The sequence below is a fragment of the Stenella coeruleoalba genome, assembly GCF_951394435.1.
Source record: "Stenella coeruleoalba genome assembly, chromosome: X".
Classification (NCBI taxonomy): Eukaryota; Metazoa; Chordata; class Mammalia; order Artiodactyla; family Delphinidae; genus Stenella; species Stenella coeruleoalba.
In genome coordinates this window covers 19,588,277-19,660,365 of record NC_137152.1, presented here as the reverse complement: position 1 = coordinate 19,660,365, position 72,089 = coordinate 19,588,277, and positions in this window count along the sequence as shown.

The following is a 72,089-nucleotide window of genomic DNA, read 5'->3' as shown; positions in this document are numbered from 1 at the left end:
TTTTGTTACATGAACTCTGTTGCTGGAGGCAAAAAGAGACTAAAATTGTTAAACAGCCTCTACTAGCAGAATTTTTTAATGTGAGGTTTAGTAAATGACAGGAGAGCTTAGTTATCTGTTTGTTCCCTCTGGACACTAGGAATTAGAATTCTCAGTAACTTTTCTCGTTTGATTTGGGCTATTCATTAAAGTACTAGTTCATTTTGGAAGACAATTTTAAGCACCTGGAATGGTCAAATTAGGAAAACCTCATTCTTTTGAGTTGCTGCATTTTTTCTTAATTGTGGTGTTTATTTTACATCTAGAGAGACATTGCTAGGGGGAGGTTTTTAGTCCCTCCCCTGCCAATAATTAGATGATTGTAAACAAGATAATTAGTATTTGCTTTCTTTTCTACAGCATTGTAGAAAAGAACAAAATGAACATTAAAAATAGATTTTTCTACTTTTGTGTCCTTCACATGTTGTTACATTTGTGGGAACTTGGAGCAATTAATAGTGAATTCAAAAACCAATTCCAACAAAAGCATAATGGTGTGGTTTGATACAAAATGTAAGTCCACGTCTCTGGATAATTTAAATTTTGAATCCATCATACGATAAAGATATATTAACTCAATTCTAATCCTCTAAACCAACCTCTACCAACCTCTGCTTGGCAACCTCACTCGTTTATGATTATGTCACTTAAGCAGAAAAGTCATGAAAGGGTTCTTTTCAGATAAGATAATAGTGAGCAGTGTGATACATCTGAAAAAGGACACGTGGGAGTGAGTAGGGCTAGCGGGGTGGGGTGGGGTGAAATAACCATTTTGCAGTCTGTTTTGTTACATGACAAATGTATTTCCAACATTGATTTATCCTCTGGTTTCCTTTTACAGCGAGGAAATAACAAATTGTTGCATTTCTTGTCCTAAACGTGTACCTGAAATGTAATTACTATGTATTTTATTCATTCTGCTCACTTTATCCACTCAAAATCTAAGTCAATATAAAAAAATGTATATTGAGGACTTACCATGTCACAGAAATAGGTACCTGGTATCAAAATGCAAAGGAAGAAGTCCTCATCTATCCAAGAGTCAGGTAGTCAGCATTCCACAGCCAGGACAGAGGAAAAGGAAGCTGAAATGGTAACTCAGAAAAAAGCCTCAGTTCCTTCGTTCAGGTGGGAGAAGGGGCTAGAGAGAGGAAAATAATCCAGGTAAAACAAATTACACATGATGATTCAAAAATATGTACACAAAAATAGCTGGATAAATGTTGATTGAAAGCTAGATTGCTACAGAATTATAAGGCCAAGATAAGGAGTTTGGGCTTCAGTCCAATTCCTCCATAATTAATAGTATCATTAATTTTATTTCAACATATATTTAATTAATGACCATTATATATGAGGCACGGGGTCAAGTACTGGGGATATTTGCAAAATGGGATAGATATGGCTCCAACCTCCACAAAGTTTATATTATTATTTATAAAAAATGTTCAAGTTATAATAGCTACCATTTACTGAGTAACTACTACGTTTCTGTGTAGCACAGTGTTAATTTAATCATAACAACAAATTGGAGGTTGCTTTTAGTTTTACTGTATGTGAGCAGAAAGTGCAGGACAGAGAAGGTTGATGCCATCTCTGAGACCACACTGCTAAGAATAAGTAACTCCAAGTGCCCTGCTACTCCCATTACACTACATTATCTGCAGCAGAATCACAATTTATAAGTTAGGATTTTGAGGCGTTTATCAGTTTAAGGTTACAGATGTTAGAGCTGAAGAAAACTTTAAAAAATATTTAATCTCTCATTTTCTTCTCGTGTCTGAAGTCCAGTGATGTTAGGGCACCATTTAAGGTTTGGGCAATGGAGTATCTTGACTTTCCAGTAAGGGTCCTTTTTACCACACTTTACAATTCATACAAATCCAGTTATTGCAGCCCCCAGCTCTGGAAATCCACTAGCAAGCAAAGCAGACACACTTTGTTCTCACTAAAGCTTAGAGTCTAGTTGAAGAGATTGAGATAGTTCTTGGGGTAAAAAGTGCTATGTTTTCCTATGAAACTCACCGACTGTCATCTTACACTCTAATTATAGAGAGTAAGGCAACCCTGGAAGTAAAATATTGCTATAAATATTGTCCCCTGCAACCTACTAATTGCCTGTAATTCTGAGTAAGAATCCATATGAAATGACCGATTTTTTTGTTCTAGTCCTACCTCTTCTCCTTGCTATCATCAAAAAACTAGATGGATGTTAACGAGACTTCCTGTGGTGATCATTTCACAGTACAGACGCATATTGAATCATTGTGTTGTACACCTGAAACTAATGTACTATATCAATTACATTTCAATTTAAAAAACGAGTTTTAATTTCAAATGCCATAAAAAGGACTTGGTTTTAATCACTTTAATAGCGTTAATGGATGGACCTAGAGATTATCATACTAAGTGAACTAAGCCAGACAAAGACAAATATCATATGATATTGCTTATATGTGGAATCTAAAAAAATGATACAATGAACTTATTTACAAAACAGAAAGAGACTCACAGACATAGAAAACAAACTTATGGTTACCAAAGGAGAAAAGGGGTGGGGGGAGGGATAAATTAGGTTGAGATTAACATATACACACTACTATATATAAAACAGATAACCAGGGCTTCCCTGGTGGTGCAGTGGTTGAGAGTCCGCCTGCCGATGCAGGGGACACGGGTTTGTGCCCCGGTCCGGGAGGATCCCACATGCCGCGGAGCGCCTGGGCCCGTGAGCCACGGCCGCTGAGCCAGCGCGTCCGGAGCCTGTGCTCTGCGATGGGAGAGGCCACAACAGTGAGAGGCCTGTGTACCGCAAAAAAAAAAAAAAAAAAAAAAAAAAAAGAGAACCAACAAGGACCTACTGTATAGCACAGAGAACTATAATCAATATTTTGTAATAAACTATAAGGGAAAAGAATCTGAAAAGGAATACACACACACACACACACACACACACACACACATATATATATATACACATATATAACTGAATCACTGTGCTCTACACTGAAACTAACACAATATTTTAAATCAACTATACTTCAATAAAAAATAAATAAATTTTTAAAAATAAGAAATTTTTAAAAGATAACATATTTACTATCTGGCTCTTTAAAGACAAAAACAAATAGTGTTAAAGTGCTCCTTGGGAAAATCTGGTTCTTAGAGCTCTAAATATGAAATTGACAATATATATTCATTTTAAATTGTTCTCAGTCCTAATGCATGTGCTCTTTGTCAGGGTTGAACTTTGGATTTGAATACATTGGTGGAAAGATTAAGCCTTTTCAGCATCACTATATTTTTACTAAAAATGAATACAAGCCTGCTAAGTGATTTAAGTATTAAACTCACCAGAAATAATTTTTTCAGTTTAAATTATTTAAGCATCTATCAGAAGATGGGCATTCGACACAGGAAAAAGATAGAGCTAATTGGTGTTTTACTCTCTATTTTCATTTACAAGTATTCCTGAGAAAGTGATTTTAGGCCTGTAGAGAAATAGAGAATGAAAATATCTCACAGATTTTCTCTAGTCATTGCTGTACCCAGGGGTCTAAGAGGCTCAAGATTAGAAAGATTTACTATTGACATACTGAATGGTCTGTAGATAACACATGTGGAGAGTATTTGTACCTTAACAAGAATGTACATGTACATGGACCAACAGACTTCTGAAACATCAGTCTTATGAGAAAACTTCACTGTCAAGGTAATGTCAAGTAGCATATTACCCTTTGCTATGGTCAACTTACCACAATGTTAAAGCTATAGCACTTAGCACAGTGAATATAAAAAGATGACACAGTAAGTATTTGTTAGATGAATAGATGCACTGCCAATTTGTTTAATCAATATAATTTAACCAAAAAAGGGTGAAACTATAATGCTGGAAAAATATATGAAACAACCATTTTGAGACACTGGCGACAGAAAACACAGTATACATTTTTGTAGAACACCATTAGTAGTTTTTACCAATCCACACATTCATAAGATCTATCTGATAAAAATCACCATAGATTAACATTCTCAACTTTGGCTTCAAAGCAAATATTAACAGGAGAGTTTTAAAAGTCCGAAGCCCAGGCCACACCCCAGACCAACTAAATCAAGAAATCTGGGGTAGGACCCAGGCATCAGTATTTTTTAGAGCTTCCCAGGGCTTCCAATGTTCCAGCCATGGTTGAGATCCATGATTTTAGAGAGCACCATAAAACTTGAACTTGGTCTGGATGAAGTGTATAATAAATACTTGTGCTTTTATCTAATAGCACTTTTAAATCTTCCCTTTTTATGCTGATCACATTGCATTGAAATTATTTTATCAGTCTCTACTCCAATAAACTGAGAGCTCCTTCAAGGCAGGGACAGTGTCTTATCAACCAGTGTGTACTACTGTCAGCATCTGCTGTTTATAAATATCTGTTCAGGGAGATAATGAATTAATGAATTGATTTAAAAACTGAATGAAAAATAACAGATTTCTGCATCCAGTCATTGGTGGAATAACTGGTACTGGAATAGCCCTTCTAATGTAAAAAACTATAAAACTAGACAAAGCGTATGAAACAACTATTTACAGACCTTGGATAACAAGCAGGGCAGGACTGATATACCTGAGAGAAGGCAAACAAAGCGATTGGATTTATGTCTGGAAACACTTTCTAGATCGTGGCACAGGGTTGGATCCCAAAAGGAGCATAAAGATCTCTTGCTGAGTTGGGGAGACCAAGATTGTCCAGAGCTTCCGAAGTAGCTGGAACTTGTGGGGCAGTGTATCAAAAAAGAAGACTTTACAAAGAGAATGAGCTCCAAACATCTGCATTAGGGATCTGCTTGAATCTTTGACTGAATACCAAGCTGTACATGTATAACTTAGAATATTCTAGGTCAGGAAAAGAAGAAGAAATTTGTGACCTATATCTAGGCAAGAATTAGGCAATAGAAACATGCAGAAATGGGATTAGCAGTAAATGACATTTAAAAATCTGTTATAAATACATTTATTAATTTAAAGAAAAATATAAACATAATGAGAATCTTATAGAAAATGGAAATTATGAAAGGGAACAATTGAGGAATTCTATAACTGAAAGATATAATATCTGAAATGAATAATTAATGGTAAAGACTCAACAGCAGATTAGGAAAGAGCAGTATGGAAGAAAATATCTGTGAACTGAAGACAGGGCAGTGGAAACTATCCAAATTAGAGCACAGAGAGAAAAAAGATCTGACAGATGATAGTAGACAGATAGATATCAAGTATATATGTTTTTGTGTATACACACATACCATAAATAAATAAAGTGTATATCAACAATAGCATAAAGGGCTGGAGAGAGGCAAGTAGAAGTATACTGGTGTCATGTCCTTATATACAAAGTTATATAACATTGATATGTTGTATACTATAATTTAAAGATGCACATTATAAACTATAGTGGAATAGTTTTAAAAAGAAAAAAGTTATTTAAATAATAAGTGATATTAGAAATAAAATGAAACATAAGAAAATATGCAATACAAAAATAGTTAGGAAAGGAGCAAAAGTAACACAGAACGTATAGGTCAAATAGAAAATAAATTGCAAGATGATAGACTGAAACCCAAGCTTATCAACTATGAAGTTAAATGTACTTGGGCTAAAAATTCCAGTTAAAAGGCAGAAATTTTAAACAATAAGACAACTCTATGCTATTTACAAAACATGCAGGTGAACCTTTAATGTAAAGATATGGATAGGATAAAAATAAAATGATGACAAAGACAAAACATACAAATCATAAAAATAAGAATGTTGGAAAATCTATATTAATATCAAAGTAGGCTTCAGGATAAGGAATATTACTAGAGTTAACGACAGTTATAAAATGGTGAATTCATTTAAAATACATAGCAATCCTAAATGTACATAGCCTATTGATAAATCTAGGCATACGTGAAGTAAACACTAACAGAACTAAAAGGATAAATAGACAAATCAACAGTTAAAGTTGTAGTTTTCAACATTTTTTCTCAGTAATTTACAGAACAAGGAGACAGAAAAGTAGTACATATAAAATATTTGAACTATACTAATATTCAACTTTATCCAATTAACATTTTTTATAACCATAACACAAAACATCCACAGAATGCATATTCTTTTCAGGTACCCATGGCATGTTCACCAATAGAGACTATATTCTGGGTCATAAGAAGCCTCAATACATTTTGAAAAGGATTAAAAGAGTACAGGGTCTGTTGTCTGACTACATGAATTAAATTGGAAATCAATAGCAAAAGATACCAGGAAAATTACCAGGTATTTAGAAATATTTAGGAATTACACACTTCTGTATAATGCATGGGTAAAACAGGAAATCACAAGTGAAATTAGAAAATATTTTGAACTAAATAAAAATAAACTGAACATATTAAAATTTGTAGAATGCCATAAAGCAATGATTAAAATAAAATGTGAAGCTTTACATGCTTATATTAGAACAAATTTGCAAAATAAATTGTCTACCAAGTATTTGAGGAAGAAATACCAATTCTGAACAAATTATTCCAGAAAATAGAGGAGCAAACATTCCCCAACTCGTTTTATGAAGCCAGCATAACTCTGATCCCAAAACCAGACAAGAAAATCATGAGCAAAGATAATTATAGACAACTAGACCTCATGAACATCCACAAATATCTATAAATATTAGCAGAAATAATTCTGAAATACATAGGTTAATACCAAGTGAAAAAGTAAGCTTTATCCCAGGAAGCAAGGTTTACTTATCATTCCAAAATCAAGCAATGTAATTTACCATATTAATGCTAAAAAGATAACCAAAATATCATATAATTATCTCAATAGTTTCAGTAAAGCATTGGACAAAAATGTAAAAATAATTTATTATAAAAATTCTCAGCAATCTAAGAACAAAGTTGATCCTCCACCCCATAAGGGGCATCTATGAATGACAGACAGCCAGCATACCCAATGCTGAAGGAGGGAAAGCTGTATCCTTAAGATCAGGAATGAAGCAAGGAGACTCCCACTTCTCTCTTCACCTTTACATTGGAGGTCCTAGACAGTTCAACAAATCAAGGTAAAGAAATAAAAATGCATGAGGACTGGAGAAGAAGAAGCAGAAGTGTCTTATTCAACATGATTACATATGCACAAAAACTAAAGCAATCTAAATCTATCATCTACCTACCTATCTATCTACCTACCTACCTACCTATCCATCATCAGTCAATCCATCAGAACAAATAAGTGAATTTAGCAAAGTCACAGAATGTACCAGGTCAATATACAAAAATGCACAATTAAATGAAAGTTAAAATATTACCACTTACAAGTGTGTCAAAAATAAAATATTAAGAGATAAATTTAACAATTTATGCCTAAGGCTTCTACACTAAAATAAACAAAGCACTGATAAGAGAAATTTTGAAAGACCTTTAATAATTGAGAGATAAAACATGTTCATGGAATGGAATACTCAATGTTGTTAAAATGTGAGCTGTTTCTAAATTGCTCTATAATTTCAGTGCAATCCAAATCAAAATCCTAGCAGCCTCTTTAAAATAGGAATTCACAGGTTGATTCTAAAATGTATATGGAAAGTCAAAGGATCTATAATGGTCAAAATATTCTTGAAAAGGAAAACTATAAAACTTAATATAAAGCTATAGTAATCAAGACTATGGTATTGGCAAAAAGATAGATACATAGATCAATGGAATGCAATAGGGGCCAAAGAAATAAAGCCATGTTTAAACAGTAAACTGATTTTTGACAAAGGCACTAAAGCAATGTGATGGAGAAAAAACATTTTTTCAACAAATGATGCTGAAGCAACTATATAAAAGTAGGGATTAAAATGAATATAAACATCTACCAGTCACCACACACATAAATTAGTTCAAGATGGATGATAGATCTACATGTAATATTTTAAAAAGTATAACATTTCTATAAGAAAACAGAGAATATATCCATAAACTTGAGGTCATCAACTTCTTAGGTGGAACCCAGGAAGCACCAAAAATAATAGATAAATACTAAATTCTTAACATTTTAAAATTTCTGTTCATTGAAAGGCATCATTAAGAAAATAGGTAGGCCATTTACATAGTGGGAGGAAATATTCACAATGCATATATGTGACAAAAGATTTGTATGCACAATAAATCCAAAGGATTCCTACAAGTCGAAGATAAAACAGCAAAGGGCCCAACAAAAGTAGGCAATAGACTTGAGCAGGAACTTCACTGAGAAAGGAATATTAAAGGTCAACCATCATTATCAAAAAGTGCTCAGCATCTTTAGGCATCAGGAAAATATTAACACGACGAGACCCACTACACATGCATTACAATAGCTAAAATGAGTAAGATCGACAAAGTCAAGTTTTGTAAATGATGTGGACCAACCAAAACTTGCACACCTTGCTGGGAGGTAAGTAGAATGATAGGTTAAACCTCTGATCAAATGTATTATTTTGCTTGGCCTGCTGTAACAAATACCACAGACTGGGAAGCTTAAACAACAAATTTACTTCCTCACAGTTCTAGATGCTTGAAATCTGAGGTCAAGGTGTCCACTGAGTTGATTTCTTCTGAGGTCTCTCTCCTGGCTTGTACATAGGCATCTTCTTCCTCTTTCTTCACACAATCTTTTGTCTGTGCATTGTCCTAATCTACTATTTTTATAAAGACACCAGTCATATTGGATTAGGGCCCACACATATGACCTCATTTTACCTTAATTACCTCTTTAAAAATCTGTTTCCAGAGGCAGTCACATTCCGTGATAATGGGCTTTAGGACCACAACATATGAATATTGGAGGGACACAGTTCAGCCTGTACACCTCACAAAACCACAGTTCTGGTTAAATCTAACTCTGCCACAATTTTGCATTTATTTTCGAGTAGTTGAATATAATTTAAGAAAAAGACACCACCACAGTGACTGGTCAGGTGTGCCCGTAATATATCCCAGAAATCACACCATTTTCCCCTAGTCCATTTATTCTCACTCTCCTAACAATCATTTCATACCTTCCCTGAATCCAATACCTCGCCCCTCAACTCCATTCCCTCTCTTAGTTCACGGTCGTTTTTTTTACTTCACTGAGAAAATAAAGCCTATCTTGAAGAATATTCACAAGCTAACTCCACAACATCCACTCGCCTACCTATATCTTTGCACCTACCTTCAATCTTCCTTCCTATTATTTTGAATGGCATTTCCATGTTCCCAACACGGGACAACCTGTACACCCAGGGCAAGGTTCCTCATAGATGACTTACTCAAGGCCATTATTCCCGCAATTCTTGTCATTGTCTCCTGCATCATCATTTTCCCCTTTCAGCTGGTTTGTTCTATTGATCCCACAAATATGCTGATATTTATTTCATCTTAAAAAATTGCTTTTGTTCCAGTTTATTCCTCTAGATGCCACTACATTTCTCTCTTTCCCTTTATGTATCACAGTTCTTGAAAGAGTTGTGCATATGCTCATTACCTCCGTTGTTTTTCTTCCTGATGGCTCTTAAACCCAACTCTGAATCAGGTTTTTCAACCACCATGCTTCCAAAACTACTTTCACTGGGTCATTGATGATCTACACATTGCTAAATCTGGCATGCTGATCTTTCTTAATATATCAGCAGTATTTGACAAATGTTCACGCTCTCCTCATTGAAACACTTCCCCCCCCAGCTTTATCGAGATACGATTGACATATAACGCTGCATAAGTTTAAGATGTACAACGTGATGACTTGATCCATGTATATATTGCGAAATTATTATCACAGTAAGTTTATTTAACACATCCATCATCTCACATGACTACTTTGTGTGTGTGTGTGATCAGAACATTTAGACCTACTCTCTTAGCAACTTTCAAGTATACAATACAGTACCATTAACTATGCTGTACTTTAGATCCTCAGAACTTATTCCTCTTGTAACTGAAAACTTGTACCATTTCACCAAACTCTCCCCATTTCCCCCAACCCCCAGCCCCTGGCAACCACCATTCTACTCTCTATTTCTATGAGTTTGGTTTTTAAAAACATGAGTGCAGGAAACCCTACCCACACTCATTGGCTGTGTCATCTCAGTCATTTTTGGTATTTCCTTCTCATGTCCATGACTTCTAATTTAGGGCTATCGTTAGACCTCTTCCCTTTCTAACCGTTCAACTTTGGTGTCAGGAAGCATTAAAGCAATCTCTGAATCAACGATTTCATGATTTATAACGCCAGGTTTGTCCCCTTCTCTGAGTTACTCTCTTATATTCAACTGATTACTCAGCATCTCCACTTGGATGGTTAAGAGACATTTTGTACTTAAAATGAATAGAATTCAGCTCTTCACCTTGCCTCACAAACCTGTTCCTCAGTCTTCCTCAAGCCAATTATTGGCAATTCCATCTTTCTAGTTATTTAGGCTGAAAACCTTGGAGTCAGGTTCGACTCCTCTCTTTTTTCACGTCCTTCATGCAATCTGTTAACAAACTTTAAGGAATATAAGTGCAAAACATATACAGAATCTCATTAATTCTCTTCATTTTCATTGCTAAGGCCAAGGCATCAGCATTTCTGACCTGGACCACTGCAATAGTTTCCTAACTATCCTATGTCTAACTTTTCCTTACTCTAGTCTATTCTCAACACAACATCCAGAATGAACATGAAAAATAGATCAGATCAGATCACTTCTCTGTTCAAAACTCTCCAGCACCCTCTACCAGAGTAGAAACTAAAGCTATATTATAATGGCCAACAAATGTCATGAATTTTTCCCTCTTCAAGTCTCTGACCTCATCTTCTATTATCTCCACTCTGATCACTCTTCTTCAGGCACCTGTTCTCTTCGTGATTCCTTGACTCTAAACACCAGCTCAATTCATGACCTTAGCATCTGCTGTTGCATCTGCCTGTATTGCTTTGTTCTGGATATGCACATGCCTCACTTTCTTCCTCACCTACTTCTCATTTTTATTCAAATATCACTCTTTAAATAAGGCCTTTCTTGGCCCCCCCTTTTAAAAACAGCAAACCCTCCTTAATACTCCTTGTTCCTCTCCCTTGGCTTATGTTTCTCCATAATACTAGCACCATCTAACAACAGATAATGTTTTACTTATTTATTTTCTTTACTGTCTCTTTTCCACAATAGAATTTAAGCTCTATGGAAGTAGGTAATTAATAAGCACTAAAGACTTATTGTGGGCTTCCCTGGTGGCGCAGTGGTTGAGAGTCCGCCTGCCGATGCAGGGGACACGGGTTCGTGCCCCGGTCTGGGAGGATCCCACATGCCGCGGAGCGGTTGGGCCCGTGAGCCATGGCCGCTGGGCCTGCGCGTCCGGAGCCTGTGCTCCGCAACGGGAGAGGCCACAACGGTGAGAGGCCCGTGAACCCCCCGCAAAAAAAAAAAAATAAGACTTATTGTTTCTTTTGATTATTGCTTCTGTTGTAGTATCCATAACAGTGTGTCTGTCACATAGTCCAGTTTTCCTATTTGAAGAAGTTTACTTAGGCTTTCTCTTCTGTAACAATCTCTCTAGATGGATTTAATCTACATTGAATCTTGATACAAAAGCACAATGAAGTGAATTTAACTTATTGTATTATTTTTATACATTAATAGAATAAATTATGTAGTACTCTATAAGTTACTGTAGAAAAAGAGGTTATTGGTTAGCTGAGTAAAAGTAATAACTTTCTCAATATTACGACAGACACGAGTAGCAATTTTACATCTCTTATTTAATCAAATTATTTAAAAATATGTTTGTAAACAGACAGCGTGATTCATCACAGGGCAAATCACTATATCCTATTGTGTAAACCTCAAGCAAACGAAGGTAAAACTATAAAAATTGAAAGTGATCCCGTACCTTAAGCAGCAGATTGAACCACTGTGATAATCACATTCACACTTAACTCAGCAAATAGATGGAGCAAGAATAATAATGGTGCATATTATTCATGACCTTTCAACAGAAGAAATTAAACTATGGCTTAAACTGTAAATAGACATGTAAAACATTATGTCTGCTTTTTCAACCATTAACATTCAGATCTTTGATGAATTCAGGCATAATTACAACTGAATAACCTCTGTCATTCATTTAGTTGAACAATAAATATGATAGGATGATTATACATGTTCATAAATATATGTAAATTTATACTTTTAAAAAATGTTTAGAGTTGTCCAAATAATTTAAGACTATGACAAGAAGTGGAATCAATGACTACATCATATTTTCTAACTCTGCCGCTGTTTGAACTTGACCTATTAGAACTAGAGAACAGGGTAACACATCTTAGGTCCCCAGTCTTTTTATCAGTAAATATTAAAACTGTTGTTCTTTTACAGCTCATCTAACTGTTATATGAGTGTTATTTTTACCATGTTTACAAAGTTTTAATCTCTGAAATCAAATTGCACATTTTCAGGTAATGATTTTATTTTATTTTTTTGCAATCTTAATGACAAATCTAAGAAACTAGAAGTTTCTAATGTTTTGTGAGAAAGAAAATACTTTCCATTTTTTCCAAAATTCCTTTTTACCTAGTTAATTCTTGCTCATCTTTCAGTTCTCAATTCAACTGTTACTTCCTAAAGGAAAGTTTCCCTGATCCTGTTTTATATATTATTCAGCACTGTCCAACAGAACTTTCTGCAATGATAGAAATGGTCTATATTTTGCTGTCCAATATGGTAGTCAATAGCCACTTGTAGCTACTGAGGATTTGGAGTGTGGCTACTGTGATTGAGGAACTGATTTTAAAATTTTATTTATATTTACTAAATTCAAATTTAAATTTAATAAATCGTATATAGCTAGTGGCTACCATATTGGATAGCACAGTTCTAAACCATGACCCTCTCCTTCACTGTATTTGTCATGATTATGATTTGCATTTCTTCGTGAAATTACTTGACTAACATCTCAAGAAAGAAAAGGAATACAAATTGGAAAAGAAGGAGTAAAACTGTCACTGTTCGCAGATGACATGATACTATACATGGACAATCCTAGAGATGCCACCAGAAAACTACTAGAGCTAATCAATGAATTTGGTAAAGTTGCAGGATACAAAATTAATGCACAGAAGTCTCTTGCATTGCTATACACTAATGATGAAAAATCTGAAAGAGAAATTAAGGAAACACTCCCATTTATCACTGCAACAAGAAGAATAAAATAACTAGGAATAAACCTACCGAGGGAGACAAAAACCTGTATGTAGGAAACTATAAGACACTGATGAAACAAATTAAAGATGATACAAACAGATGGAGAGATATAGTATGTTCTTGGATTCGAAGAATCAATATTGTGAAAATGACTATACTACCCAAAGTAATCTACAGATTCAATGCAATCCCTATCAAATTACCAATGGCATTTTTTACAGAACTAGAACAAAAAAATCTTAAAATTTGTATGGAGACACAGAAGACTCCAAATAGCCAAAGCAGTCTTGAGGGAAACAAAATGGAGCTGCAGGAATCAGACTTCCTGACTTCAGAGTATACTACAAAGCTACAGTTAACAAGACAATATGGTACTGGCACAAAAACAGAAATATAGATCAATGGAGCAGGATAGAAAGCCCAGAGATAAACCCACACACCTATGGTCAACTAATCTATGACAAAGGGGGCAAGCATACACAATGGACTCTTCAATAAGTGGTGCTGGGAAAACTGGACAGTGACATGTAAAAGAATGAAATTAGAACACTCCCAAACACCGTACACAAAAATAAACTCAAAATGGAACAGAGACCTAAACATAAGTCTGGACACTATAAAACTCTTAGAGGAAAACATAGGAAGAACATCCTTTGACATAAATCACAGCAAGATCTTTTGTAATCCACCTCCTAGAGTCATGGAAATACAAACAAAAATATACAAATGGGACCTAAGGAAACTTAAAAGCTTTTGCTAAGCACAGGAAACTACGAACAAGACGAAAACACAACCCTCAGAATGGGAAAAATATTTGCATATGAATCAGCATACTCAGGATCAATCTCCAAAATATAGAAACAGCTCATGCTGCTCAGTATTAAAAAAACCAACAACCCAATCTAAAAATGGGCAGAAGACCTAAATAGACAATTCTCCAAAGAAGACATACAGATGGCCAACAAGCACATGAAAAGATGCTCAACATCACTAATTATTAGAGAAAAGCAAATCAAAACTACAATGAGGTATCACCTCACACTGGTTAGAATTAGCATCATCAGAAAAATCTACAAACAATAAGTGCTGGAAAGGGTTGGAGAAAAGGGAACCCTCTTGCACTGTTGGTGGGAATGTAAATTGATACAGCCACGATGGAGAACAGTATGGCGCTTCCTTAAAAAACTAAAAATAGAACTACCATATGACCCAGCAATCCCACTACTGGTCACACACTCAGAGAAAACCATAATTCAAAAGGGCACGTGCACCCCAATGTTCAATGCAGCACTATTTACAGTAGCCATGTCATGGAAACAACCTAAATGCCCATTGACAGATGAATGGATAAAGAAGATGTGGTACATATATATATACAATGGAATATTACTCAGCTATAAAAAGGAACGAAATTGTGTCATTTGTTCAGACGTGGATGGATCTAGAGACTGTCATACAGAGTGAAGTCAGTCAGAAAGAGAAAAACAAATATCATATATTAACACATATATGTGGAACGTTGAAAAATGGTAGAGATGAACCGGTTTGGAGGGCAGAAATTGAGACACAGATGTAGAGAACAAACGTGTGGACACCAAGGAGGGAAAGCCAGAGGGGGGGTGGTGATTGTGTGATGAATTGGGAGATTAGGATTGACATATATACACTAATATGTATAAAATGGATAACTAATAAGAATCTGCTGTATAATAAAATAAATAAAATAAAAATTAAAAAAAAAACTACAAGGGAATTTCCACTTAGTTAAACAAATGCTACTGAAAGGTCAGAACCTATTTTACTCGAGTCTTAAATACATATATGTCCACATATGAAATCCAGCATTTTTTTTTCTGTTCTTAATATAATCCCTTTAATTCAAAAGATACCGCTTTTTCATTTAGAATAAAAATTAAGTCACTGTGTAGAGGCCCTCTTTGGTGACTGTCAATTTTCCAAGAGGTAAGCATCCTTTAAGTTTTTTTCTTTAGGCTACTTGTAGTAAATCTATTGGTTCCAACTTCCTTCTTTTTGACCTTCCTCTCTGACTTGTTGTTCTACCATCACCCACCATATCTGTCAAGGAAAGGAAAGTTAATAACCAGGTTCCAAGCCAGGAATGAGATTAGATTCACACTCAAGCGAGGGAAGGTGAGGTTTGAATTTTGAAAAAAAGCCCTTCAAGGGTCATGTAATTACTAGGGTGTTATCAAAAAACTATCAGTGTTGCATATTCCTCATTTGGGAGGCAGGTGCCACAATGCCTCAGGGCAGTGGAAAGTTATAAATGGTGACATGCAAAATGAGCCAGGCAAGCACATACATTGGTGTTCCACTGCCCCATTTGCTAATGGAAAATGCAACATCAGAAAGCATGCCTTTCACGGAGAATGACATATCTAGGACATTGGCTGGGATTTATAGTCAACCATCTTTTTGCTGCTTCATTGGCTTTTACAATTCATTTCAATTTTCACTTATAGGAAAAAATCATGGTGCATAGATTAGCATATATTCCCCCGTCATGCTTCTTTTGGCTGCTTCTTTTACTTGTGATTAATTTTTTAAATTCAGCTAATTTGTTTATGTGACAGTTCCTGAGAGTCATGACTTGGAAAATAATTTTGCCTCATCAAGACTTGTCTCCATAACAATATTCTTATATTCTTGTACTGAGCAATTGCTCTGCTCTTTAAATTCTACCTTGACATAAATACCCACTCTCTTTTTTTTAAACTAGAGTCCAGTTTCAGATTTTTTGTTGCTTAAAGAAAGGTAAAAAGGATAAATTTAAAAACGACATGCTTCCGGACTAATGTGTAAAAGGTCTGGAGATCACAAATCATTTAGTGCTTCGTGTATTAGAACATTAGTTCTTAGGAAAATGTTTTATTCAAATTTAATCAGGACCTCAGAGATATCATCTGAATCTTTTGAGATTTTTGCAGCCCTTATTTCTGACCCAGTTTTTAAATTGTTCAGGTGTTAACGAACTACTACTTTCTGCATGCAAATAGGAAATCCAAACCATTTGGAATAGGTTATCTCCTGTTATCTACTTGACTGGTAGACTTAAGCATTTTATTTTACTTTTACCTGAAGGAATGATGATACCACAAATTATATACCCTGAGACCAAATAATTAAAATGTGAAGAGATTAATTTCATTTACAGGGGCTTTTTATAAAGCTCTAAGAACATGTACCATGTGAATATAAATTGAATTGTTGTTTGTGTTATTATTACATTATATCTCTGAACATAGTATCACAGTACAGTTTTAATAACTATTTAAATCTTTTTAAATATTTTGCTTCCATGTAAACAAAATGAAACACATGTAAAAAGAATGAAATCATCCTTGTTTGAACCTTTCATCTACAATCATGTACATCAGCTAAGAAAGAATATTAAAATAATAACAGAAATCATAGCTGTAATATATTGCTTCTTGGAAGCCAGTTTCCATGGTAATATTTTTCTGTTAGAGCCCTATGAGTTTGAAATTTCTCCAAGTTATAGATTATAACTATAAACTGACATTTAGTTTAAGTAATACTTTCAAGATCCATGTCTAGTAAGTAGCAGGAGTAGAAGCCATGCTAATATCTTAACCACTCTATTATTTCAAGGTCTCCATTTTTTCATTGGCTCAAGAAGTCAGCCTGATTCAATATTTCCAGAGGCTGACAGTTGTATCATAGCATTTTGTATTACTGAAACCAGATTATCATGGTAGAACTAAAAATAAAATACTAATCAAAGGATTTGCTAGTAGTGATTCCCTTTTATAGATATTAGATGAGTGGTATAACTTTTTTTTTTTTTTTTTTTTTTTTGCGGTACGCGGGCCTCTCACTGTTGTGGCCTCTCCCATCGCGGAGCACAGGCTCCGGACGCACAAGCTCAGCGGCCATGGCTCACGGGCCCAGCCGTTCCGCGGCATATGGGATCTTCCCGGACCGGGGCACAAACCCGTGTCCTCTGCATCGGCAGAGGACTTTTATAAAGACAAATATTTCAAGAAAAACCCAAGCCTTAAGTAATAGAATGGGACTTAAGATCAGTGACTAATGGCAGATAGAAGAGACCATTCCCAGACTTCTAGAAGGAATCTCCTTTCTTAGTGTCAGTTTGGTCCAACAAATACCTGGCCCCCTATTTCTGACAGCTTCTTACAAGACTTGGTTCATCAGTAATCCTTCCTCCTTAGTGCCTTTAATTGTTCTTATGTCACAGACATTTTCCCATAACCACAATATGCTCAAATATCCCTAGAACAGAAATTTATTTTCCAGCCAGTTTTTCCTTTAATCGTTTTTCATTTAATATTAGGTTCTTAAACACAGAAATCTATTCTTGCCATTCATTCCTCAATCTTCCGCAATTATGGGTCAACTCCCAGAACTTTAAATATGCTGTAAAATCTATCCAGATGAAATCTAACTCCCAATCCAAATATATGCTGAAGTTCTACTCTACCATCTCATTTATTAGTTTTGTTCATAAGAAATTTCATATCATCAAGCATTGTTTTATAAAAATTATTTAATGGAAAAAGGAAGCAGAGTGCTGAAAAGAGTTTTAAGAGCATCAAATAAATTTTATTCTCTTCTATAAGGATTTTAAATAACAAATGTTTTGCTTAATATATGTATATAGCTATAAAATCTAAAAATCACTATGGAAATCCAAAATTTTTATAATTTAGAAGTAGCTTATTAAAATAAAAACAAAACAAACAAAAAATCTAAGAAAGGTAAACTATTTTAGCCAACATCACTCAGTGGTGGACCTAAGAATTAAACTAACGGTATAACTCTAGTTTGATCTAGATTTTCAAGATGTCTTTTATTTTCCTAATAACACTATGACATCAATTATTATTTCTTGGACATCTTAATAATGCTGACCACCCACTGTATTTATAAAACACAACATCTCTTAGACAGTGTTTTTGGTTTGTTCATCGACTTACTTCCAAGCCATAATTTAGACCTTGATGTCAACTCACTATGGTCAACTAATTTCAAATTTTATTGTTTCATTAATTGATTATGTTTTTGTCCAGTTCTTGTTGTGAATTTCAACATAAATTCGTATATGATACTTCTGTAATACATTACTATTTATCTTTTTTTCTACATGGATCATTTTCCTCCCTTGCTCTCCTAACATTACTCTTCACTGATGACCCTTCTAAATGTCAGACTCCTCTCGGCCATTGTCCTCTAATGCCTTATTTTCCTATGCTAGTGTTTAAACTCAAAGAGATCTTCAAATATACGCCCTGTGTCCTCTTAGGCAAGCTTGCTGTGGTGAAATGAATGAAATTTGTAGTACAAGTATTTGGAGATGAAATCTATCTGTGCTAATAAATACCTGGGCTTCCTTGAACTAGTAAATTAGACTTCTCAATATCAGTTTCTTAATCAAATAATTTGATTATTAGCTTACCTTATAGGATGGTTGTGAATTGTGACTCTCAAAAGAGATAATGCATATCAGAGTTCTTTGCAAACACTGAACATTTATAAAAGCACTATTATTACTTTGAATCTACAATATCTTTGGATAATCTATGGCTTCACCCGCTTAACTATCTGTATACTATCTATCACCTGAGATACTCATAAGTCATCTCCATCACAGGCACTCTAAATAAGGATAAACAAAACAAAATAAAAAACTAAAGCATGGCCATGATGGATATCATCGTGAAAAGACAGTGTGCAAGTTTGGAAGCTACTGGTGAGAGGAAGTATAATTGGAGCCATTAATTTTTTGAACAGAACTGTTACATGATTAGGAAGATTTCTGCAAAAAGTGTAGAGAAAGAGAATGGAATTTGTCTCCAGCAAGAAAAAAAAAACCAGTGAGACTAAATCTATACCAGTGACAGAACATATAGGAAGGGAATTTGAAGGGAGAAATCTTATACTATACTGACATGATATACCAAAGAAGTATAAGAAGGAGCTAGAAATACTGAATAACTTTTAAGTTCCAGTACCAAGTGACAAGATGCTAGTGATTCTGTTAAGCTGAATTGTGGGTTAATGTTATGAGTTGAATTGTGATCACCAAAAATATGTTGAAATCCTAACCCCTGGTACCTGTGGAAGTGACCTTATTTGGAAATAGTCTTGCAGATATAATCAAATTATGATGAGGTCATTAGGGTGAGCCCTACTCCGATATCACTCATGTCCTTATAAAAAGAGGAAAGCACAATGTAAAGACAGAGATACACAGGGAGAAGACCATGTGATGACAGAGGCAGAGACTGGAATGATGCAGCTGCAAGCTAAGGAGTGCCAAGGTTAACAGCCACCACTAGAAAATAAAAACAGGCAAGAAGGATTCTTTCTTACCAGTAAATTTCCATTGTTTTAAACCACCCAGTTTGTGGTGCTTTATTACAGCTGTCCCAGGAAACTAACAGAGTTGATAATCTTAGTTTCTATTTGGTAAATGCTATGTTTGAGAGGTCTGTGGGACACCCATGGGAAGATGTACAGTAGACAGTAAGAAATACAAATCTAATGCTCAGGGAAAAGGTCAAGGCTAGAAACATGGCTCTGGGAAACTTTGATATAGCAACCATAGCTAAGTCATCCTATAAGGAGGGCGTAACATATTGCATTAATCAAGATCATTAGTGCTAGCTGTTGTTAACAACAATATTCCCAAAATCTATCATAATACAATCAAGTTTTCCTATTCACTTCACAGTTGAAATAGGTTTTCAGCAGGAAGCCTTCCATATGGTGGCCCAGGGATCCCAGTCCTCACATCTTATGGCTCTATTACTTTTAAGGGACTCCTCAGATTCTTCATTGGATTCTGTATTCAGGAGTCCAAAGAGCAAAGAGAGAGGGAGTAGGATCATGTGAGATACTTTATGAACCAAGCCTGTCCACCTTCCTCTAGCTAGAACACAGTCATCTGCCCCAAACCTAACTGCAAAGGAGAATGGGAAATGTAGTCTCCCTGTTTGATCAGATGACCAACCCTGAAGATTCTATCATAGATGGACATAGAAACAGATGTACGCAAGACGGAAAATGACCTTCATGCCTTAGCAAGTGCAGACAAAATTCTATTACGTTCAGAGGCGAAAGAGAGAAAGAATGTTTTTGGCTATGTAAAATTAAAGTACAGCAATATTTGTGTAGAACTTTGAAGAAATAGGATTTGGACAAACAATGACAGAAGGAAAATGCCTTCAGGAAGAAGAGAATTGACTGTGCAGAGCCACAGAGGCAGAGGATCCCAGGATTTCTTCTGAAAATAGCATTTGACCGGTTTGGTAAGGACATGTAAATCAGAATCCAGTTAAAATTGAAACAGGGTATTTATGTATCCCTAGGTCATGCCCAAATCAGTAGTAGACTTACCCTTTCACTTTACCTTTGCCAAGTGCATTTAAAATTCTGCAGACTCTAATTTATTAAAATTTACTGCTGAAGTGAGGATGACGGCTATTTTTTTCCACTTCTTAGTATGGGACCACAGTTTTATTAGAATGCTTGCACTCTGAGCTCAGCAAGGAGCATGTTATAATTAGATGAGTATTACAATAGAGACACTGTTAATGGGATTTTTGAGACGTAGTAAAAAAGAAAGCCTACAAGAGTGTCTCCATTACACTCTATATAAGTAAGGGAAACCTGTCTTAGGAGACCACTAAAGAAATCAGCAGGAGTTAGTTAACTGAAGGTCAAACAATATGACATGATAAGCCTTGGGGGATACTGTTAAAGTAATCATTGCAGATAAGGGACTGGCTGACTGTCCAGGTGCCTATGCATATTTCTAACATGAAAATGAAGATGGGAATTAAAACAGCAGAACTGGCCTCTTTGTTTTTATATAAACTTGAATACCTCCTATCAGTAAACAATATTAAAATATATTTTTTCTATACATGGAAAGTGTGAAATCATGGGGTCTCCTATAATGGAAATGTTCCATATATAGTATCTGAAATGATTCTCCCTTGAGGCTGAGTAGCTCCCTGACTACTTTTTTAAGTGTAAACTTTTTTCTGAATGTGTTAAAACATATGCTCATTGTTAGAAAACAGAGACAACATAAGAAGATAAAGCACTTAAAATGCCACAATTCAGGAAAACTCACTTTTTTATGTTTTTCTATTTACTATTTGTAAATATCATATTAATGTACCCATTATAATAATGTATATCTACTTTTCTATCCAGTACTTTTCATTGAATATTTTGGATTGATTGGTCCTTTTTCTTCCTTTGACTTAATTTTTTTCATCATCTTGGAAAGATCATGTAAAACAGCCTTAAAAATAATTACAGAGACTTTCATCTAATCAGTCTGAAATTCCTCTAAGGGAAGTTAAAAAAAATGAAGTCAATTATTTTTTACTTATTCAGTACAACTCTGTACCGTCCTTGTTCGGGTAAAGAAAATAATATTCCCAAAAAAGAGGAGGCACAAGTAGGACAAGGGGGTGTGTCACATGGGTTGAACCCTTTCTTCTCAGTGGGCCTGCATGTTGGCATTGTGGTTCGCTATGACTGGGGGTTTCTCTAAATACCCTGCAGTCATAAGAGGGCAAGCGAGAAAGAGCAGGGAATAAATAGGGACTTGATCACTTTTTCACTCTGTAGATTTCTGCCTCAGAAACTAGACTAACTGGAATGAGACTCTCTGCTCAGAATTGCTGACCTTTCCAAATATTCAAGTCCTGTCTGCAAGATAAAAAGGGTCCCATATGAGTTTGCTCTTTCCCTAGCATATACCTTTGAGAAACCGCAGGCATTTGGTCCTGGTATTCAAAATGACATGACTTTAGGATTTCATTCTGTACAATGTTTGTTATAATTTAGAGTATCAGGAGAAATTAAATAACAGGATCGCTGCAATTAAATGTTGTCTTTTGACCTGGCAAGAAACTAGCAACTCAACTAGGAGAAAGGACAGCTAGGTGTTATGAAGGTGAAGAAATACTGTTCTAGTGCAGGCGTTCACCCCAATAACAGGATGATTGTAGGCTGTTAGTCACATTAGACTATCGTCTGTGTCCAATAAGATGCCTTCCTCTACCCATTTGAGACAGATGTTATTTGCATAATGTATTTTAATACATTAAAAAGTAACTAGACTAAAAATATATTTTTCTTATGTCTTAATGCCTTTCTAGATATAAAATAAAAGATGTACGAAACACTCAAATATTTCCATATATGCTGTCTTGAACCATAAGCATATATGAAAACTAGAGTCTTACTTTCAATAATCAATTGTTAACATGGACCCAGGAGATTTCACTTCCACTTTTAGAAATGAAGGTTTGAACAATGGATTGAGAAATCTTGCTGACCTACTTTTGAATGGATAAATTCATATGTGCTTATATATTCTGATTGGAAGGTCAAAAAATTACTGTGCTTGCATCAAATCAGGTGAGAAATTTCTTGTTATAAAAAGTGACTGATAATAACACTTGGATATGAACAGAATTAATAATTGAAAATTATATAGGTATGTGATATCCATCTATGATTCTTGGCACATAATTATGCCAAAGAATTGCATTAGAGTTGATCAGGGTTTAAAATATGATTCCTGTCAGACTGTAAATTGTCTTTGATACCAAATTACTTCAGTTGGCGAGTGTTAGAATCTATTTTTCTTTTCTGCTTTACTTACATTTTTTTACTAAAATGTTTTTTGTTTGTTTTGGTGTTGTTTTACTTATTTGTTTTTTAGTAAACAAATAAGCAAGTTCTTTGCTGGTCAAATCAATTGCTTCCACAAAAAGCACATAAGGAAGGAGAAGAGGTGTGAGAAGGAAGAAGGATGGAGACAATTAAAGAGGAGACCAGAAAGCAATGAACACAATCCTCATTTGACCTTATTTTTTCTTTTGGTGCCCTGAGATCCTCCATAAGTAATGGCACTACATGCCATTCTTCACAATTTTTAGGGTTGTACCTTATAAAATATTTAAAAGAAATTTCAAATATGTCCTTTGAACTAATAATCATGACCATTTCTCCCCTGATAGATGATAAATTTCCCATTCCAGAAGACAGAATAAAATCAATTAGATTTAAATGGGTGTAAAGAAAAAAAATACATGTCAAAAAAAAAGAAATGGCCCAATATCCAGTGAAATAAGTGATCATGGAATGTTGGAGCTACACAGAATGTGAATGAGTAAATTTGCCAATTAAAGCATATTTCTCTGGCCCATTGATCTCATAATGAAATTACATACTGTTCTTACTGATTAGACTCTTTTTGAATTTAATCACTTTAACACCTGGGCTTCTTGTACCCCTACATCCTCTTAGACTCTCTTCCTTTTAAGAGTTTACTCCTAAATAACGAGAAGTCCCACATATTCTGAAAACTTCCCTTTACTGTTCTGCCTCATCACCCTCCCTCAGTCTGTTTCCAAGTCCACATCTTTAAATACCTGCCTCTAAACTATATATTCAAAATTTTTTACCAGAACCACATTATTTTGAAAATAGCAGATACTTCTGTCTCACCCAAAGCTTTGCCTATTACACATTGTATGTCCATTATGGCCAAGGTTGGAGATTTTATTAATTCTGCCAATGCCTGATTTTATAGATGATATCAGGTTTTCCATTTTTTAATTTTTGTTTTCTAATTTATTACGTGATTTTTTTGTTTGGTAGTACTAATTGTTTCTGGTAGTACTAACTTTACAACGTGAACTATTTGAGGAAATGTTTTCAGTTTTAAAAAGTCAAAAAAGCAGTTATGTGGAAGATGCAGGGGTGAAAACCTTTTCCCTTCATTCCTTCTAGGTTCTTTGCCTGGTCTAATAATTAAACTGACATAAGACAGATTAACAGGAGAAAAACAAAGTTTGTACTTACGGGAGCCCCATACACACATATGAGACTTTCTGGCAGCGAGGCAGTTGAGGCTTATATGCCATTCTGAGCTAAGGAGAAGCGGGTAAGGGGCTGGAGTCCCAAAGGGGAGGAAGACAATTCACAGGAAGATGCGAAGAACAAATGTTTGGTAAACAAATGTTTGCCATGTTATGCAGACAAGTCCTTCTGATATAAAAAGTTATTTTTGGTAATAGCTCTCTCCCTGTTACAGGGCCCCGATCTAAATTTTTTTAGGCAGTTAAGGGAGAGGTAAAAAGCTCTTCCTGAATCGACTGGGACTTGATTGTCTTCAGCTTGAAATAATCCACGTGCCAAAGTGGCACAATCTGGGATGGCATATTCTGCTCCTTCTTAAAGGCTAAGCTGAATATTACAGAGCAAAGAATATATGTTTAACACACACTGTAAGAGACTTATTAAAGACCATCTTTATACTAATGTGGAAATCTTGATAAATTGCATGAGATCAGAGTTACTACCTAGTCTCTCATGACAGACAGTCATCTGCCCACAGGAAGCAGCAACTCATAAGACAGTTTCTTGTCTTACAAAAATGAAAGTGTTTTTATAGCTGATTTTGTGTTCAGTGATAGAACAAGCGATGCTACCAGAGGCAGGTCACTTTTGCTATTTAAGACAAAATGCTTTGCTTATTTTTCTTCCATGGACTCGTCTTCTCCTGGCCTACAAAGAACCTCAAAGTATCTCCCATCCTTCTATTGTGTTCATGAATATAACCCTAGTGCTTAGAATAGTGCTAGAAAAATAGTAAGTGATCAATAAGTATTTTGGTAATAAGTAATTAAAAGAAAATCCGAATCTACCTTCCTATGTACCATTTGATTTATTTTCTTCTATTTCTTTTTTTCTTATACATCTTTATTGTACTATAATTGCTTCACAGTTCTGTGTTAGTTTCTGTTGTACAACAAAGTGAATCAGCTATACATATACATATATCCCCATATCCCCTCCCTCTTGAGCCTTCCTCCCGACCCTCCCTATCTCACCCCTCTAGGTCATGGCAAAGCACCAAGCCGATCTCCCTGTGCTATGCAGCTGCTTCCCACTAGCTATTTTACATTTGGTAGTGTGTATATGTTGTTGCTTCTCTCACTTCTCCCCAGCTTCCCCCTCCCCCGCACCGTGTCCTCAAGTCCATTCTCTATATCTGCATCTCCATTCCTGCCCTGCCACTAGGTTCATCAGTACCATTTTTTTTAGATTCCATATATATGCATTAGCATACAGTATTTGTTTTTCTCTTTCTGACTTATTTCACTCTGCATGACAGACTCTAGGTCCATCCACCTCACTACAAATAACTCAATCCTTCTATTTCAAAACTAAACATAAGAAAGTACTTGATATTTACTATCCCTTCTTCCTCATATCCAAACACATGTAAGCCCACCGAAAGCAATTTATGTGCACCATTAAAATAAAACTTCTCTAGATGTCACTGTGTAACAGCCAATTCCAGAGCTGCCTTTTCTCTGATCTTCCAAACTGACCTCCTCATGGCAGATGACTCTTTGAAGTTCCCTTTGTTCTTGAAACTCATCTCAGAATTTTATAATGAGATACGACCTCTATTTCTCTCCTTCCCCTCCCTGGTTATAACCCCAGATTCTTCTGAGAATCTATTTAATAACTAGTTTAGGGAGTAGTTAAAAGTATGGATTCTGGGGCTTCCCTGGTGGCACAGTGGTTAAGAATCCGCCTGCCAGGGCTTCCCTGGTGGCGCAGTGGTTGGGAGTCCGCCTGCCGATGCAGGGGACACGGGTTCGTGCCCCGGTCCGGGAAGATCCCACATGCCGCGGAGCGGCTGGGCCCGTGCGCCATGGCCGCTGAGCCTGCGCGTCCGGAGCCTGTGCTCCGCAACGGGAGAGGCCACAGCAGTGAGAGGCCCGCGTACCGCAAAAACAAAACAAAACAAAACAAAACAAACAAATAAAAAGTATGGATTCTGGAATCTGATTGCCTGGTTCAAAGTCTGGCTCCCTTAATTACAAGATCTTCTGAGCATGCTCCTAAACGTCTCTAGCCACTACAAACCATTACAGCCTCTGTAAAATGAGGGAAATAATTTTACCTACTTCATATAAAATAAGGTAAACCATACAGAGTCCTTAAAAACTCAATATGTATTGATTATTATGAGATACTAAAGATTCACACCTAAATGTATTTCATTTCTAGATCCCACAGCTGGACAATTAGTCATGTTCCATTCCACTCTCTCTCTCTCATCTTCTCATCCAGTTGGTTACAAAATACTACCTAAATCTGCTCAAAATGCTGTTCTCCAAATCTAGCTCTCCACATCTAGTCCTTGTCTAGAGTTTTGCAGATGTGGTCATGGTTTTGGGGCACTGGGTTAGATATTGGTAAAGGATAGAAGCTAATTTAACACTGTGTCAAATTACAGTGGTTGTTCTAAACTTATTTCATTTTGTTTTCAAGCGGTCATGTAAAGTAGGTATTATTTTTTCCCCCTCTCAATAGACGAAGCAGCTAGAGTTCAGATGAGCCAGCTACCTTTACCCAGGTAACACAGTTAACAAGTACAATAAGCGCCAGAGCTGGAATTTCCCATTAACATCAAGTTATGCCTTCTTTGTTTCTTAAGCACTCCAGCAATTGAAACTCCTAAGGAAGGAAAAAGGTGGTGGTATGAGTTGGGTGGGGGGGACTCTTCAAGGATATTTCTTTGGGAAAACTGAAGTTATAAATATGCCTTTTCAGATACAGGTACTGGCATCTATCAAACTTGATGATGTCTCAAGAAGACTCTGGAGCTGTATCAGATAATGAGATTGTAAACGTCTCTGAGTTAAAATAGGCTTTCTCTAAAAATAGTTCATTGCACACTAGCTCTTGAAAGCTTCTGGTCCTTATAAATTATGATACGCAGTGACTTCAACGGATGCTTTTACTAAGTTTAATCAAGAAAATTCTTCAAAGAAAATAGACTATCCTTTTTGCAGTAGTAGGCACTAATGACTGGATTGCATATGTGTATTTAACCTGGTATAGACAATGAGGTATTGGCATCTATCTGCTGTATTTCTAGAGCTATAAAGCAAGCAAACAAGAAGCAATTGGAAAAGTTTATTCCCCATATAACTGAGTAAAGTAAGATCAAATCCTAAAACGTAGACCTTGCCCACTCTAAGATGATATAACCCAATCTAAGAATTGACCACAAAGTCCTTATATGTGCTTTTAATATAAATTGTGGCCCTACTTCATAAAATAACTTTTCATGTTATTACTTCATGATTAGACTACTGAAGTTTATTTCTCAAGTAATTTTTTTAATAGTAAAAATGAGCTATTTTCAGGCTCTTCACCATGCAAAGCAGGAGAAATATAAAGACTCCTTTTGATCTAGTGTCTGGTATTAATTTAAATTGAATATTCACTATTTGAATTTATTGCAGCAGATGTCCTCAGCTACCCAATTATTTTAGCACAATTTGGCATATATAATCTTAAAAGATCTTGTATCTAGGCGAAGCATTTAATTTCCTAGCAAATTAATCCCTTTGGAACATTACATTGGATGCCATGGTGATTAAAAAAAACACTCTTTCATAACAGCAAGTTGCTCCAGTAAATACCCAGTACTCTGCACAAATGGAAGATCTGCATTTATTTCCTCTGTTATATATGGCGCAGGTTTCCTTATTACTAATTACATGCTCTTTCTCAGCTCAGACATTTTTAATAACAACGTGCACTATGCCCTCTCCTAATTCTGGGGTTTTCTGTTCCCCTGTTTAAAGGAGAAGACATGATTTTCTTGACCCCAAAAGGACAATGGATGTGGACTGACCCAGAATTTTTTAGCAATGTGGTCTGAAATAGGAACGATAAAAGAACTTTCTCTTTAAAATTTTGCTTAGCTAAATGGCATATACCACAATATGCATTTTCAATGATTATTTAATATAAGTTAACGTCTCTCAGTTACTGTTGTTGTGTAACAAATCATCCTAAAGCTTTTTGGAGTAAGGCAACCACTTTATTATGTGCACAGATTCTGTGGATTAGATATTTAAATAGAGCAGGGTAGGGGTGGTTTGACTCTGGTCCATGATGTCTGGGCCCTCAGCTGGCAAGACTCAAAGACTAGGGATGACTTAATGGCTGCAAACTATAGTCATCTGGAAGCTCCTTCACATGCATGTCTGGCACATAGGCTGGTATTACTAAAAGTCTGGGGGCTCAGCTGGTGATGTTGACTGAAACATTTATATACAGTCTTTCTTAATGGTTTCGGTTTCTCATAGTGTGGTGGCTACTTTCTGAGAGGAAGCATCCCAGAAGAGGGCATACAGAGAACAAGCATTCCAAGAGAACCAGGCAAAAGAGAACCAGGTGACAGCTAATCTAACCTCAGAATTCACACGGCATCATTCCTTCTGAATAATAAGTAAATCACTAAGGTCAATCTAGATGCAAGGAGGAAAGACACAGACCCAACCAGTTAATAAGAAAAGTTTGGAACTTCCCTGGTGGCTCAGTGGTTAAGAATCCACATCCCAATGCAGGGGATGCGGGTTCAATCCCTGGTCAGGGAACTAGATCCCACATGCATGCCACAACTAAGAGTTCGCATGCCACACCTAAGGAGCACACATGCCGCAACTAAAGGAGCCTTTGAGCCGCAACTAAGGAGCTCAGGAGCTACAACTAAGGAGCCCACCGGCCACAACTAAGGAGCACATGTGCCACAACTAAAGGAGCTAGTGAGCTGCAACTAAGGAGACCGCCTGCCACAACTAAGACCTGGCATAACAAGAAAGAAAGGAAGGAAGAAAGAAAGAAAGAAGGAAAGAAAGAAAGAACGGAAGAAGGAAAGAAAGAGAGAGAGAGAATGAAAGAAAGAAGGAAGGAAAACTTCAATTCGTGGACATATTTTAAAACCACCACAAACAGATAAGCATAGAAAGGAATCAAGGAAGGAAGGAAGGAAGGAAGGAAGGAAGGAAGGAAGGAAGGAAGCTATTTTGTAAATGCTCAAGATTGTTGTAGGCTATATATACCATTATGCATCTCTCAGCTGTTAGGAGATGCACTGAAGTTTAAGTAGAGTGGGTGAGAAAACATTCGCCATATATGTTGAAGCTCAACTTTGAATTCTGGTTGGGAATTCTTGATTACATGTCATAAATTTCTTTATGATATGTACGGTTGTAGTGACCTTAGTTTTCTAATGATTAGTTACAGAAGTAGAGTTCTTTAATTGCTACAAGGCAGTAGCAAGATTAAAATAAATAATAACAAAAAAAATAAAAGAGAGGCATATAAATAGGTATTATTGATAAACATCTCCGAGTCATCTGTTTTAGTTTGGGTTCCCCCAAAATTAGGTATCAAGGAAAGGCCTTGGGTGCATGTAGTTTATTTGGGAGGTGATCTGAGGAAGCATATGTAAGAAAGTGAGAAAAACCACCAGAATATGTTAATGGATAGGTAATTACTGTGGGCAATCAGGGCTCAATTTGCTGAGGACCACTTTAGAAACCACAAGAAACATGCCTCAGAATCACCTCTCTCTAGGTGATAAAAGGCTGGAACATTTAACCATGCACTACAGTACCCATTGTTTGAGGGCTGGGACCAGACGTATTAGGGACTCCACACTTGCCCATTGCTCTTGTTTGCAGAAAGCATTATCTCCTGCCACCAAGAAAGCCCTTAGGGAAGAAGGGACACTCAAGCCCTTGAGGTAGGGAGCTGTCAGAGTATGTGGGAATCATACACCACAGCTGCCAGTGGACTCATGTGTGGGTCAAGGGAACATGGGATGGGGTATCAACATCCCCTCCATCTTATTTTTTTCTTTGATAATTATTATTTTATAAATGGGTTGTATGCACATAGTTCAAGGAGCAACTGCTTGTTCTACCTTCTTCCTGTCCTCACACCTCATGCCTCTAGGAGCAATCCTTTCCAATTCTTAGCATTCTCTTCATCTATTTACCGCCATTTTTCTAAATAATATGCGTATTGTGATTTATCTTGATTTATCCGTTTAATAACTTGTATCTTGCTTTCTTATTCTGGGAATTGAGAATTTAATATTTTATACCATCCTACCTGCCTCCAATTTTCTTCCCTTCATGTTTCCAAATAATCATATCACAATTCAGGGGTAACTCAATATTCATATTACTTTGACATTACAAAGGTTTTCCAATACTAAGACAAATAGTGGTTAATGATAATAGATCCTTGCTTGTAAAACTTGATTTTCCTGAAGAAAAAGTATTTTCATTTTTATTTGTTTTGTTTTTTTATGTACCTATTGTTAATTCTTCCCGAATATTCTACAAGCTCTGTAAGATGTATTTCAGCAATATTGTTTACACAGTTTAATGCAACATTTCTATTTTCTTTTTGGATTTTTCTTTATTGGTGAACCCCACCCACTTTGATCTTGACTAGTATACTGCACAACCATCATTTTGAGATTTCCCTTTGCCTTCATTCTAGAACTTCTCTTTGCTTTCCATCTGAGTTAGATCTCTTGTTTCCTGCCTTCTGGAACTTGTTTTTTCCCTCTTTCTTGGTGTGTTGTCTTCCTTTAGTAGATTACATCCCTCAGTATTTTCCTGAGAGTTTCCATAGGTGGTACATTTTTTTGAGGGTAATTTGTTTCTAGAAGTGGGAAAATGTCTTTATCTTTCTAACACATTTCTTTGCCAGTTTAAAACATTACAACATTCTAGCTTGGATATCAATTTTTTTCAGAATTTTGAAGTCATGCCCAAAGTTGTCTTCTAGCTTCCAGATGTTAGTGTTGGGAATTTCTGTGTCATGATAATCTCTAACACTTGTAAGCAACCAGTTCTGTGTTGTTGCCCTCTGCTTATTTTTGTTTTTCTTCCCGAAAGCTTTTATGGTTTTTCGTTTATCCTTTGCATTAAATTATTTTGTAATGGTGGTACTAGTGTGACCTTTAGTATTCTCTCTTCTAGGCTCAATGGGTCCATTAATATTGATATTTATGCCTCTAATTTCTGTGAAACATGGTATTTGTCTCTGCCATTTGTTTCTTATATTTGCTGGTGGTTTTCTCCTCTGCACTTTCTTTCTGTAACTTTTACAAATCAGATATGACCAGTCTAGTTTGATCCTTTGATATTCTTACCCGTTCTCTCCAACTTTCCACCTCTTTGACTTTTTTCCTGCTTAGGGGAGAGTTTACTGACTTTATTTTATTGAATTTCTATTTGGGTGCTGATATTTTTAATATCTAAGACAACTTTTTTCTTCATATGCTTCTTCATATGTGTTATTTTCCAGTTCTATATACAATACACAGTATCTCCAATGAGTGTTATTTAATCAATATTTTCCCTTACTTCTCCAAATATATATATATATATTTTAATTTTTTCTTGTCCAGTTTTGTTGATATATGACACACAACCCTGTATACATTTAAGGTGTACAGCATAATGATTTGACTTACATCTATCATGAAATGATTATCACAGTAAGTTTAGTGAAGATCCATCATCTCATATAGATACGAAATAAAAGAAAAAGTAAAAATTTTTTCCTTGTGATGAGAGCTCTTAGGATTTACTCTCTTAACTTTTATATATAACATGCAGCAGTGTTAATTATATTAATCATGTTGTACACTACATCCCTAATACTTATTTATCTTACCTGGAAGTTTGTACCTTTTAACTGCCTTCATCCAATTCTCCCCCTCCCTACCCCTCCTCTGATAACCACAACTCTAATCTCTTTTTCTATGAGTTTGTTTGTTTGTTTATTTTTGAAGTATAATTGACCTACATCACTATGTTAGTTCTTCGTGCTCAGCATAGTGATTTGATATTTTTTAATTTGAGGTGTAGTTGATTTACTTGATAATTCTATATATTACAAAATAATCACCTCCCTCTGAATATATTAACTCTATTTTTGAAGTTTCTTATCTTGCCTGCATGTTCTTGTTTCCTACAACATCATTTTTATCTACTTTCAGTTTATTTTTGTCTCTCGTGTTTGAAGCTCTCCTCAAATATTTGTTATCTTTGACTGTCTATTCATATTAAGAAAGAGGCATTTTTTAAAGCTGAAAGTTAATGAGCTAAACATCCATTTTTAGAAGTTAATGAGCTAAACATCTATTTTTAGAAGTTAAATAAATGAGAACAAAACAAACCCAAAGAAAAGTGCAAGAAGGAAATTTTTAAAAGATAATTAATGGTAGAGAAAGCACACATAAAACAGATGAACAAAGTCAAAAGTTGGTTCTTAGCAAAGACTCAGGAAACTTACAAACTAATAGTGAGATTGACCAATTGAGAGAGAGAGAGCACGCACATTGACTGGTGCCAGGAATGCAAAAGAGTGTGTAACTACAGCTGATGAAAACACTAAAAATGATAACAAAATGATATTTGATCAACTCAGTGACTTTTAATTTGAAAATTAAATGAAAAAAATCTGAAAAAATGTAAATTAACAAGTTGAATTATTTAAATTTCCCATGCTCCAAATAATTTCCAACTTCTAATTAATGCAAGATTTTAGATTTAGATCCAATTAGATGCATAAAGAAGAAGGAAAAAAGGTTCTTTTAATTAAAAGTATTTTTAAAATTGTAATCACAAATGGCCTGCAAACATTTCACCAGGAAGTAAAGCATCTTTGAGATCACGGAAAAAATGGTGCGGTAGGTGACTTCTAAAATGGCCCCTACCTCCTGGTATCCACTCCCTGTGTAATCCTTTCCCCTTGTGTGGGCTGTACCTAGCGACTTGTTTCTAACAATAAAATATGGCACAAGTGATGGGATGTCACTTCCAAGATTAGGTTACAAAAGACTGGCTTCTGTCTTGCTTCACTCTCTCTTGCTCTGATGTAGCCAGCTACCATGCTATGAGCTGCCTGATGGAGAGGTCCACAGGCAAGGAACTGAGGGAGGTCAGTGACCAACAGCCAGAGAGGAAGTGATCCCTAACAGCCTTGTGAGCAAGCTTGGAAACAGATCCTTCCCTGTTTGAGCCTTGAGATGATTACAGCCCTAGCTGACAATTCGCAGCCTGCGAGAACCCCTGAGCTGACTCATCCAGCTAAGCTGTGCCTAGATTCCTGATGCACAGGAACTGTGAGATCATAAATGTTCTAAGACACTAAGTGTTGGGGTAATTTTTTATGCACTAATAGATAACAAATTTAGAAAGAGAGACCTAAAACTTGTTGGAGGTGACATCTCCGAGTGGAATAAGGCACCTAAATACCACAGAGGGAAGACATTGGTGAAATTAGGAGGCAATGTGGAGAGCTTCCCACTGAGGCTTCAAAGATCTCTGAGAGCTCCCATTCCACTAGTTGTGGGCATCTGCCATAAACTGTTGTTTATGGTTCCTATGCATTATAAAATACCAATGTCAAAACCAATTTTCTCAAGGCCCACTATAAAACCACTCTATAGAAACCAGTAACAGAAGCAGCAGCTGACATGGCAATCTGGCACGTAGCAATCAGAAATTGTTGTCTCGTTTTCAGCAAGTTCCACCATGTAGCACAAGAGACAACAGGTAGTGTCCTATCCTTCCAAAAATGCTTATGGCTGTTAATGAAAACAAAATAATCCCTGTTTTCTGGCTGAAAAGACAGAATCTCCAAATTTATACATGTAGAGGTAAAGTCATCTAACACACACACACACACACACACACACACTTATTTGATACTTATATGTAGGGTGTGTTGCTTGGATGTGTGTGTATATTCATTTGTTTGTACAAATATGGAGAAATAAGTGAAGGACATTTACCAGACTGCAAGTATTGATTCCACAGTAAAGAGGAAGGGAGAGAGAGACTCTTAAATCTTCCCATTTATAATCTCCTCATATAATGAATACCAGTGTTTTTATTATGCAAAATAATAAAGATATGTTTAAGTGTAAATAAAGATAAAATTACTGTGTCTGCAGTTTTTTGAAGCTTTTGCTCATACTCGATTTTGACATGTCCTGTAAATAATCTAACTCTTTAGACACACAACATAGATAGGTAGTAGGAAAGAAATGCAGCAGACTTAGGGAGAGCCCACACTCAGGGTAGGTATCCAAAGGAGAGTAGTCCCCTTCTGCAGCATCGTGGACCAGCTTTATTTTATTTGAAATATCTAAAGTCACCTTCCTGTAAACCATGTCTTCCCAAAAATTTACTAGAGGAGTCAATGAACAGAATGGTAATGAAGCTGATGCAGCGTATTCTCATTTTATTTAAATTTCTTCACTGATGTAAGAGGCTAATTCAACTTTTTGTTTCTAGTTCCTGGTTTTTTGTTAGGGGTGTGTCCTGTGGCATTAAATAAAAAGCCACACAACTGAAGAATTAGAAGTTGCAGGGACTTCCCTGACAGTCCAGTGGTTAAGACTCCACACTTCCAAAGCAGGGGGCGTGGGTTTGATCCCTGGTCAGGGAACTAAGATCCCACATGCTTGCGTGAGGGGCTAAAAAAAAAAAAAGAAAAAAAAGGTTGCACTGGGCATTGAGTTCTAATAATAGCATAAAACAGCCTGAAAGGAGATATAGGCTATGGACACCAGAGTGCTAATTATGGTGTTTTACTCAATTTTAAGTAACTTTAATGTAATATAATGAAACCCAAGTAAGAGCTCTAAAATCCTGCATGTTTTTCTTAAGCATTTTGATCCTAGAGGTGGGTTTCTTTTTCTTTAATGTTTTCATTTTATTTTGCTTATCCTACTACTAAGCAACTTAAATGGTTGTTTTATTCAGAAACAGACTCACAGACATAGAAAACAAACTTATGGTTACCAAAGGGGAAAGGGGTGGGGAGGGATAAATTAGGAGTTTGGGATTAACAGATACACACTGCTATATATAAAATAGATAAACAACAAGTATCTACTGTAGAGCACAGGGAACTATATTCAATATCTTATAATAACCTATAACAGAAAAGAATGTGAAAAAGAATATATGTGTGTGTATATATATATATATATATATATATATATATATATATAACTGAATCACTTTGCTGTATACCAGAAACTAATACAACATTGTAAATCAGCTATACTTCAATAAAAAAAATTAAAATTTAAATGGTTGTTTTTAAATAAACTTTATCATTTAGTATTGGGCTGGCCAAAAAGTTCATTTGGGTTTTTCCTTATGATGTTACAAGCTTTTTGGCCAACCCAATAATTATTTTCCAAAAACTATGATTTATTTACTAAGAAAACATATCTTATGGTGTCTTACGTGTCCAGAGTGTCTTAAGAATTTTCTTAATGATCATCTAGAGCGAAAGTTTATTTTTAAATCATCTCATGATATTTCTGAGAGCTCTTTCAGTAAACAAGTAATTTGTTTAAAAGCCTGACAAGATTTCTATGGTTTTAGAAATATTTGGATTTTTCACTTAAACTTTGGTCTCAATAACTACAATTCAATAGTGTAACTATTATCTTTTGCTACATAAGACATCCCCCAAACTTAGTGGTTTAAAACAACAAATATTTACTAGGTCACAGGTTCTGAAATTCAAGAATTTAGGAGTGAGTTAGCTGTGTGTTTACGGCTCAGGTTGCAATCAAGATGTTGACTAAAGCTTCAGTTACCTAAGCCTTGACTGGGGCTGGAAGATCTGCTTCCAACTCACTCACATGGCTGTTGTCAGGAGGCCTCAGTTTCTCAAAATGTGAGCCTCTCCATAGGATTGCTCATGATATGGCACCTACTTTCCTTCTAGAGCAAGTAATTCCAGAAAGAGAGAGAGACAGAACAAGCAAGCAGGCAGCCACAGGGCCTTCTAGGACCTGTAGATTCCAAAGGCACACAATGTCATTTCCGTTTTATTCTGTTACAGACCAACCCTGAAACAATGTGGAAGGGAACTACACAAGAGGTGAAAATCAGGAGGTGGGGGCCATGGGGACCATCTTAGAGGCCAGTGACCACAGATAGCACATGAGTCAAGGCTTGATCAGACACACAGAACCGTGAGGAGTGACATAGAATAAGGGATCTATTCTGGTCTTACATATTATGCTATTGTGGAAGCTGGTTGAACACTCTATACAAGGCTCATGCTCCTGCACCTGGTTTTGTGCCTGAAGTCAGCAGGGCCAACAGTCAAGAAGGAAAGATGGACTTGAAGTGAGAGACAACAAAGGTAAACTGAAATTTACAAGGACACTTGGGCAAACTGACACCTGTGAGGACAAACCAGAGAAAATGAAGACAAACCAGAATCCTGCTCCTGTCTTTTATTAGCTCCATCTTTAACAATGTGGGTGACTGCAGGATCAGCTGTGACCCTTCACCATAGAACTGTTCCAAACCCTAGCTCAGAATTCAGAGAAGAGGGACGTGGAAGTTCAAAGAGGCGCATGCCTGGCTGCCCACCCACACCACCACGGTAAGCTGGTACAACAGTGACAACCTCTACAGGAGGCCCTGTCTTTTATTCGCCCTTACAGCATAGAAATGTCTACACCTTCACTTCTGCCTTCTAAATAGGGCACACATTTTCACCGAAGCCAACGGCAGCCCGGAAATAAATAGCAAAGGGAATTCACAGAACACATTTCCAATTAACCTCTGTTGATACACAGCCATTATAGATGGGAAAAAAATAGAATAAAACATAAAGGGACCAGAACAAGAACATAGATATTTTTCTTGAGCATATTTTTAAAAGAGCCTTCTCAATAAATGTGTACGAAAATATCTAGAGTTTATAACACTGTACTTACAGAATAATTGAAATTTCGCCCGACCTCCCCCCAAGGGGGACAGCACCCCCTGCCAGCTGTCCCCCTGGGGGTGCACGAATGCACTCCCATTGATTCAGTCTGTCTTCTTAAATGTGTGGACCCTAATTAAAACAGTCATCCTTAATGCGTGTCAGGAGACTGAAGAAGGCAGATTGATTTAATGGGGGTCAGGAAACCTAAGGTGTTTGGTTGGTTTAATGAATGTCAGGAGATTTAAGAAGGACGACTGATTTATCGGGGGTCACGATATTTAAGGGAGCTGATTTAATCAATGGGAGTCACGTGATTTAGGGGTCTGACTGAATCAATGGGAGTCACGTGGTACAAGGGGTCTGACTGAATCATTGGTAGTCCCATAATTTAAGGGGTCTGTTTGTATCAAAGGCAATCATGTGATTTAAGGGTGTTTATTGTTTTAATGGTGGTCAGGAGATTAAGAAAGCCAATTGATAGAATGGGGTTCGGGACAATTAAGAAGGCAGATCGATTTAATGGGGGTCAGGATATTTAACGGGGCTAATTTAATCAGTGGGAGTCAGGTGATACAAAGGTGCTGATCGAATAAATGGGAGTCACCTGATTTATGGGGACTGATTTAACAGTAGGAGTAACGTGATCCAAGCGGCTGATTGAATCAGCCCAAGCAACCCCCAAGGCGGACAGCACCTACGTACGCAACTGTGTATATAATATGTGTACACGAAGGAACTTTGGCACACAACATATATACACAACTTTTGACAGTCTATGTGTTCACAAAGGAACTTTGTGTACACAATGCATAAAGACATAGCAAAGTTATGTGTTTTATTCTCTAGAAATAGTAAAACATAATCATTTAAAATCCATATTAACGTTTCAATTAATCCAAATACTTCAGAAATATTTCCTGACATACCCAGTCATAACAGTAGCTAAATAAAAGACTAATCCATCTCACCCACTATTTGTTAAAATTTTAAAAAACATATAATAACCACTGTTGGTGTATGTATGTATGTATTTATTTATTTTTTATTTTTGGCTGTGTTGGGTCTTCATTTCTCCACGAGGGCTTTCTCCAGTTGCAGCAACCGGGGGCCACTCTTCCATCGCGGTGCGCGGGCCTCTCGCTGTCGCGGCCTCTCTTGTTGCGGAGCACAGGCTCCAGACACACAGGTTCAGTAGTTGTGGCTCACGGGCCCAGTTGCTCCGCGGCATGCGGGATCCTCCCAGACCAGGGCTCGAACCCGTGTCCCTTGCATTGGCAGGCAGATTCTCAACCACTGCGCCACCAAGGAAGCCCAGTGTATGTATTTAAATATAGAAAATAAATCTTATTGACACAAACTGAATTATAATACTGACCATCTGTTTGAGGAAGTAGAGCAGGGCATGTTTTCTTTTCAACTTCAATTACTTTAAAAATATTCCATGGTGTTCTGTGTCATTTAAAACTTCATTTTTTAAATAATGAAAAAGGAATATTGGAATTCATTTGTGAAGAAGACTTTAAAGTCTCATTCTATAAAGTCTTCTACTATACTGTACAAAATCTAGTAGCAAAACAAGTACATGAATTATAATTTTAAAGTGAAAAAATTTTAGAACTAGGATTAAATAGGCCTTATTTAATTAGACCTTTCATTCCTCTGCAATATCTACCCAGGAGGTAAGTGCTGTCCCATGTACTAGCCAAAGAAGTACATGATCCTGACTTTTGTCCATTCTAGATCTCCTTCTGACTGGATCATTCCAATACTTTTATATATTAAATTGGGTCAGTTTATAAATACTCTTCTCATTGAGAGGTGGGGTCAATTTCCCTTCCTCTTTCATCTGGACAAGCTTGTAAATGCTTTGACAGAGTGCAGAAGATCTGATGCTGTGTGACTTCCAACACTAGATCATTAAGAAGCCAGCACCTTATAAAAAGTATGACTGGGCCTCCCTGGTGGCGCAGTGGTTGAGAGTCTGCCTGCCGATGCAGGGGATGCAGGTTCGTGTCCCGGTCCGGGAAGATCCCACATGCCGTGGAGCGGCTGGGCCCGTGAGCCGTGGCCGCTGGGCCTGCGCGTCCGGAGCCTGTGCTCCGCAACGGGAGAGGCCACAACAGTGAGAGGCCTGCGTACCGCAAAAAAATTAATTAATTAATTAAATAAAATTTAAAAAGTATGACTACCTTGAGGCCACCATGCTAGAGAGGTCACTTTAGGTACTCTAGTCAACTAGCTCAAAGATCTCAGCCGAAAAACAACAACTACAAACCTTGTGAATGAGCCCTTTTGGATGTCCAGCCCAGTTGAGACTTCAGTTGACAGCAGCCCCAGCTGACAGATGAGAATTCCCAAGTAAGACCCACTCAGGAAGTACTTCCACAATTCCTGACGCAGATTCCTGAGCAAAATAGAACAGTTGTTTAATTCCACTGCACTTTGAGGTTATTTATTACACAGCAATAAATAACCAGAACATAAACTCATTTAAAAGTCTAAGACAAACACTTGGTAAAAATTTTCTCGTTTGGGACCTGCCTCTTTACGATCAATTGGAATGAAAAACCCCAATCTTTTCAAAGAGGTAAAACTGTCACTATTTGCAGATGGCATGATACTCTATATAGAAAACCCTAAAGACTCCACACAAAACCACTAGAACTAATAAATGAATTCAAAAAGGTAGCAAGATACAAGATTAACATACAGAAATCTGTTGCATTTCTATACACTATCAGTGAAATGTCAGAAAGAGAAAGTAACGACAAGGGATTAATCTCCAAAGTATACAAACAGCTCATGCAGCTCTATATCAAAAAACAAAAAATCCAATCAAAAAATGGGCAGAGGGCTTCCCTGGTGACGCAGTGGTTGAGAGTCTGCCTGCTGATGCAGGGGACACGGGTTCGTGCCCCGGTCTGGGAAGATACCACATTCCGCGGAGCGGCAGGGCCTGTGAGCCATGGCCTCTGAGCCTGCGAGTCCAGACCCTGTGCTCCACAATGGGAGAGGCCACAACAAGTGAGAGGCCCACGTACCGCAAAAAAAAAAAAACAAAAAAAGTCTACAAACAATTAATGCTGAACAGGATGTGGAGAAAAGGGAACCCTCCTACATTGTTGGTGGGAATATAAATTGGTACAGCCACTATGGAGAACAGTATGGAGGTTCCTTAAAAAACTAAAAATAGAACTATCATATGATCCAGCAAACCCACTCCTGGACATATATCCAGAGAGAACCATACATCAAAAAGATACATGCACCTCAATGTTCATTGAAGCACTATTTACAATAGCCAAGATATGGAAGCAACCTAAATGTCCACCGACAGAGGAATGGATAAAGAAGATGTAGAAAACAAACTTAAGGTTACCAGGGGGGAAAGGGGGTGGGAGGGATAAATTGGGAGATTGGGATTGACATATACACACTACTATATAAAAAATAGATAACTAATAAGGACCTATTGTATAGCACAGGGAACTCTACTCAACACTCTGTAATGACCTATATGGGAAAAGAATCTAAAAAAGAGTGAATATATGTATATGGATAACTGAATCACTTTGCTGTACACCTGAAACTAACACAACATTGTAAATCAACCATACTCCAATATAAAATAAAAATTAAAACTAGAGGGGAAAAAAAGGACTGTCTTGGTCATGGCTGAATGGACCAAAAGTAGGCACTTGAACTCTGAAAAGACAATCTCTTTTCTTCTCAAACCTATGGTATTTTCTTCCTTTGAGAGATGGGTTAGACCAATTTATCTTCATCTGTCTCTTTCTTTCTGTAACTTATACTAGGGAACATGATGAAAATATAGAAAATGTAGTTATCAGTAAGAACTGAAGCTGACGGGAGACTTCAAGAAAATCAATTCATTAGTAAAGAGTATAGTTTGCCTCAAGAATATGAAAATAACATAAGGACATGTCCTCAGAAAGTACAGACTTGAACCCTCATATGGACTGCACTGTGTCACCTCAAGATTTAGTTAAGAAGTCCTAAACCCCAATGTAACTATCTTTGGAGATAGGGACTTTAAAGGGGCAATTAAGGTTAAATGAGGTCATATGAATGAGGATCTAATCCAATACAACTAATTTCCTTATAAGAAGAGGAAGAGACACTAAGGATACATGCACACAGAGAAAAAGGCTATGTGAACATACAACAGGAAGGTGGCCATCTGCAAGCCAAAGAGAGAGACTTAAGGAGAAAATGAACCTGTGACACCTTGATCTTGGGCTTCCAGCCTCCAGAACAATAAGAAATCAATTTTTGTTGTTTAAATCATCCAGTCTGTGCTATTTTGTTATGGCAGCACTAAACAGAATCCCGACTCATACAAATCCTAAAGTGGACATTGGTTAATTAAGATTTGCTCATGGATTACCTGATAGTTTGTGTTCTGCTATTAACTAACAGGATAATTTATCGGAAGTTATTTAATCTCTATAGGTCACAGCTTCCTCATCTAGATGATGGGAGAACTCTAAGATATTCACCAATTTAAATTTAATGGGAATGATGACATTCCTAATTATGCCAACCCACTGAGGTTTCCCATTCTCTTGACAAATGCATTTAATAAATTGCATTACTCACTGTAAAGCAAAAAAAAAAAAAAAAAAGAGAAAAAGAAAAAAAAATCCCATTTAAAATTGCATCAAAAAAAAATACCTAGGAATAAACTTAAGGGAGGTGAAAGATTTATATGCTGAGAACTATAAAACATTGATAAAGGAAACTGAATGTGATTCAAAGAATGGAATGATATCCCATGCTCTTAGATTGGAAGAATTAATATTGTTAAAACGGCCATATTACCCAAAGCAATCCACAGATTTAATGTGATCCCTATCAAAATATGCATAATATTTCTCACAAATAATACTATAAACAAATGACACTAAGATTTATATTGAACCACAAAAGACCCAGAATTGACAAGGCAATCCTGAGGAAAAAGAACAAAGCTGGAGGCATAACCCTTCCAGACTTCAGACAATACTACAAAGCTATGGTAATCAAAGCACCATGGTATTGGCACAAGAACAGATATATAGATCAATGGAGCAGGATAAAGAGCCCAGAAATAAACTCCCACACCTACAGTCAATTAATCTATGACAAAGGAGGCAAGAATATATAATAGAGAAAAGGCAATCTCTTCAACACGTGGTGTTAGGAAAGCTGGACAGCTACATGTAAATCGGTGAAATTAGAATACTCCTTCACACCATATACAAAAATAAACTCAAAATGGTTTAAAGATATAAACATAAAACTTGACACCATAAAACCCTTAGAAGAGAACATAGGCTAAACATTCTTTGACATAGATCATAGCAATGTTTTCTTAGATCAGTCTCCCAAGGCAAAAGAAATAAAAGCAAAAATAAACAAATGGAACCTAGTCCAATTTATAAGCTTTTGCACAGCAAAGGAAACCATCAACAAAATGAAAAGACTACCTACAGAATGGGAGAAAATATTTGCAAACGATGCAATTGACAAGGGGTTAATATCCAAAATAAACAAACAGCTCATACAATTCAATATCGAAAAAACAACCCAATCAAAAAATGGGCAGATGATTTAAATAGACATTTCTCCAAAGAAGACATACAGATGGCCAACAAGCACGTGAAAAGATGCTCAACATTGCTAATTATTAGAGAAATGGAAATCAAAACTACAGTGAGGTATCACCTCACACCAGTCAGAATGGCCATCATCAAAAAATCTACAAACAATAAATGCTGGAGAAGGTGTGGAGAAAAGGGAACCCTCCTATACTTTTGGTGGGAATGTAAATTGTTACAGCCACTATGGAAAACAGTCTGAAGATTCTTTGAAAAACAAAAAATTGAGCTACCACATGATCTAGCAATCTCACTCCTGGGCATATATCCAGAAAAGATGAAAACTCTAATTCGAAAAGATACATACACCCCAATATTCATAGCAGCACTATTTACAATATCCAAGACATGGAAACAACCTGAGTGCCCATCAATAAATGATTGGATTAAGAAGATGTGCTATATACATAACAATGGAATATTAATCAGCCATGTAAAAGAATGAAATTTGACATTTGCAGCAATTTGGATGGACCTAGAGAATATCATACTAAGTAAAGCAAGTCAGACAGAGAAAGTCAAATATATGATATCAGTCATATGTGCAATCTAAAAAATAATACAAATGAATGTATATACAATACAGACATAGAAAACAAACTTATGGTTACCAAAGGGGAAAGGGAGTGGAGGAGGGATAAACTAGGAGTATGGGATTAACAGATACAAACTACTACACATAAAATAGGTAAAGCAACAAGGATTTACTGTATAGCACAGGGAACTATATTCAGTATCTTGTAATAACCTATAATGGAAAATAATCTGAAAAAAATATGCATATATATATATATATATAACTGAATCAATTTGCTGTACACCTGAAACTAACACAATATTATAAATTGACTACACTTCAATAAAAAAAGAAAAATCCCAATCTTTTCCAATTTCTCAATTTTTGATTTTTATATGAGAGAGTACTCAGTTTAGTCCAATCAAATTTTATATGGGACAGTCCACTTTGGATTCTTTGGTTAATATTCTACATGAGGATGAGTTTGGCTTAGGCAAAGTTATTTCAGTACTCATCTTTATTTTATTCTTTACCACCCCATGGAGAAATCTATTAGACAGTGAATATGGTCATGTTTCACTTTTTTTTCTTGACCTTTCACTTTCTATAAAGGATACAGTGTACCAATTCAATATTGGCCCCCAGCAACTTATGCTTACATCAATTTCTGCAAAAGTCAAAATGATTGAGAAGTAGTCTCTTGTCAGACTTAGTAATAATTCATAGTGGAATAAAACAGTGGCACATTCTGCCTCCCTCTCTTCTTTCTTTCTTTTTTTTTTTTTTTGTGGTACGCGGGCCTTTCACTGCTGCGGCCTCTCCCGTTGCGGAGCACAGGCTCCGGACGCCCAGGCCCAGCGGCCATGGGTCACGGGCCCAGCCGCTCCGCGGCATGTGGGATCCTCCCGGACCGGGGCACGAACCCTCGTCCCCTGCATCGGCAGGCGGACTCTCAACCACTGCGCCACCAGGGAAGCCCCTCCCTCTCTTCTTTTTCACGCTTATGTTACTGATTGAAAACTATTCTGAATGTACTAGTTGTATTTCCTATCCATTGAGGTGAACAGCAAAATGGATATTTTCCTATAGAATAATGCATGTTTTTTTGCTTTGCTTGCCATATAATTATCATGAGAAAGAATGACTTATGCCCAGCTATTCTAAAACAAAAATCACTTTTGACACAGTCTCAAGCATTGTTTTTATCTAGCAATTTTCCATGGTAGGTCAAATCATTTTATTTAGGCATATAATTTACAAGCAGATTGTCCTGGGATATCCATTAGATGTTACAATACTTAAAACTAGATAGATGATGGATGGATATTTTCATATTTTGTAGTCATAGAAGTTGACTGGTTTGTATGCATTAAATATTTTCCAAGCTAAAATTATTTTGATTATGCTTTATGCATTAGAACTTTTGTATCCTAAATTTCCATTTATTTCTGTGTGAGCAAAAGACTCAGTGTGTTGTGTCAAGGAAAATGTTGACCTTACTGACAATTATTGCTGCATAGGTGGAGTTGCTATATACATAGGCAGGTGTCCAGTTTACTCAGTTTTTGTATAAGGTGTCACAAATGCATTTTACTCATTTATGAAGTAGAGAGATTTGTTTAAATTCACTTGCAAAGGATATCTTCATCCTGTGTTCTTACAAAAGAATATAACCTTAAATATCTCTATTAGTCATATTCTATTAAAAGTACAAATGAAAAAAATACAATTTATAAAAGAGTATCTGAAGGCCTGTGCATATTATTTTTCTCATTAGATTCTAAAACCTATAAAGCTGCACTGTCCAGTCCTATAGCCACTAGCCACATGTGGCAATTGAGCATTTGAAATGTGGCCAGTCTGAATTGAGATGTGTCATGTGTGTCATCTGACACATTTGAAATCCACTGGATTTCAAGGACTTAGTACCAAAAAATGTAAAATATCATATCATTAATATTTTACATTGATTATATGGTAAAATGATAATATTTCCTATATATTGGACTAAAGAAAAGTTATTAAAATTAATTTTACATGTTACTCATATTTGTAGCTTTAATTATGCATATACTATATAGCACTGCTTTAAATGTAATTCTTGGATTAAATTATAATACAATTAAGGGCAGTGACCACAAGAGTTTTGATCCTCCAGGGAATCATCGTATTGTTCTTGGTTTTATTCATGTCACTAACCTTTTTTTTTTTAATTATTGCACTTTTTAGGATAGTTGTTGAGGATAAGTAACTACATTACATAGGGTATCCTTATAAGGACTGGACTAGTTAGCATAGGGCTGGGTTATACTGTAGTAAGAAACAACTTCCAAAATCTCAGTGGCTTAAAATAACAAAGGTGCATTTCTCCCTAATGTTTCATGTCCATAAATGGTTGAAGGGAGGGTGCTTTCCTCACTGTAGTCACTCAAAGACTAAGACAGATGGGACATCCACCATCTCAAACGCTGCTGATCTCTGAGCCAAAGAGACAGAGATCTCTATAGGATTTCTCACCAACAATTAAATACTATAGCCCAGAAATAACCCATGTCACCTACACTAAAAACTCATTGATAACAACTACCTCTACTGTCCCCTTCAAAGTTAAGCAGTCAAGGAACTTCAGGCTCCCATGTACCCAGAAGGAAAGGAGAAACAGATAGCAAAGAGCAGCAGTAGTGATTATCACAATGGCCTATCAAAGACATTTCTCTCATGAATCAATACTGAAAAAATAAAGTACTTAAGTTTTCTCTCTTGTTTTTAGATATCTATTTGTTTAAAAATAAACTAGACTATTTTATCTTATAATACTTATTACTAATTATGTTTTCCTATTGTTTTGGCTGACATTAACTTGATCTTTAAGAAAATGTTCGGGGGAGGGAGAGGGTTGGAGTGGGAGTTTGGGATTGATAGATGCAAACTATTACATTTAAAATGGATAAACAACGAGGTCCTACACTATAGCACAGGGCACTATGTTTAATATCCTGTGATAAACCATAATGGAAAAGAATATTAAAAAAAGAGTGTCTATATGTATATAACTGAGTCACTTTGCTGTACAGCAGAGAGATTGGCAGAGCATTGTAAACCAACTATACTTCAATAAAAAGAAATTTTTAAAAAAAGAAAGAAAATGTTCAGAACGCTTGGACTTTTCATTGTTCTGCCTTTAGCTTCCCTTCTTCCATAGTTTCTCACTGATTTATTTTAATCTCGTTTTACATACATCTCTGCAAAATTTTGAAATCATTTTCGAAATAAAATAATTGTGTGTACACTTACTCATACATGAGAGAAAAAGATTTTAAGATTATTAGTGAATAATTGCTACATTATGGTTTGTAAAATTACACTAAATGCTCATACCATCATAAGTTTAATAAGTAAATCTCCAATTCCTAGCACTCAGTGTTTTAAATGTATATTGATAGTGAATTTACCTATATGTTGTAAGAAGAAAAGTGTTTTCCTTCTCAATAGTTAGCTTTTCATTATTCCCTTTCATATTCTATCCCAAGGGAATGACTGAATTATTCACTTTTCTGTTTAAAGAGAGAGATTTCATTTTTTGTTTCACTCGATGTATATATACATTACTTGAGAATAAAAATTCAATTATTTTATGAGTGAATAGAAATAAATTGAATGTTAAGGAATTAGAATAAAATGTATTCAAGTGGTTCATGCAAATACAGTTAAATCTGACTTCATTGCTGGTTTTGAGGTCAAATCCCATGCCTACTTGTGACATATACCAAGATGTGACATATTATTTTGACCTGCTGTACATTTAAATCATGATGATATATTTTATTCAAGTTTTAGTGTTAACTTCTCTAAGTAATATTAATAACATCTACCAAATAGGGTTAATGTTCATAAAAATAGTTTAAAAATGTCCCTCTATGAGCAAGGACCAATGGCAGTTGAAAATATCAACACATACTTCTAAATGACTAATTTTTGTTTAGAAAATTACTTTATTGAAATTAGTTAATGTATTAGGCCTTCTAAAAGAAAACCTGTGGAGAGACTGTCATGTTTTCCAGAATTCAAAGGATGCTGGCCACACCTGCAAATATTTAGTTCCTTAAATGTGTGCTAATGAATATGCATGAGAGCTCCCAGAGAGTAGCTCCCCTGTGATCATAAAAAATCATGACCAATTATCAAGTAATACTTTCATTTTTTGCTCTTACTTAACAGCTCATTTTCTGTATCTAACATTGATCTCATTTTTACTACGTAAGTGGAAACATCACTAAGGAGTTACTTGCATGAGACTACAGCTCAGTCAACAGTTTAGAGCTGGAGAAATGAATTTTCAGTGCTGAGCTGGTTCTTGTAGCACTCAGTTTCTATTACATTATGCTGCAGTCACAAACAATCCCAACATTTCAATGGCTTACCACAACAACATTATCTATTTCCTGCAGATGTTATTTGTGGGAAGAGAAATAGTTGTGCCTCTGCTGGGCTTTGTCCAGCCCTACTCTATATGCTTTCTTGATTCTCGGAATTCGGCTGAAGAACAGCTAATAAAGGGAAATCCCAGATTCACAGCAGAGAGAAAATGAAGAAGAAATTTGTGGAAACACACAATCACTCTTTAAGTGTCTACTCTTAATTGACATTCATCACTCCTTTTCACATTTCCTTAGTCAATGCAAGTCATATGGAATAAAAAAAAGCATACTCTGCCCACAGAGGCAGCACTACATGTCACACATCAATGGTCAGCAATAAATAAACTTCTTAGCAGCAAAGGAGAAGTGAACATTTGGGAACAATTATTCAGTCCACATCATATAAGGATGTAAGAAAGTTGGGGAATAGAGAAGGGCAGAGTACCAACACTGGCGCACTCCAACATGAAGTTCAAGCATAAACAAAGGAGATGGCAAAAGAAGGAATAACAGATGAGGAAAATCAGGCACATCTTATAATCAAAGCCACAGGGTTTTTTAAATAGGAGAATGGGGTCAAATCCATTTGGTGCCCCCAAATTGTCTAATAAGAGGGTGATATATATAATTCTCCCCTGCATTTTTCAATATGAACAAGACTGGTTGTCCTTGAAAAGTGAATTTTAAGTAACATTTTGAAACTAAGAGTAGAGTAAGTTCAGGAGTGAATGGGGATTTCTTGTTCTGACATAAGGCCACCTGAATTAACATAAAACTCCTCCCGTGCCATAACCTCCTAGAAATCCTGGATAAAGTATAACAATAGCACAAAGATATTGCTGAACTTGTAGGAAAGAAAGGAAAACCCCCAAGTGCCAGAAACAAAGAGGAAATTAAAAGATAGGGCCATAGCACTGGGCTGGTTGTTATGGAGGTGATAAGGGGCAGAGAAAGAGCTTTACAGAATCTATAAACTCGTTTTAAGGCTAAGGTTAGAATTTTCAAAGCTTACCAAGTTATGGGGAAAAATGCCTTGCACCAACATGAGGTTGGAAGTTAGGAAAGATGCCCCTAAATCAGCATGCACCCAAATGTTCACTGCAGCACTGAGTATGATAGCCAGGACATAGAAGCAACCTAAATGTCCATCGACAGATGAATGGATAGAGAAGATGTAGTATATATACACAATGGAATATTACTCAGCCATAAAAAAGAACGAAATAATGCCATTTGCAGCAACATGGATGCAACTAGAGATTATCATACTAAGTGAAGTAAGCCAGACAAAGACAAATATCATATGATATTGCTTATCTGTGGAATCTAAAAGAAAAAAAAGACACAAATGAACTTACTTCCAAAACAGAAAGAGACTCACAGACACAGAAAACAAACTTATGGTTACCAAAGGGGAAAGGGGTGGGGAGGGATAAATTAGGAGGCCGGGATTAACATATGCACACTACTGCGTATGAAGTAGATAACCAACAAGGACCTAGTGTATAGCGCAGGGAACAATACTCAATATTATGTAATAATCTATATGTAATAATCTATAATGGAAAAGAATCTGAAAAAGAACATCTGTGTGTATAAGTGTGTGTGTGTGTATATATACATACACATATATAACTGAATCGCTGTGCTGTACACCTGAAACTTACATGATATTGTAAATCAACTATACTTCAGTTTAAAAATATTAAAATAAAATTGTTCTGGATCTGTTTCTTAAAGACGATAATGGGGTTTGAACAAAATAAAGAATTGTTTGAATAAAAATGTCAGAATAAATGACTAGGAAGGACAAGAGGTTGTGGTTAGAGGGTGTGATGCTTGGAATTGATACTGTGAAGCTGGATTTACTGGTGATACCAAAGTTTAGGGTGTGCACATGAGATTGGGTCACTAAGGTAAGATTTCGGTAAAGATCACTAAGTGACAGGTAAAAGAAAAGAAAGGCTGGGAGCTTGGATTGAACCTCCACTGAGTCGAATCAGGTCCTTTGCCAAGAACACACTGATATAGTTAGGAGTCCAAGTGGGTTACTGGGGAGGACAGTTCCTGTAAAAGAGAAAAGAGAAAATAGGGTTGCGCAGGGAAAGCCTTCAGACTGTGAAGCATATCTAATGCCTCTGAAAGGAAAGAGGGAAGGGAGCATACAGCACAGAGAACCGACTGTGATGCGGATCTGAAACTGTTTTGGCTAACCTAATGTTAGCTCTGGAACAAAGATGGATCATTAGAGGAGCTTGGCAACGGTCAGAAAGGGCAAGGACCTGGTACCCTCCCCATGCTTAGTAATTGTCTGAGGACTTCCCTGGAAGAATATGGCCTTAAGTTACATACTACAGCAGATTCTAGAGGTGCTGCAGTGGGAGGTTGTCAGCTACCCTCATTCCTCACAGTTGAACTGTATGTTATTTCTTAAAAGGGAATGCGAGTGGCACATCTCCATGGCTATCACATCCACTTGCATATTGAAATCATCCACAGTAGTGACATCAGTGGAGAAACAGAGAGAACCAGGAGCTAAATCTTCACTGTGTGGGGGCAAGGAGTGGGGGCAGGGGGCCGGGGTTGGGGGTTGACTGCTAGTGAAGTAGATGAAAGCAAGGAAGGCAGGTGTAACCTAATAGTGTGGGCTGCATTATTAGATCTGTGGTTACAAAGGAAGAAAAAGAAAATGATCGCAAACAGTAATTTGGAGCAAGGGGGAATGTTTACTTCATTTCTTAGGTGTGAGATAACTCAGCTGAGAGAGAAACAAATAACACAGACTAAAACCAGTTTTATTTTGATATACTTATGGAAGAAGTAGTGTTGGAAAGACAGCCAGATTTCAGTTGAAGTCAGAGTTGAAGGTTGAGGATATAATGGAGTTTGCTCATTAGAGATCTAGGGACCCAGAGTAACCGTAATAGTTTTGGGGCAGAAATGGTATGGGGGAACTGGATCAGATTAGAAAAAGTGTGAGACTCTGGGTGATAACAGTGAGAATTAGTAACCTATTGAGAGTATCGAAAGATGACAAATCAAGTTCAGGTTTAGCCTTTTGTTCTTAACCCAATGGGTTGGGAATCTTGGGGATGCTTTGTTAGTTCTTGCAGCTTCCCAGGAGGACCATAAAACTAGATAATAAACTCTGTTTGGATGCCAGATAGATTGTTGACCCACCGAAGATTAGACATTATAGGCACAAATATCCTGGTGCAAAACTGAATTTCATAGGTGATTGGAATAATAACATAGAAATAAAATTGAAAGCTGTTAATGAGGTTGATAAAAACAAGCCTGATCTCATAAGGTTACACTTTAGTATGGCGGCTATCATAAAGTCAAAGTCATGCTTATTTTTTAAGGCATCCAAAGATGATTATTTATATTTATCTGAAATGATTATGTAATAAAGTACCAAAAGGGGCAACATTAAAATGATTCTTAAAACACGCACATTTTGAAAGACATATAAAGTATATATCCATACAATGGAATTAATATTCCAGGCTTAAAAAGGAATGAAGTACTAATACATAATACTATGTGGATGAACCTAGAAAACACGATTCTAAGTGAAAGAAGCCAGACAGAAAAAGTCACATATTGTATTTCCACTGGTAGGAAATATCCAGAATAGGTAAATCTATAGAGACAGAAAGCAAATTGATGGTTGCCAGGGGCTGTAGGGAATGGGGAATGGGGAGCAACTGCTTAATGGGTATGGGGTTCCTTTTGGAATGATGAAAATATTTTGAAATTAGATAGAGAAGGTAGTAGTGCAACATTGAAAATGTACTAAAATGCCACTGAATTGTTCACTTTAAAATGATCAAATTTATGTTATGTGAATTTCACCTCAATTTAAAAAATAGTAAGGATCACTTTAAATGGTTTAAAATGTAATAATGCTTAGTGTTGGAAAACTGTGTGGAAATAAGGACTCATACACTATGGGGATATGAATTAGTGTGAGCCTTTAAAAGCAATATATCAATATGTTTCAAAAATAAATTATCCCATGCCTCTTACACAAGGCAATTACAATTTTAGATATTAACGCTACCGGTATATCCCATCATTTTAGTCCAGATAGTTCATACCCCATAGATAGCTTGAAAGCTCCCTTCCCACCCTCCAGCCCATCACAGACAAGTGAAAACTGGTCAAAAGAAACTGGTTGAAAGTAATGGCTGGCTCATATTTTGGGGGACAATATCTTTTAATATTGCGAATATTCTTTATGTGCCACAGAAATATGAAGCATGGTTTAAATTCTTAGAATCTCAAAGTTTGAGGGAATCTCACTTACCGCCAATGTCTTCTTCCCAATATCTCTGGGAAGAGATCTTTTAGACCATTCTAATAAAACAATTAAGGACACAGAACTCACTACTCACTAAGGTAAACCCCTCTGGACAAATTTACTTATAAGAATATTTTCCCTCTGCTGTTTTAACTGTGTTCGCCTGGCTTTAAATCACACATCCCAGCTGTGTCCGTACAGAGCAAGTCCACTGCCTGATGAATCTGAAATTCCTTGGAAAACAGTTGTCCTTTAGATTAAACATCTCTGGTCCTTTGACCCATGCATATTTGATGCATAGATTTTGTTTTGAAGTAATAAATAATTTTACACTGCAGTTTTTAAAAATTGCAATTCATGAAAATATATACACAAATTATTGCAATTTAAAAGGCCAAGATGCTTAGTTAATTACATATACTAAAGAAAAAGGAATCCACTGTAATAGCTACTAGGCTGAAAAATAATATCAAAAGCTTCTTTTTTTTTTTTTCTTGGCAAAAACATGTCAAAGTAAGAGAGCTACATTGTGGCAGTTTCTCTAAAAATTCAAATTTGCTTTATTTTAAGATTAAAATAAAACCCTTGGATCCTGTGAATTTGTGAGCCAAGTTTTATACAGGGAATGATCATTATGTTGAATTCTGAACCCCTGAAAATAAAGCTTGACAAAAGAAATGCTGGAACAATCTTAATTGCAGTTCAAAATGTTGACATTTTAATCTATATAAATACTCTAATAATATCATCTTTTCTGTGTATGTAAGCTGGTGGAGCTATTTAAAAGCATTGGTATTTATATATTCTAGGTTTGTAGGACCCTTGTGAGAAAAACACTTGTCAGAACAAAATCATTCATTTGGGCTGACTAGATGAAAAGCAGAAGCAGACACGTACTCTGATTCAGCTGGGGATTCCCTCAGCATCATGATTATATGAGTTTTATAAAGTCCAGTACCAAGGGAGCTAGAAAAGCACTTTCTAGAACTGCTGCTGTTTAGATATATTCCCTAGTTCCACTTCTATGCCTAAAAACACCTTTATTTGCATTTTCTGATGAAACTTTTACTTAATTCTGTGCCTATACATACCACACATATTCTCATTGAATCCTGCTTTTATGTCTGCTCTTAATTAAAGCAGTGGTTTTGTTTAATCTCTTCCTTCAAAAGGAAATCCAAGGAATAGTATAACCCAGTGGATTAGCTAACACTTTGAGCTTTCAGGCAAACACCCATGAAGCCCACTACTACCGTGTCTTGCCCTTGGCATCAGACATTTGGAAATGGGGGGAAAAAAAAATAGATATAGGTTTCTAATTCCCCTTGCAATTGAGGGTTATATAAACAAAACTTCAGGAAACAACAAATAAAATTTAAGAAGATTGTCCTAAAAGTATACCATCTATAAATTTACAGAGTTTAGCTGAAGTGGGCATTTCTGATGTTACATGATGACACTGAATAGTCTGGCAATATTTGGTACATGTCTTTCTTGAATAACAATCCTAAATAATAATTATAAAAAGGGATATCACAATATGCACATACTAAACCTTCTGGTTCAGTACCTGGGGCTTTCCAGCCCTTGCTTTATTGTCCAATGATAATTCTATATTTTAGAATTCCCAACTTCTTACAATATTGGGTTCAAGCAATTTTTTTCTTTTACTAAAGGAGTTTCAATCAAGATGTTTTGATTGTGTTTTGGTGTTTTTAAATTTTTTGTGTATTTTTAAATAATTTTACATTAGCTTGAAGTACAAATTACAGAGTAAAACACACAAATGTAAGTGTAAATTTACAGCTCACTGACTTCTTGATTTTTTAATTAACGTACTTATTCTTAGAACTGTTTTAAAGTTATAAAAAAACTGAGTGACAGTACAGAGAGTTTCCCCCATGACACTATCAACTATTATCAATATCTTGCATTAGTGTGGTATATTTGTTACAATTAATGAACCAATATTCATATGTTATTAGTAACTACAGTCCTTAGTTTACACTGAGATTCACTCTTTGTTTCGTGCCGGTCTGTGGGTTTCTGACAAATGCATGTCATGTATCCACCATTACAGCATCATATGGAATAAAATGCCCTGTTCTTTACCTATTCCTATTCATCTTTTCTTCCCTCTCCCTGCCTGGCAACCACTGATTTTTTTTTTTTTTTTTACTGTCTCTATAGTTTTGCCTTTTCCACAATGGCATATGGTTGGAATCATACAGTATATAGCCTTTTGGATTGGCTTCTTTCACTTAGCAATCTTTCATGGCTTGACAGTTTTTCTTTTAAGCACTGAATAATATTCCACAGTATGGATGTACCACAGTTTGTTCATTCATTCACCTACTGAAGGACATCTTAGTTGCTTCCAGTGTTTTGCAATTATGAATAAAGTCACTGTAAACATTTATATGCAGGTTTTTGTGTGCACATGAGTTTTCATCTCAGGTCGGTAAATACTTAGGAACATGACTGCTGGATCATATTGTTGCATGTTTCACCTTGTAAGAAATTGCCCAAATGTTTTCCAAAGCAGCTGTACCATTCTGCATTCCCACCAGCTCCGAATGAGAATTCCTGTAGCTCAACATCCTTGCCAGCATTTGGTATTGTCGGTTGTTTAGATCTAAGCCATTTTAATAGACGTACTGGCATCCCATTGGTGTTTTATTTTGCAATTCTCTAGTGACAAATGACATTGAGCTTCCTTTCACATGCTTATTTGCCATCTGTATATCTTGCTTGGTGAGATGTCTGTTAAGATCTTTTGCCCATGTTTTAAATTGGGCTACTTGTTTTCTTGTTAAGTTTTAAGAGTTCTTTGAATGTTTTAGATACAAATTATTTATCTGGTATGAGCTTTACAAATATTTCCCCCCAGCCTATGGCTTGTCTTTTCATTGTCTTAACAGTATCTTTCACAGAGATGTTTTTAACTTCAATAAATTCCAATTTATCAATTTTATTTATTTAATGGGTCATGCTTTTGATGTTATTTCTAAAGAATTATAGCCAAACACAATGTCACCTAGATGTTTTCCTATATTTTTTTATAGAAGTTTTTTAGTTTGCATTTAACATTTAGGTCTATGATCCACTTAGAGTTAATTTTTGTGAAAGGCGTAAGGTTTGTGTATAGATCCTGTTTTTCTAATATAGATATCCAATTGTTCCAGTACCATTTGTTGAAAGACTATCCTCTGTCCATTGAATTGCCTTTGCTCTTTTGCTAACAATCAGTACGTTATTTTTGTGGGGATCTGTTTCAGGGTTATCTGTTCTGTTCCACTGATCTATTTGTGTATTCTTTTGCCAGTACCACACTGTCATAATTATTGTAGCTTTATATTAAGTCTTGAAGTCAGGTAGTGTCAGTCTTCCAACTGTTCTTGAGTATCATGTTAGCTATTCTGGGTCTTTTGCATTTCTGTATAAACATTAGAATCAATTTGTCGATACCTACAAAATAACTTGGTGGGATTTTGACTGAGACTGAATTAAATCTACAGATCAAGTTGGGAAGGACTGATCATTTTAACAACATTGAGTCTTCATATCCATAAACATGGAATATCTCTGCATTTATTTAGATCTTTAATTTTTCTATCAGAGTTTGGTAGTTTTCCTCAGATCTTATACATATTTTGATAAATGTATACTTAAGCATTTAAGAGGGTTTTGGTGCAAATATAATGGCATTATGTTTTTAATTTCCAATTCAATTGTTAATTGCTGGTACATAGGAAAGTAATTGAACTTTGTATATTAAACTTGTATCTGCAACCTTGCTATAGTCACTTAATAGTTCTAAGATTTTTTGGTCAATTCTTCGGGATTTTTCTCTACAGACAATCATGCTATGTGCAAACAAAGCCAATTTTATTTCTTCCTTCCCTATCTACATAGATTTTGTTTCCATTTATTGTCTTATTACATTAGCTAAGACTTCCAATACAATGTTGAGTAGGAGTGACAAGAAAGGATATACTTGCCTTGTTCCTGATCTTAGGGGAAAGTGTCTAGTTTCTCACTATTCTGTCTGATATTAGCTGTAGGTTTTTGTCGACGTTCCTTATCAAGTTGAGGAAGTTATCACCTATTGCTTAGTTTGCTATTCTTATATAATTACATTTTTCTTCCTTAGCCTGTTAAGGCAATGAATTTCAGTAATTGATTTTCTAATGTTGAAACAGGCTTGCCAACCTGAAATAAATACCCTTGGTCATGATATATGATTCATTTTACACACTGTTGGATTCAATTTGCTAATATTTTTTGAGGATTTTTGCATCTAATATCATGAGCAATGTTGGTCTGTTATTTTCCTTTTTTGTTTTGTCTCTATTTGGTTTTAGTATTAGCGTGAGGCTGGCCTTATAGAATAAGTTAGGATTTGCTATTTTTCCTTGCAGTTTGAGCAGTTTTTCTCACATATTTGATATTCTATTGTTATGTGAATACAAGTTAAGGATTTGTATATCATCTTGGAAAACTGACCCCTTTATCATTACATAATGCCCCTCTTTATGAGTAATAATTTTTCTTGCTCTGAAGACTGCTTTGTCTGAAACTAATGCAGACACTCCAACTTTTTTTGATTAGTATTAGCATGATATCTCTTTCTCCATACTTTTAATTTTTATTTGTCTTTATATTTAAAGTAGGTCTCTTATAGACAACGTAAAGTTAAGCTTTATTTTCTTTTATCCACTCTGACACTCTCTTTTATTTATTTATTTATTTAATTTTATTTATTATTATTTTTAAAAATTTTTGGCTGCATTGTATCTTCATTGCTGCTCGCAGGCTTTCTCTAGTTGCAGCAAGTAGGGGCTACTCTTTGTTGCGGTGCGCGGGCTTCTCATTGCTGTGGCTTCTCTTTGTTGTGGAGCACGGGCTCTAGGTGCATGGGCTTCAGTAGCTGTGGCACATGGGCTTAATTGCTCCACGGCATGTGGGATCTTCCTGGACCATGGATCAAACCCGTGTCCCCTGCATTGGCAGGCGGATTCTTAACCTCTGCGCCAGCAGGGAGGCCCCTGACACTCTATTTTAATTGCTGGACTTAGGGCATTTACTTCTAAAGTTATTATTTATGTAGTTTGATTAATACCATATTTGTAAATGTTTTCTATTCACAGCACTTTTATTTTGCTTCTCTTTTATCATCGCCTCTTTTTCTGCTTTCTCTGGTTAACTGAGCATTTTATCTGATTCCATTTTCTCTTTTCTCCCAGCATATCAATTATACTTTTTTCTTATTTGTTTAGTTGTTTTCCTAAAATTTGCAACATCTATTTAAAACTAATCTAAGTCCACTTTCAAATAATACTATATCACTCCTTGGGTAGTGCAGATACCATATAAGACAGTATTCCCAATTCCTCCCTCCCATTTCTTATAGCACCACTGTCATTCATTTTATTTATCCATTTGTTATAATTACCCAATACATTGTTGATATTATTACTTTAAACAAATTGTTATCTATTAAATCAATTGAGAAAACCAAAACAATACATTTTACTTTGCCTTCATTTATTCCTTATCTAACATTCTTTCTTTCTTTATGTAGATCTGACTTTCTGACATGTATCATTTATGGTCTCTTTGAAAAACGTCTTTTAACATTCCTTGCAAAGCTGGTCCACTGGCAACAAATTCCCCCAGTTTTTGTCAAAGTATACACTTTTCCTTTGCTTCTGTTTTTAATGTGGTAAAGAAGATAACATAAGACCTACTATCTAAACCCATAACAGTACAGTATTGTTAACTACAAGCACAATGTTGTACAGCAGATCTCTAGAATTTTTTCTCTTGCATGACTGGAACTCTGCACCCATTGAACACCAACTCCCCCTTACTCCCTCCTTGAGTCCCTGACAACCACCATTCTACTTTCTGTTTCTATGAGTTTGACTACTTTACATACTTTGTAAAAGTGGAATCATGTAGTATTTGTCCTTCTGTGATAAGCTTATTTCAATTAACATACTGTCCTCAAGGTTCATCCATTTTACAGCATCTGAAAGGATTTCCTTCTTTTTTATAGCTGAATAATATTACTTTGTATGTATATACCACCTTTTGTTTATCCATTTATCCGTCAATGGAAATGTAACTAGTTTCCACTTCTTGGCTATTGTGAATAATGGTGCAATGGATATGGAAACACAAATATATCTCTGAGAACCAGATTTCAATTATTTTGGATATATACCCAGATGTGTGATTGCTGAATCATATGGTAGTTATATTTTTAATTTTTTGAGGAAACTCCATACTTTTTTCTATAATAGCTGTACCAACTTACATTCCTACCAACAGTGTACAAGAGTTCGTTTTTCTCCACATCCTCTCTGACACTTATATCTTCTCCTTTTGACTGTAGCCATTGTAACAGATGTGAGAGATATCTCATTGCTTTGATCTTCGTTTCCCTGATGCTGAGCATCTTTTCATGCACCTGTTGACCATTTGTATGTCTACTTTGGGAAGTGTCAAATCAGTTTTTATGCCAATTTGTTTTAAAATTGGATTGTTTATTTATTTTGCTATTGAGTACTATGAAGTTTTTTTTATATTTTGCATATTAACCCTTTGTCAGATAGATGGTTGCAAATATTTTCTCCTATTCTGCTGGTTGACTTTTCATTTTGTTGATTATTTCTTTAGCTGTGCAGAAACTTTTTAGTTTGAAATAATCTCACTTATTTATTTTTGCTTTTGTTGCTTATGCTTTTGATGCCATATCCAAAAAAATCATTGTCAAGGCATTTATAAAAATATAAATGCAAACTACCAATAAATATATGAAGAGTCTACATTACTAACAAAAGTAATGAAAGCAAAAACAGTAAGAATCCTTTCTCCCCTGATGAAACTGTTAAGAATGAAATAAAAATGATATTGTCCTTTAGTGATACCAAAGTTAATGGTGAAGAGGCCCTTTTAGGTACTGCTGCCTGATGTATGCCTTGATGCCACTTCTGGAGAGCAGTGTAGAAATACATATCAGAAGCCGAAGCAATAGCTACCATTCCACTGGTCATTTTACTTGTACGGATTTATCTGAGAAAATAGTTAGAGATATGGGCAAAGATTTAAGACAGAGATGTTTATTTATACTTGTAGAAATTAAAGATAATTCAAATGTGAAATTGGGGAATAAAGAATCTATTATGGATTTCCATACATTTGGATTGTATAACACTAGGATATTTAATGACATGGGCAAATGTAAATAGTATAATTTTAAGTAGGTTTATGGGATGAATGGTGTTCCCTCCAAATTCACGTGCTTAAGTCTTTATCCCCAGAACCCCAGATCGTGACTATATTTTGAGATAGGATCTTTAAACAGGTAAAGTTAAAATGAAGCCTTTAGGGTGAGTCCTAATCCAATATGACTGATGTCTTTATAAGAAGAGCAAATTTGGACACAGACACATACAGAGGGAAGAGCATGTAAAGAAGCAAGGAGAGGACAGCTATCTACAAGCCCAACCCTGCTGACACCTTGATCTTGGACTCATAGCCTCCAGAATTGTGGGAAAATAAATTTCTGTTGTTTAAGCCACCTAATCTATGGTGTTTAGTTATGGCAGCCCTAGCAAACTAATACGAGTAGGAAAATAAATGTTTAAAAAACTCTCTGTGTATGTATGTGTGCCTATAGTTTCCTTGTGAATATCTGGAACATGACATCAATTTTGTGAATATAAATCTATATTAGCACTAAAATACTAGCAGTAGGTACACCAAAATGTTAACAGAAATTGTGTGTGGGTAGTGATAAGCGATAATTTATATTTTCTTCTCTAAATTTTATAATTGTTTTCCTATTTTTCCAGCAAATTGAGGCTTCTGAGTAATTTGTTAAATATAATAAAATATCATGGGTGGCACCCCCCACAAATTTAGAATCTATAAATATTTTGGCTAAGAATAAATTAAAACCTACTTTTCATCATATAGAAAAGCATTATACTAATAAAGTTAATTATCTGAGCACAATTTTAAGGAAGATGTGTATTTATCTAAAATAATAATATGTTTAAAAATTGGAAGCCTATAGTTGATTTGATATAACTTAGTCTTAATAGCAAACTCATTTTCATATATTAAATACATCAAAGCTTTTTCATCTCAGCATTACGTTATCCTTTACAGTACCATGCCGTTAGCAAAATTTTAAATGGAGATTTATTGCTATGTAAACATAGATTTGATTACATTAGACTGGATATTTCCTGTCATCCAGAGGACTAAAGTTTACTAAGGAGCATTTAAGTGTCCTAACCAACTGAAAAGATAAAGCTGAAATCTTCAAAACATCTTAAAATTAATTTTTAAAAGGGTAAATTCTACTAAAGGCAATAAATCACCTTCTGCAAGTTCAACGTAATTAACACTGCACTTGAAGATACATATATCCCAAATAAAATAAATTGTCTGCTCTTCCTTTAAAGGTTTCAAATTTTGTGTCATATGATTTAGGCTTGTGGATTTCAAATGAAAGTGGCATTCCAGAAAGGTTCCGGGATAGTACTAATTTGCAGCTCTTTTCAGCCTAAATAAAAGTCATCTCCTATGCCTTGTAGTGAATAATCTAAACTAAACTACCTGACATTTCCACTCAGTCCAAAGAACAGACTGAAAATGCTGAATTGTCAGCAAAGCTTTGATGTAAATCAGTAGTCACAGGAGACTGCAAAGAAGGTCATAAAGTAACCAGTCAGTCAGCTCTTCAAAGGGAAGCTTTCTTCTTTTAAAGAAAAAAAAAATTCTGACATGAAAGAATCATTTGGCCTCATTATTTTAAGACACAGTTTCCTTCCCATAAATAGCAAGATAATTAACACTGAAAAGCAATTGTTTTTTCCAAATGATCCAAAAGAATTGTAAAAATACAAATCAGAAACAAACTGTTATTTGGCATGTGAGACTTTCTTCTTAAATTTTTTAAACAATATTTAAGCTCATGATTATCTCCCATGGATAAAAGAAAAGTAAGGAAAAAAAAACAAACTTCAGCATACTTTTGAAGTCATTTTCTTGGAAAAACTCAAAGCTCATTTTTTTCTCTTTTGAATAAAACCACTTCCAGTAGACTGTATGTCGACATCTCTTCTACACAAAGTGTGGTCTTCGCACAAAACAACACTGACATCATTTTGAGGTGCGCTAGAAAATGCAGATTCTTAGGTCTTACCTCGGACTAACAGAATCAGAATCTGATTCTTATGTGATTTGTATGCATGTGAAAGATTGAGACACACTACTGTACGTGATAACAACTCAAAATTTCCAGAAGCAATGTCTTATTGTATTTTAGTATTTTGTTCAAACCATTTCCAACCAAAGCCTGGGCACATAGCGATTTGCGAACTGGGTTTACTTTGCATATGATCTTTTATTTTTTTTAAAGATCTTTATTGGAGTATAATTGCTTTACATTGTTGTGTTAGTTTCTGCTGTATAACAAAGTGAATCAGCTATACCTATACATATATCCCCATATCTCCTCCCTCTTGCGTCTCCCTCCCTCCCACCCTCCCTATCCCACCCCTCTAGGTGGTCACAAAGCACCGAGCTGATCTCCCTGTGCTATGCAGCTGCTTCCCACTAGCTATCTATTTTACATTTGGTAGTGTATATATGTCCATGCCACTCTCTCACTTCATCCCAGCTTACCCTTCCCCCTCCCTGTGTCCTCAAGTCAATTCTCTACGTCTGCGTCTTTATTCCTGTCCTGCCCCTAGGTTCTTCAGAACCATTTTTTTTTAATTCCATATATATGCGTTAGCATATGGTATTTGTTTTTCTCTTTCTGCCTTACTTCACTCTGTATGACAGACTCTAGGCCCATCCACCTCACTACAAATAACTTAATTTCGTTTCTTTTTATGGTTGAGTAATATTCCATTGCATATATGTGCCACATCTTCTTTATTCATTCATCTGTTGATGGACACTTAGCTTGCTTCCATGTCCTGGCTATTGTAAATAGTGCTGCAATGAACATTGTAGTACATGACTGGTTTTGAATTATGGTTTTCTCAGGGCATATGCCCAGTAGTGGGATTGCTGGGTCACATGGTAGTTCTATTTTTAGTTTTTTAATTTTTTAAGGAACCTCCATACTGTTCTCCATAGTGGCTGTATCAACTTACATTCCCACCAACAGTGCAAGAGGGTTCCCATTTCTCCACACCCTCTCCAGCATTTACTGTTCGTAGATTTTTTGATGATGGCCATTCTGACTGGTGTGAGGTGATACCTCATTGCAGTTTTGATTTGCATTTCTCTAGTGGTTAGTGATGTTGAGCATCCTTTCACATGTTTGTTGGCAATCAGTATATCTTCTTTAGAGAAATGTCTATTTAGGTCTTCTGCCCATTTTTGGATTGGGTTGTTTGATTTTTCATATTGAGCTGCATGAGCTGCTTGTATATTTTGGAGATTAATCCTTTGTCAGTTACTTCATTTGCAAATATTTTCTCCCATCTGAGGGTTGTCTTTCTGTCTTGTTTATGGTTTCCTTTGCTGTGCAAAAGCTTTTAAGTTTCATTAGGTCCCATTTGTTTATAAAACAATGAAAAAAATGCATATGATCTTTTATACTCAGTAGAGCTGCATACCAGGTGTCTTAGAATCCAAGAATTATATACATATTTCTTTTAGTTAAAAGGAAAAGAATATAAGATGATCCAGTCTAACTCTTCACACAAGGCAAGATACTTTTTGTATGTTATAGATACTGTGTCAGTTAAGATACATTCAGTTACAAATGATGGAAGAACTGAAGAAGGGCTTAAACAAGAGAACATTTTTTTATACTAAGCAAGCAATGTCTTGCATTAGGAAGATCACATTTGGGAAATTCTGGGGCTCAACATTACCATTAAGAACTTAATCTCTTCTGCTGTACTCAAAGCATGACTTTGTCTCTAAGCTTGCTCCCTCGATGGTCACCAAATGGCCTCCAGAGTCCTAAATGGGACTGAACCATGATAAAAAGTGATATTCCAGAGCCCTCCATGCTGGCTTCTCCTTATATCTCATTGGCAGATTAGAGTTACATGTGGGAAGGAAAAGGAATTATCATGATTGGTCTTAAACTAATCAGGATTTATGCCTGAATCATATTGGGAGAAAGGAGTATGGGGATAAGCTTCTAAGATGTTTTCCAAAGATTCCAACTCCTGGTATTCACACCCTTGTGTAATCCCCACCCACCTTGAGTGTTAGCTAGAGCTAGTGATTTGCTTCTAACAAATAGAATATGGTGCAAGTAACGGAACATCACTTCCAAGACTGGATTACAAAAAGAATTTGGTTTCTTTCTTGCTTGTTTCTCTCCTTCTCTTTCCCTTGCTCACTCTAATGCACACCAGCTGTCATATTGAGAGGATGCTCATTAGCAGGATCTGGGAGCTGAGAGTGACCTCCAGCCAACAACCAGCAAGAATCCAGGATGCTTTACTCTTACAGCCACAAGGAAATGAGTTCTGCCCCAAATCTGAGCCTGCAAGTGGATCCTTCCCTAATCAAACCTCCAGAGGAGAACACAGTCTGGCCTACACTTTGCTAATATCCTGTGAGACTCTAAGCAGAGGACCCAATTAGTCATACCTAGACCCATGAGAACTATGAGATAATAAATGTGTGCTGTTGTAAGCTGCTATGTTTGTCTTAATCTGTTACATTGCAATCAAAAGCTAATATAGGTGGGTAGTCAGAATGGCCATCATTAAAAAGCCTACAAATAACAAATGCTGGAGAGCATGTGGAGAAAACAGAACCCTCTTACACTGTTGGTGGAAACAAATTGGTGCAGCCACTATGGAGAACAGTATGGAGGTTCCTCAAAAAACTAAAAATAGAGCTACCATATGATCCAGCAATCCCACTACTGGGCATATACCCAGACAAAACTGTAATTCGAAAAGATACATGCATCCCTATGTTCATAGTAGCACTATTTACAATAGCCAAGACATGGAAGCAACCTAAATGTCCATCGACAGATGAATGGATAAAGATGTATATATACAAAATAGAATATTACTCAGCCATAAAAAAGAATGAAATAATGCCATTTGCAACAATATGGATGGACGTAGATATTCTCACACTGAGTGAAGTAAGTCAAAGACAAATACCATATGACATCACTTATATGTAGAATCTAAAATATGATACAAATCAACATATCTATGAAACAAAAACAGACTCACAGACATAGAGAACACACTTGTGGTTACCAAGGGGGAGGATTGTGGGGGAGGGAAGGAGTGGGAGTTTTGGATTAGCAGATGCAAAGTATTATATATAGGGTGGATAAACTACAAGGTCCTACTGTATAGCATAGAGAACAATATTTAGTACCCTATGATAAACCATAATGGAAAGAATATCAAAAAAAGAATATATTTATGTATAACTGAGTCACTTTGCTATAGAGCAGAAATTAACACAACATTGTAAATCAACTATACTTCAATAAAGTTTTTTTAAAATGCTGCTAAAAAAAAAGCTAATACAGGTGGGTAAATGAACAGTGTCTTCTACAGACACAGAGAACTATATCCAGAGACCGAGAGTCCTCCGCCCTTTAATGTCTACCATATGGTAGGTATATGGGTTCATTTGCTAGAAAATAATTTCTAATGATGAGTTAATTATGCCATGCAAGTAGAAACATTAGGATGAACTGTATGAAGTGGCCATTGTTTTGCAGGTCAAAAATGAGTGAAATTGGTGATTTCATATGGTTCAATATATATACAGAATTGTTCTGAAAAGAGTTGTATTCAATATTAATAACCGGGACTTCCCTGGTGGTGCAGTGGTTAAGGCTCTGCACTCCCATTGCAGGGGACCCAGGTTTGATCCCTGGTCAGGGAACTAGATCCCACATACATGTGGCATGTATGTGGGATCTAAGAGTTCGCATGCCACAACTAAGGAGCCCTCGAGCCACAACTAAGGAGCCAGCAAGCTACAACTAAGCAGCCTGTGAGCCACAACTAAGGAGCCTGCCTGCCGCAACTAAGACCCGGCTTAACCAAATAAATAAATAAATATCAACAAAAAAATATTAATAACCATCAAATTAAGAATTTGACTTTAAATGCAACAATATTAAAGGGCAGGCATTTCTCCTTTGGTTAGAAACCAAAGTTTTCCTTAAGTAAATGCAGAATTATTCATTTCGATTTTTGGATTCTAAAAAAAACTTTCGAGTTCCTCAAATATGTTCCAAATGTTTAAATATTTTTCAAAATTTCATGTAACAGTTCCATCATTTTAGTCTATCTTGTTCTTTTGTCAAAATGCATTATCAGTGGGGGTGTAGAAAGCTTATACAAGCAGATATCAGTTATTTGTATCTTAATGTGAAAGAATTTTTAGTACTTTCTTGAGCTCTTTGAGCCCTTTCTTAAGGTTTAATAGGAAATGAACTTTCTGCTATAAAACTTAACTTGAGCCTTGGTTTACTGATACAATGGCAAGTCTCAAAAATTAATGATCTTTCTTAAAATGTTAATATGTGTGATGTGTATTTAAGATATTCATATAACTTCTAAATGGCACTTGTGGATTGTGAAAATAAAAACTTTAAATTACTCCAGTATGTTCTCTAAAGCAGGACATCCTTGCTGGAAACCATACTACTTACCTTTAAATAAATGAAACATTCTCATAATTGTTTTAACATAGGCATTAAGTACTTTTAAATAGGTGTCTGGTTTTTTTTCTCTAACATATATTAAAACCACAAGTTCCTTAATAGTCTCTTCACCATTACTGCAATAGTGATATCCTTATAATCATTAAAATTTCTGTGAAATTTAGAGGGCTATTTATTTAAAATAATATTTCCCAGCTGGGGACCTGGGACTCATTCAACCCAGATGTGGAAATAGAGCTTAAGGAAATCAAGCCCCATTTCCAAGAGAAATGACTTAGTTTTCTGTGGTCATACATTTACTCTAGATTCTTCTCACCTACACACCCAGTGTACACTTGGTGACCATGAAGTATTACAATAGATCAAAGGAAATTCCCCAAAGTGTTTTCAAGAATTAACATAAGCTTTAAAACTTTGCACAAATGAAGCAGTTTCTGATTTATAAAGATGTGAAGTGGCAAAACTGGCCTTAGGCAATAAGCAAAATGGGAAAAGATTTCCCATAGCACTTTCCACCATGTAATCTTGGGGTTCTTCAATTTAGGAGTAAATTTGCTGTCTTTAACCCCCATGTCTGCCCTGCTTCCCACAAGTTATACAATGTACTCATAACACAACTTCCTCTAAAAATGACTGAAGTATTACTTTTTTTTTCATAGTTTGAGCATTAAGATAAGGCAACGGTATATGAATATTAGGTTTTTCAAGGATAAGAAAATAGATTTCAATCTGGAAACTAGTTGATCTCTCCTAGTTTTGTCTCTAAATCATAATTTGAAAAGGATAATGTCTTGACTCCTGTCTTAAATCTAGTTTGTTAGGTAGATCCTAAAGCTTTGGTCATGTCATCAGTGTTCTGTATCATTGTAAAAATGGTCTTCAGAAACCTTAAGCATGAAACGTACACAGAAGAACAATATGCTAAGCATATAAACGTGGGACATCTCTATTTGAAGCAGAAATAGGTAGGGTCCAGGGACAAACTGTTTAACTTCCATGCCTCCACTTCCTTTAGCCCTTATCAGTCTTAAGGAGCAAGGAGGAGTTGATTTTAAATTAGGTAAAATCTACATAAAGTAAAATGTACAGTTTTCAAGTAAGCAATTCAATAAATTTTGAAAAATAGTTACACCACCACAATCAAGATTCAAATATTTATTACTGGAGAATATACCCTGATTCTCCCTTCCAGTCAACCCTCATTTCAAAAGGCAACAAGTGTTCTGATTTCTATGAATACTGACCATTTTTGCTTGGTTTTGAACTTAAATATGTGGAATCTAACAGAATGTATATTTCTGTCTCAGCATAATGGTTTTGAAATTAATCTAAGTTGTTGCATGTAAAAATAATAATATTAAGCATATCTGATCTATAGATGAGTATAAAAAGTTTAGATAAACTGGTCTCTTTATAAAAAACAAACATAAATGTTATAAAAATTATTTATGGTTTTATTATATGCCTCTCTTATATAATTTGGGAAATGAGGTATAACTGTTTTAAAACCCAAGTATTGAGTCTGACATAATCAGGGATAGAAAAATGCTTTTGAGCTAGCTATTTCTATTCAAGTGTTTTTGGTTAAAATAATAGCACATTTAATATATTGGTATTTTTCTTCTGTCAATTATCAATACACAGGCACAGAAAGAGCTAGCAGATACTCAGTGATGGGCCAGAGTAACTACAGTACATAAAAACATGATATTCCTCATTTTAAATACGTATTTTTTTTCCAACGGGACAAAAATAAGAGATAAAAACAAGCAAAAATAACCTGACATTTCAAATTCTCTTTTTTTCTCCTACTCAAAAGAGTATAGATCCCCATCTCTACCTATCAGAGATTATCAGATGGTCAAACAATACAATCAAATGGACAATGTTTATTGCCACCAATGGGAAGCTAACTTAGAGACCATTTGCAAACCAGATAAAGAAGCAAGCTTGGCCAAAAGCCAGAAATACATTCAAAAGTGCAGAATCAGGAAAAAATGAACCATGAGTCACTGAGAGTAAAATACTTTTATCACTCGAGGTTTACTTTAGGAGCTAAGAAAAGATGTGTCTGAGTTTAAAGAACCCACGTGGGACATTTCTCACACCACCCTATTCAACTGCCCATTTAGGTGTCTCGGTGGAATTTCCAAAACTGTCAAAGTATAATTTTCAAAAGTTAAAAGCATGACTCTCAAATATAAAGTGAGGATATGTCAAATATTTAATTAACACATTAATGAAGGAACCAACAAAATGATAAGGATGGTTCTACAGTTAATTTTTATATACTCACTCTGTGTCCTATGCCTTTGCTAAAATTGATTGGTAGTCCTAGTGGTTGTTTTGTTGATTTGTGATTGATAGTTATTGTAGTTAATAAATAATTGTAATAATGTAATTATTTTAATAATGTAACTATGATCATGTAAATTATTACACTGTATTTAAATTAAGACAATTTGACTTCTTCCTTTTTAATCCAAGCAACTTTTTCTTTTTTTATGCCACATGCCCTGACTATAATGTTCCATATAATGTTGAATAGTAGTAAATGAGAGAAGACATTCTTGCTGTGCTCACAGTCTTAAAGGAAGGACATTAAATATATCACCAAAGAAGTAAGATGTTAGCTGTAAACTTTTTGTAGATACTCTTTATCAGACAGAGAAAGGTTGCCCAGAGCTTTTATCATGAATGGATGTTGAATAGTAAAATGCTTTTTGCATCTGCTGAAATAATCTTAAGCTTTTTTCCTTTCATTCATTAATATTGATTGATTTCCAAATATTAACTCAACCCTGCATTCTTCAGATAAACCTCAAAGGTTATGATGAATTTCCTATTTTATATACTGCTGATTTATTTAGTATTTATTGCTAATACTTCATTAAGGTATTATATCATGAGAGAGAGTAGTCTGTAATAGTCTGTAATTTTCTTGTGTAGGGGGGAGGAGGGAATTTTATTTTTATTCTTTTAATAAACTTTTTGTTTTAAAATAATTTTAGATTTACAGAAACATTTCAAAGATAATACAGAGAGTTCCCATATACCCCTGACCCAGCTTCTCCTAATAGTACATTTGTCAAAACTAAGAAACCATCATTGGTACATTACTATTAACTAAACTCACTATTCTGATTTCACCTGTTTTTCTACTGATGTTCTTTTTATATCTTAGGTATTGGTATAAGGGATACCTTGATCCACTATATGAAATAAGAAGTTGTCCCTCCTCCTCTAATTTCTGAAATATATTGGGTAAAAGATTATTCTTTTTTTCCTTAAATATTTGCTTAAATTTTCCTGTGAAATTATTTGGGTCTGGAGTTCTCTATATAGACATATTTACGATAATGAATTCAACTTAGAGAATTCAACAATGCTATTCAGATGTTCTAATCCTTCTTATATATTTTGCCAACTTTGTTTTTCAAAGAATTCATCCATTTTATTTGAGTTATTAAGTGTACTGTCATAGGGTTGTTTAAAATATCCCCTTATACTTCTGTTGATGTGCTTTATATTGTACAATGATTTTATTATCTTTTTTATTTTTTACAGAAACTGTTTATTTTTTTTAATTTATTTTATTCTTTTGGCTGGGTTGGGTCTTCATTGCTGCGGGCGGGCTTTCTCTAGTTGCGGTGAGCGGGGGCTACTCTGCTGTGGTGCGCAGGCTTCTCTTGTTGCGGAGCAAGGGGCTCTAGGCACATGGGCTTCTGTAGTTGTGACACGCGGGCTCAGTAGTTGTGGCTCACAGGCTCTAGAGCACAGGCTCAGTAGTTGTGGTGCACGGGCTTAGTTGCTCCGCGGCATGACGGATCTTCCTGGACCACAGATCAAACCCGTGTCCCCTGCATTGGCAGGTGGATTCTTAACCACTGAGCCACCAGGGAAGCCCCACAATGATTTTATAGTTCATGAAATATTTCCTTGTTTATCTACCTGTCCACCTTCTCCTCTTCTACACTTTGACCTGTAGCTATTCTATAGCCCTTGCCACATCAATTAATACTGCCTAACCATGTCTACACATCCATCTTACTAAATAGTCACATGCTTAGTCACCTGTTTAAAATCTGCTTTTTATTTATGTTTGAAGAATCTATACTGGTGGCGACTTTAAAGCTGCAATCCCTCTTATCAAATCTAATAAAAAGTATTCAACACTTTAGGGTTCAAAAAATAGGATAACTGAATGGACCTTACTTCACATGATAAAGTAGTTGATACTGTGCCTCTTTTTGGTGAACACCAACTTATGACCAAGATGAAACATATGAGTGCACACTGAGAAGCAGAACAAGTTTACTGGGCTGAATAACTTCCATATGCCCATCCAGGTTTTCTACCCATCCTTCTCTACAAGCCTGCTCTGTGCTTGGAAGGCTGAACTATATGGACTGCATCAACAGCACCCTGTCTTCTGCCTTTCAGTTGCGTGTACTCTAACCCTCAACGGCATGTCATATTGTCAGTTAGTAGTCCTCACCACGTAACTTCTTCTAGGTTGTGGTAAAAGCTTCTTCCTCTACCCCTTCTCCTCACCTCCTTAGGCTGATGGTGTTCAGGGCAGGCCGCCCCAAGATGTTCATGCCGATGCACTCTGGCATGCCAATTATTTCAAGCTGAAAACAATTAAGGCCCAAAAGACTCAGGAAGAAGCTTTGAACTTCCTCCTAACTGCCTAAAAGAATTTAGACAGAGTTCCAGGAAAGCGCTGTCACCATAGATAACAATAGTAAAGTATGAACTAGGTGTGCTAGACAGGGAGGAACCTGACAAGGCCCCTTTGATGAAAGTCCTCTCTGTGCCCCATGGTCTCTAGATGACCCAGCAAACATTTATTTACCAAACATTAACTCTTTACATCTTCCTGTGAATTACCTTACTTTCCTTTGAAGTCCCAGAACCTGACCTCCTCCTCAGCCCAGGATGACACAGACACCATCTTGCCTTACTGTCTTTGGAATTCCTCATGTTTATGTGAATTCCCCACATGTACATATTAAATGTGATTTTCTACTGTTAATCTGCCTCATGTCATTTTAATTATTTGACCAGCCAAAAGAACCAAGAAGGGAAGGTGGGGGGGAATAGTCCCCTCCCTCACAAGGCACAAGTATAATGGTACCCAGATATCAAGAGTCACAGGAACAGCATTCTCTTCCCCTACCCCTTTTCCACATTTTTGTACGTACTTCCTTTATTAAACTTTTCCTGAATTAACAAATTTTAAGTGTCATCTCTTTCTTGCAAGGAGTCACATAGGTACCATATAGAAAAAGCAACAACCAAAGCAACAAAATAAGAATGTCCAGAAAAATTATAAAAATAACAATAATGGGGTGATAGACCTGCATGATAAGAAAATTGCTTTAAAGCTAAATAATTAAAAACAGTGTATCTCTGCTTCATAAATAGACAAACCTAAATCACTGCATATGTATATTAAAAATAAATTTATATAATATAGAATTTCCATGTAATATGAGGTTGGCTATCTAAAACAGTAAGAAAAATATCTCAAAAAAGGTTGGAAATTTACATCATGCTGCACACCAGAATAAACTCAAAAAAAATATCAAAGATATAAATGTGAAAAAGGAAACAATAAAATATTAAAAGAAATGGTAAGAGGTTTATTTTTCCCATCCTGGGAAAGGCCTAACTATAACAAATCCCAGAATGTATAAAAGAAAAAAGTGTTACATTTCACCACATAAAATCTAAATGTATATGGTAATAAGAAAAGCCTTTCTCATGCTGGTATGCAGCCAAACTATAGACCCAGAAGGGAAACAGGTGCAAAACCTATGATTCCCCCATTTACTAGGGCCCCCCTCCAAGGACAAGTGGTAGAATGGATCTGGCCTCCCTGGCTTGCTGAACACAGCTGCAATATCCAAGCAGCTTCAACAATCTACAGAAAAGTTTTGGTACAGAATTGCTGCTGTCATGAGGACCCAGGTCCTCAAACCCCATTTCTCCTTGGTGAGAGTCCAGAGCTCCTGAATTTGCCACTTACAAATCTTCTTCAAGGTCGTCTGCAGCTCTATAGCTTTTACCACCAGACCAGCCTGTACAAGTGAAACATCCCTGTTTTGAATATATATCCACAGGTTTTCCTTTGCCTTTGTAGCCTTTTATTTGCTAGTGCTTCAGAAGCATCCTCAGATCCCACATCCCAAACGCTCCCTTCTGAGTGCCATGGATTTGATTCACATATGTTGTGTAGGATTCTCACACTTCTACAGATTTTTCCCTTATTCCTTCCTTAAATCATGAAATTTTCTTGCTTAATGCTGCTGCGTATGTTAAATGAGGTAGACCAAACACGGGTAGCTCCAGTTTCTACGAATGAGAATGATAACGGAGAATCTGTTTAATTACTTTACTGCCAACCATCAAAGAGACAGTGCAAAGGATATACAGAAAACTAAGGGGACTAGGAGATATGGCCCTCCAGTGACTCCCTTTGTTCCACATGGAGTAACCCTAAGTTTTGTGGTTTCACAAGGTAATAC